At 38.9% G+C, this 60,948-nt stretch overlaps 1 protein-coding gene, 1 long non-coding RNA gene, 1 other non-coding gene and 1 pseudogene across 3 annotated transcripts in view; 1 reads left to right on the top strand and 3 right to left on the bottom strand.

Annotated features, from left to right (window-relative positions):
- The window catches only part of LOC131238511 (4-hydroxy-3-methylbut-2-en-1-yl diphosphate synthase (ferredoxin), chloroplastic-like), a 1,594-nt gene extending 1,250 nt beyond the window's left edge, over window positions 1-344 (bottom strand). Inside the window, exon 1 of the mRNA XM_058236221.1 lies at window positions 1-344. This exon is cut by the window's left edge and continues 154 nt beyond it. Within this exon, the coding sequence (XP_058092204.1) occupies window positions 1-278 (278 nt within the window). The 5' untranslated portion in view covers window positions 279-344.
- A 24,631-nt stretch (window positions 345-24,975) lies between these two features.
- LOC131238512 (uncharacterized) lies at window positions 24,976-26,238 on the top strand. The gene is made up of 4 exons (XR_009167882.1): window positions 24,976-25,112; window positions 25,226-25,297; window positions 25,381-25,452; window positions 26,161-26,238. It is a non-coding gene; the product is annotated as an uncharacterized LOC131238512 (long non-coding RNA).
- Window positions 26,239-28,011: 1,773 nt separating this feature from the next.
- LOC131238900 (DNA-directed RNA polymerase V subunit 1-like) lies at window positions 28,012-59,672 on the bottom strand (annotated as a pseudogene).
- LOC131241787 (small nucleolar RNA R71) lies at window positions 38,003-38,109 on the bottom strand. The gene has a single exon (XR_009169354.1). It is a non-coding gene; the product is annotated as a small nucleolar RNA R71 (small nucleolar RNA).
- Window positions 59,673-60,948: the final 1,276 nt, after the last annotated feature.

Below are 60,948 nucleotides of genomic sequence, written 5' to 3' on the forward strand. Positions count from 1 at the left end.
TCATCTCTGCAAATAGGCAGGAATTGCAGTGAGTAGAATATAATATTGCTCATGGAATACCCAAGGCAGCATTTGGAAGTTCCCTGAATCGGTTTTTGGCGTGACTTCATTTGGAACTGAACAAACATGTGGGCTGCACGGAAAACAAGCCCAAATGGACAAATTGGAATGAGAAGAATATTGTTTTTGTGGGTGGGAGGGGTGGCAATGGGCCAGTTTAGACCGGGCCTGGTCTGACACCTAAGTCTCAAGGTCTGAGCCGAGCTCGAGTCTGGCATGGTTGGTCCCAGGCCTGACCCATTGCAGCCCTAAAATTGATAAAATTCCTGTCTCACTTGAATGTTCCTAATCTATTCATTGATCAAGTGGCCACATATACACAAAGAAATAAACATTTTAGAAGAATGAAACCCAACAGAGATGTGGAGCCATGTTTGGTTTATCCAGGCCATGTTTTGGTTTACTGATCTTTCTTTCTTTCTTTCCTTCCATTTTTCCCTTGCAGTCTTTTTTTTTTTTTTTTTCTTTTTTGCTTTTCATTTGTTAGATGGATCTAAAGTTCTTGACGAATTAGAAGATGTGGCGCATGGAATAGTTCAATGAAGCGTGCAGTGCACACGTTTGCTTACATCCCGAGTAGTTAGAAAAGTTGTGGAGCACAACCGATCTAAACCTAGCCAAATCCGATCCGACTCGGTTTTCCTGATCGAGTCGGACTTGGATCGGTTAAGGCCAGCATGAGTTAGGAACGGATTGAGTTAGATGACCCTGACTCGGTCCCGGATTGGACCGAGTTCGAGTCAGGTCATGCAAAACTCGAACCGAGTCGAGTTGGACCCAATCCGAGTCGACTCGGTCCGATGCCCAGCTCTACTCTTATCATGTACATATGTACTTTTAATTATCAATGAATGTTGAAATGTAGATGCGCTGCCCTGTGGATGTCCCTAAAAGGCATAAGCAGGTAGGGCAATTGTATCCCTTGGGTGAAAATCCCTAAAGCCAGCAAGTAGGGCGATTGTGTCCCTTGGGTGGAAGACCTTAAAGCTAGTAAGTAGGGCGATTGTGTCCCATAGGTGAAAGACCCCAGAACCCATTGGATCCTTTGGAGTCTCCTTTGTGTACAATATATAAGTACAATTATGCACGTGGACATACGCCAAAGGTACGACTGGAGCAGTAGTCTGACCAGCTAACATATAAATGGGTCCCTTACCTCAAGGTACCGGTGCATGAGCGTTAATGCAATGTGACCATCCACTTGGGTATGGTGTTATAAGAGATGATGGCTATTTAATTTTGTTATTTATGAAATTCATGAAAAGTTTGGCATTCGGAGCATCTTTACAATTTTAGTATTGTATTCATCTCATCTTTTAAGATTCGGTACTTTAATTCATGTTTTAAAATTTAAACAAAGTATTTTCATTATTTGTACATTTTGTATAATTGTGAGACCCGACCTGAGTTCGCATGTGTGCATGTGTGTGTGTGAGTGTGTGAGTGTGCATCTCAAGTTATGAGCATTGATCGATATGGGCCATTGATTACATGATTAGTGGACCCCACCATGGGTTGCATGTTTTCCATGCCATCATTTCACCCTAGGCTGAGATTTCTAGAAAGGCTATTACCCTAAGCCTTGTTAATATCACCATAGGCCACCATCATTGCCTAGGCGAGAGAGAGCTCATTATTACAAGGCTTAAAAGTCTCTCTCTCTCTCTCTCTCTCTCTCTCTCTCTCTCTCTCTTTCCCTCTCATTTCTCTCTTTCTTCTCTTCTTCCCTAGCAATTTTCCTCCATTTCTCCAGCCCATCTTCCCTCCATTCCAGCCCCTTCTCCCTAAAATACCTCCTCATCTACCCCTTCTCACTTGATCTTAGCCATTGATCCATGTTGCTTGGAGCCTCTAGATGATGGTGATGTAAGTTTCAAGGTTGATCTAAGTGGGTGCTTCCTTATGTGGTAAATCTGATTTCTATAGTGGAGATCTCTTTTTTTATTCATGAGGGGAGTGTAGGACCTACCAATCAATGGTGGAGATCCCACACGTCCCCATAGGTGTGGCCAAACGGCCCACCTCATGCATGCATGTCCCATGTGCATGGGGCTTTCTTTTATAGACCCCATCATGGTGGATCCTTAGATTTTCTTGCATGATGAGGTCATCTAGACCTTAGGATCATGGTGAGAATGGCATCCCCACCATCCATTTTAATTTTTAGTCATGCATGTATGAGATTCATAGTGTAGATGTATATTGGTGTATGATGTGTGGTTGGATTTTCTTAGGAGAGCTCAATAGTGGCGGAGCTCTTCCTTATGGCCGAATTTTCCTTCCTTCTCTTATTTTGCCTTATTCCTATCCCTGATCATGGTGTGTGGCCCACCTTGTGGGCCAATAAAAATCTAGCCACCCACAAAGGAGAGGATGCCCATGGCATCCCATCCTATGACATGTGTCCCCAAAATTCAACTAATTGAGGTACATGCAAAGGTGTTTTGTATGGTAGGATGATTTAGATATTTGTGGGGCTCACTAGGGTGGTCCATCCTCTAATTTTCTGGGATTAAATCCCATTTTAATTACTGATTAAAATTATTTTATTCCTATGTAATGTTGCTGTCCAGAAACTGTCTGGATAGATTTTTAGGCCACCTTGGGGCCTGATTTCTGGGAATTTGATGGAAATATTAATACAAATTTATATATGATTCTTGTAGCTGCATGACCTACCTACAACCATACCAAATTTCAGCCCCAATGGACCCCATTTGGGCATCCAAAAGGGTGGGCCAACATAGTGGACTGCCAGAAATTTCTGTTGTGCAGTCCAGCAGCATAGTCCCATAAAAATAAAATTTTAAAAATATTTTCTTAGAAGGTGAACCATCTTTATGGGTCACAATTTGTTGTAGGCTTGATAAGGGACCTTGGGTCTAAATTTTAAGAATTTTGGAGGCCCAGAACCCACCCATTTGGATGGCCCAAATCGAGGACAGTTACATTTCCAGCAACATTCCACCCTAGACAGATTGTGATTTCGAAATTTATTAAAATACTTTGGAGTGTACAAAAATTATAAAAATTTATAAAAAAGTTTCGCACTCATGGTAGGACCCACATACCAAATTTTAGGGCCAATGGACCCCTGTGCACACCGTGGCAAGAACTAGACTGGCCTACCATGTTGGGACGTCCGGGTCAGTCCGATTTTCTAGACAGACTGTTTTATTTAAATTAATTAAATACTTACGAATATCCAAAAATTTTAAAATTTTGTATGGATGTGCCCCACCCATGGAAGTATAACTCTTCAAAATTTTAGACCCAACAGACATTCGAGATGACCGTGGTATGGCCTGGAGTGGCCCACTAGGTAGGGACGCCCAGGCTGGGGCGTCCAGCCTTGGCGGGCCATCCAGCCTGCTTTGTGGGCCCACCTAAACGTATTGTATTCACTCCGTTTATCTGGTGGGGCTCACTCTAATATGTGTGGGTCACCATAGGTCAGTAACCCATTTAGATTAAATAAATTTCTGGACTCCAGTAGGCCCAGGAAATGGGTGGGCTGGAATTCCAGCTAGGGGCCTAAATTTTGCTGCATGGTTGACCTTTTTGGGGCTGATGTGGCCCACCAGATTTAAGGGAGTGTTGCATACACTCTAGCCTCCTTTCCTTAGACATTTTTGGGCTAAATTAGTGCCCCTTGAGGCCCACCTTTGTGGTGATATTGTAAGTTAGCATTAACCAGATTTTAAGTAGTTTTATAGGCCCAATGGACTGTAAACCTCTTCCTTGAGCCCAACATTGTTCAAGGGCTGACCTTATTAAATTGTGAGCCCAATATAAGCTGATCATGTGTATTGTAGGCCTTGGTGCCCTCATGAAGTACTTAATTATGGGCTGACTTACAAGGCCCACATTGATGCATGTTGTAGAGGGTTTTGTTAAGCCTTTGGGCTGGTATGGCAAGGCCCACACTGTCAGTTTAGGCCCTGCCCATGTGTATTCTTGGGTTTATGGGCTGCCCTCTAAGTCCACCATAAAGCATGAATTGAATGACTTTTGTTTTTGGGTTATTTCCTCAAGGCCGATTATGTGATATTATATATATGCATGGCTGCCCTTTTGTGTTGGTAATTAGGCCTGGTGGACTAAGTCCTTTTGGATAGGCCCATTAATTTTGGGCCTATATTCTCTCATCTATTTTGATGGGCTTAGGAGCAAGAATATGTAAGAAGTTGGGCCCTTGGCTGCCCATTAAAATTGACCTTATACTTGGGCTTAAAAGTGAGGCCCAACTCACTTGTGTTAAATATGAGAATTGCCCATGTAAATGAACTACCGGGTTGCCCATGAAACCCACCACAACATATGGGTTTATGACCCTTATGGTTGCGCCCAAACCTCACTTGAGGGCCCATTATATGGTCTATGAGATTGGGCTTGGTGTATGGCCCATTAGACCATACATTGCTTAGGCCTTAGACCTTACATTATATGCGTAGTGGGCTACCTTTTGGGACATAGTTGAGGTTGGATGTCCTCCTTGGTGGCCCTAAGATAGGCCCATAGAGGCCCTTATAGGTGGTTGAAGGTCCACCTTGGGCCTGGTTAGACCGTTCCTTTGTAAGATCATGACTCTCTCTTAGCTTGTGGGTCATCCCAAAGTGTTGGGCTCCCACTAGAGGATTTTTCTTCTCCTTAGGGCACATCTATGTGTTTAGACCTTGACCCTCCTTAGGATGGAGGATTCCATATCACAGGTAGCACACTTACATTCTTGTGACTCATATGCATCATCTATATGAATTGATTGCATTGTGTAGTGGTCATTGAGGGATGAAGTTTCTCTCCTCGTGCACATTATGTGCCTACAGCTAGTGCATGATTTGTGTGTGTGACTATGCATTGTCATCGCATTTCATGATGATACCACCCTTGCTTCATCAGGGCCTTGCCTCCACAGGAACGTTCGTGGATGACCGTATGTGTGGACACCGAAAATATTATTTAAGCATACCGGGTGCATAGGATGCTCATGGGTGAAATTTTCAAAATTTCATGGTACAAAGGGAATGCCCCAATGTCGTGACCGAGTGAAAATTATGAGCACACGAGGGCCTTATACCGTTAGGCCATGACTCCCACTGTTGTGTAGTCGGTTGGGTAGGGATGTGGCTTTATCCGCCTGTGAGGGAGGGCATTATTAGGCTGAGTCTGACTAGCATGTGAAATGGGTCCGCTACTGCCAGGCCTTGATGGTGATCGGCAGTCCACAGGCAGGTAGTGAGGTCTCTTATGCTCATTTGACTGTGCGGGTCTGTAAAGCGGCAGTCATTCAGCAGTGTATTGGACCCCGGTGATTTCCTTATGATTGGAAATGTTCTTGATATCTGGTTTGGATATGAGCACTGACATTACTTGCATCGCATTAGCATTGGCTGTGTAAGCCCCTTCATGCATTGCCTTAGTATGGCGCTCAGTACTCATTACATGGTATTCATGATAAGCCTTGGTAAGACTTGTGATATTCTCATTGAGCGTGTTCTTTCCTTGTACCTTCTGCTATTCTTCTGTGCACCATTGACACACACTTATAACACCCTTTAAGCTTCTATAAGCTTATGCATGATTGATGCGTGTAGGAGACTCTAGGCAGGCGACATAGCAGCAGAGCGTGGAGTAGAGTTGAGCTCAAGGACTCTAGTGTTGCTGATCCTTTTCTCTCTTTTCCCATTGTCTTATGTATGTCCTTTCGGACTTGATGTAAGCTTGTAAAAGTTCAAATTCTTAGTGGATTTTATAATGTGTATCCTTTGTTATTTCTATATGTACTTGCTGTGATCTTGGGTATGCTCGCATCGAAAATGATTATACTATTATGAAAATCCTCCTTGTAGGATCCCATGATCGGAACCTGCCTCAGGAGACCAGAATGGGGTACTACGGATGCTGTTGAGGCCAGAACCGACCATCGGGTTCTTTGTGAGTCTGGTTACCGAGTCTGGGGCGTGACAATAATTATACAAATTTCATATTTGGGTTGGATACGACCCACGAGCTGTTATGCTCACCCGCCACATTAACAGTATTTCAGGGCTCGAAGATTAGTTAGGGGTGAAGCAAAATGATGATCTGACTATACGTCTAGTCATAGCGATATTCTCTATTTGTGTTAGAAAAAAAAGTATAGTGGAAAAACTCAAAAGTGAATCTAAACACTGTATTAGATAAATATTTGATTTATTGTAATATAGTTTTTATTTAAATTTATATTTGAGAATATTTAAAAATTTAATCACAACCTGGGATTCAGAGTCGGGTTTGGCCAACTCGGGCACCGAATTTCGGGGCGTGATAGGTTGGTATTAGAGCTTAGGGATTAGATTTTACTGAGGACCTTAGGTATGGGTTACACTAGGGCTTAGGTATGAGTAATAGGGAACCTAAGAGCTAGTTTTGTTTAGATTTTTTAAATAGAGTTTAAGTAAGGTTAAGTAGGGGTTGTAGCCGAGTTTAGTTACGAGTTGTGGAGAACCTAAAGTTACACTTTGTACACAAACTTAGGCACATCAATGATAGGGTGCACATTTACTTTTATTTTAATGTTTATTATTTTTTGTAATTATATTGATTGTTTATTTCTGCTTGGAATGTTGTTTTTATTGCATGTTACTCTCAAGTAGGGAGCACTTAAGCACAACAGAGTGCGCAACAACAGTGTGGTTGTGCGTACGATTGAATCTCGAGGACGAGATTCCTATAAGAGGGGTAGTTGTAATAACACCAATTCTTGTAGCGATTTACACACTTTTGCACTGTAACGCCCCGTATTTTCAGGACCCGAGTATATAACTCGTTTCCCAAAAACCCGAGTGTTAAATTTAAAGGATGGTTAAATTCACGTATTTTTTTTTCTTTTCTTTATCAGAGTACGCAGATGAGCGTAGAATGGACAAGTAAGCTAAAAGGGAAGTTTAAATTTTCATTTAGAATATACAAGTGATTACCCATAATGACTTATACAAACCAATGTCCCTATCATCACGAATATAAAATGAAATAATATTACATGTGAAATAAGGTAAACTGCAACAATCTTGAACTGTGAAATCCTGCAGTAACCCTTAGTAAATAGAATCATGCACCCTTGTCAACCATAACTTGCTCCTCAATAATATATGGGGTTACCTGCACTACCTGTACGGTTGTATATTTGATGGATGAGTGGCCAGCTCAATGTAAATTTTCCTCAAGATTACACACCGCCGCATTAGGTAAGCATAGTTATAAAACAACAAAGCAATCAAAACAATACACGATGCAATCTTTTTAAATGCATGGATGCATGAATGCACATCGGCCTGGGGATGCATATCCAGCCGGACTTGGGCTCGTCACCCATGCAGATCATCGACCTGGGAAAATTATCCAGTCGGACAGGGGTCGATAGTCGGTGGTCTGGGAGCTAGCGAAACGATACCCTGAAGATCCTAAGGGCACGTGCTAAAGCATCCAGATTAGCCACCCGTCATCGCCAACATGCTATGGATGCATGATTAGCCAAACCGTTATTAGTCTAGTTACAATCAGCCAATTTAGGTAAGCTCAAGGTCACTACGGGGAGCTTAGAGCCCAGCGTAGGCCGACAGCTCGGGCATAGTGTCCCATTACCACCATCCCCGGCTCATGAGGCTACCACCTTAGGATGTTTAATGGAAAACCGTCGACTAGTGGTCAATCATATTACAACATATGGGGCTTGCCATCGCATGGTTGCACAGTATAAAAACATCGAGCCCATATAGGGAAAATACCAGGACAAGGACACATACGGCGATATCGAAGCAAGACACATAAGACAAATATCAAAATAAGCCACATAGGGCGAGTATCAAAATCATGCGATAAAAGACGATCCTTGAAAACCGTTGGACACAACAACCCTGGATGGTAGGCCCACATCACTGGTTAATTTAAACCACCATTCAATAACCACTAAGCCAAAGGTCCATTACTATCACAACCAGTCGGGTTACATCCCAAGTATGGGTGTACACATATAGGTGGGGGTTTTCCACTGGTGTACCAATTCAAGTTCCATAAGTAATCCACAAATAATCCATGAACAATTATACAAGATGAACATTAAGCAGGCAATATAGCAATTCAATTTCCACCAGCTAACACATGTGATTATAAGAGAGAGAGATCAAATATAAATTTAAATAAAAACTATAACTTAAGCTAATGAGAAGATGGAAAGCTCAAAGGGAAGAATCATCACCTTATATTTTGAACTGTCTACCCGTGTTGCTAGAGATTGCATGTTTCCTTAGAGTCAAACTCTATCATGAATTGTAAAGTTATACTGTTAGATTTAAGCTTTATACGCTATTCTAGGTCAAGGTCTTAACCTAGGGTTTGGATTACCTTAGTTTTAGGATTTTACCCAAGAGTCCAGGTACTTATTAATATTAATGATACAATTAGTATTAGCTAATCTAGTAATCATAATAGTTATGATAGTGACAACTAGTACAGTCCATTATTAATGGTAATATTTAAGGATGGTAATTAAAATATTACTATTTAATAATTATAATTATGTTTATAATATTTAATATCAGTGTAACTAGTCTACCAATGGCTAATCGTGTCTATAATAGTAATAAGGGTGGTAGTTGTAAATCAGGCCTGGAGTTTGTCCATAGCTAAGGCTTAAATTGGGCCACACACATGGGCCTATACACACCACAATGGGCCTGACACAACATAATGGGTCTCATATGTATAACAAGTGGGCCCCTCCAGGCAATGAGGCCCACGACCCAAAAATAAATGGACAGTGTGTGCCACATACATCATGGTGGACTTGGGACAAAAATCAAGTCACTGTGTGGCTTATGTGAGCCGTACCGTGCACAACAATTACGAGGTTCATCCACCATTAGAGTTCATTTGTTGGGCCCTCCAAGTTGTGGTTCACAATCCAAACCATCCATCAAGTGTGTCCTGTTGGGTTAAGGGGTCAAACCAAGTTTCAGGTGCATCCAAATCTCGGATGGACCCCGACAAGTGCTTTTATATGGTTTAACATGTTTTTAAATGATTGTAAATGGTGTGGGCCACCCGAGCTCTATGTATGGCTGATTTTTGGGGGCGCCCCATATATAAAGGGAACCCATCAAATGGACGGTGTTGATGTTCAACACACCACATGGTAGGGCCTGTGGTGGGGCCATGGTCCTAGCCAAAATTTCAAACACAAGGAGAGGACGTTTACGTGCATGTTCCTGATATATTTATTATTTATTTTTTTGGTAGGTGGGGCCCACCTCAGGAGGATCTACTCCATTGGTAGGGTTCCAGGCTCAGGACAGGTACAATGAGTCCAATATCAGATATGTCCTGAGGCACCAAAATATCGCAGTGGGCCCTAATGATTTTTCACTATTAAATTAGTCCTTCAGCTGGTGTGGCCTACCGGAGAGTTGGGTTGGCTTCATTTTTCAGGTCAATGCCTAAAATGAGGTAAGAAATGGGATGGACGGTGGAGATATACATACATCTAGGTGGGGTCCTACTTTAAGCAAATTTGATGTGCAGTGTTGAATAACACATACCCCAGTTAGACCCATGTAACTTGGTAACGTCAATACAGCAGCCGTCCTGCTGCTGGGGCCACAGATGGAGGGCGAAGAATAAAATACATACATCAGGAGGGACCCATAGGACCTCTGACGTCAATACACAGCTACACAGCTGCTCACAGGTCGGGTTTTCAGCCTGTTTTCATGCCGAAAAATAGCTGGTGAAATGGAAACAGACGGCCAGTGGCCCCTCTCCAACATGATTCGGACCCTAGATGGGCCTCTATTTTAGCTATTAGGGAGAGGTGTTAGGCCATACCTGAACCGTGACTCAGAGTAGTCCCAAACGAGGAAGATGGCTAGCGGCAATGGTGGCTTCCTATCGGGCGGATTTTTCTCTAAAAGGAGGCATCTACGTGGTGAGTACAGGTCCCTAGGAGCTTGGAGAGATGATACATTGAAGCTTCATGGAAGTTTTCATGGTGGGTTCGATGGGAGAAAGAACGGACGGTTTTTCTCATGTGCGGCTGCAAGGAATGGAGAGCCGATCCTTTTGCTATATAGGCTTTCCTCTTTCGAAACCTTAGACCTCCCAGAATCGTTGGATGCATGCCGAACGGTGGGGATTGAATCTGCCCAAAACCACCTTCCAAAACCAGTGGGCAAAAACTGAAACCGTCCACGGTTTCATTTGAAACCCCCCAGGCAAATGGACGGCCGAGATATCTTCTGTTTGGACGATCCAGATCAAGCCCGATGCCCAGCACCCAGATCGTGCCAGCTGGCCTGCCAAAACGTTTTCATTTTCAAAATGTTGTGCTTATAGGGTCGGTTTGCGCCGGGAATCGTGTGCTTGAACACGTGCTGAAACATGTGAAGTTTGTGGGTTTTGGTTGAACCCACGGTGCTAACACGATGGACGGTTTGGATCATTGATATGGCTTCTCATGATGGGCCATTTCTTAATCAAACGGGGAAGGGGAAAACACAACGAGCCGTGTTTTAAACGGCAGTGCAGCGGGAGGATTCCCATTTTTGGGAAATGGCGGGTCAGCGTCTGGTCTAACCATGCATGCCATTGGGTGTGCTACTGGTGCACACGTACCGTGTGCACATTCTAAATCTAGAGGTAGGGTTTACCAACTCCTTGCCAAATCTACTTCATCCATTTAATATAGAATGACAATGTACCACTACAAGAAAGATGGTTTTTAGCGACGAAATTTTTAGCGACGAAAGAAATTTTCGTCGCCAAAAGTAACTTTTAGCGACGAAATAGTTTTTCGTCGCCAAAAGTGTACTTTTAGCGACGACATTTTTAGCGACGAAAATTTTCGCAGCTAAAAATCATGGATGAGACTTTTAGCGGCGAAACTTTTCGTCGCCAAAGGCCGCAACCACCTTTTCCACTAAAACGAATTAGATTACTTTTAGCTACGAAACTTTTCGTAGCTAAAAATCATTGGTGAGACTTTTAGCGGCGAAAATTTTCGTCGCTAAAGGCCGCAACCAAAAAACGAGTGGATTACTTTTAGCTACGAAGATATTCGTAGCTAAAAAATGTGGATGAGACGTTTAGCGACGAAATTTTTCGCCGCTAAACGATGCATATAGCTATGGAATGGATTACTTTTAGCTACGAAAATTTTCGTAGCTAAAAATTCTGGATGAGACTTTTAGCGGCGAAACTTTTCGTCGCTAAAGGCTGCTCCACTAAAACGAATTAAATTACTTTTAGCTACGAAAACTTTCGTAGCTAAAAATCATTGGTGAGACTTTTAGCGGCGAAAATTTTCGTCGCTAAAGGCCGCAACCAAAAAACGAGTGGATTACTTTTAGCTACGAAGATTTTCGTAGCTAAAAAATGTGGGTGACACGTTTAGCGACGAAATTTTTCGCCGCTAAACGGTGCAAACGTTTTACTTCTAGCAATGGAATGGATTACTTTTAGCTACGAAACTTTTCGTAGCTACAAATCGTGGATGAGACTTTTGGCGACAAAAAGTTTCGCCGCAAAAGGGTGCAAACGATTTACTTTTAGCTACGAAAAATTTCGTAGCTAAATATCGTAGATGAGAATTTTAGCGACGAAAATTTTCGTTGCCAAAGGCTACAAACAATTTTTTAAAAAATTACTTTTAGCTACGAACCATTTCGTAGCTAAAAAACCTGGATGTTACTTTGATCGACGAAATGTTTCGTTGCTAAAGGCCGCAACAATTTTAAAAACATGGATAAAACGTTTAGCGAGGAAAATATTCGTCGCTAAATACTTTTACCTACGAAATATTATATAACAGGTGTTATATAATATATTTCATCATATTCACATTTACATCCATCTAAACCCAAACTATGTAAATTCATCCAAACATAAACTACATTCATCCAAACATAAACTGCATCCATCCAAACACAAACAATCTTATCGAAAAAAATAAATGAAAAGAGAGAGAACATATGAGAGGTGATCCAGACAAATGAAAAGAAATCGGGTTTAGGTTATAGGTTATAGGTTATAGCTTTAGGGAATTGAGAATAGGTTAAGGTTTAGGTTTAAGAAATCGAGTTCGGTTCAGGTTCGGTATCGGGTTTAGGTTTGGGTTTTCAAGTTTAGGTTTAAGTTAAAGAGTTGAGATTATGATTAAGTGTAGGTTTAGGTTTAAGGATTTGAGATTACATTTAGGTTTTAGGTTTAGGTTATATGTTTAGGTTTAGGTTATAAGTATAGGTTATAGGTTTAAGTTTAAGTTACGTTATAGGTTAAGGTTTAGGGAATTGAGAATAGGTTAAGGTTTAGGTTTAAATTAGGTTATAGGTTAAAGTTTACGGAATTGAGAATAGGTTAAGGTTTAGGTTTAGGAAAATCGGGTTCGGGTTTAGGTTTGGGGTTTCAAGTTTAGGTTTAGGTTAAGGAGTTGAGATTAGGATTAGGTGTAGGTGTAGGTTTAGGAATTTGAGAATACATTTAGGTTATAGGTTTAGGTTATAAGTGTCGGTTATAGGTTTAGGTTATAAGTGTCGGTTATAGGTTATACCTTTAGGGATTTGAGAATACGTTAAGGTCTAGGTTTAGGAAATCGGGTTCGAGAGTTCGGGCTCGGGTTTAGGTTTGGGTTTTCAAGTTTAGGTTTAGGTTTAGGTTAGGGAGTTGAGATTAGGATTAGGTATAGGTTTAGGTTTGGGGATTTAAGAATACATTTAGGTTTTAGGTTTAGGTTTAGGTTTTAGGTTTTAAGTTTAGGTTAAGGTTATAGGTTTAGGTTAGGTTTAGGTTATAGGTTATAGGTTATAGCTTTAGGGAATTGAGAATAGGTTAAGGTTTAGGTTTAGTTTTGGGAAATCGGGTTCGGGATTGGGTTTAGGTTTGGGTTTTCAAGTTTAGGTTTATGTTTAGGTTAGGGAGTTGAGATTAGGATTAGGTGTAGGTTTAGGTTTAAAGATTTGAGAATACATTTAGGTTTTAAGTTTAGGTTTTGGGATTTGAGAATAGGTTTAGGTTAAGGTTGTAAGTATAAGTTATAGGTTAAGGTTAAGGTTTAGGTTTCGGCTATAAGTATAAGTTTTGGGATTTGAGAATAGGTTTAAGTTAAGGTTATAAGTCTAGGTTTAGGTTATAGGTTATAAGTTAAAGTTTAGGTTTAGGAAATCGGGTTCGGGTTCGGGTTCGGGATCGGGATCGGGTTTAGGTTTGGGTTATAGGTATAGGTTTTGGGATTTGAGAATAAGTTTAGGTTAAGGTTACGAGTCTAAGTTTAAGTTATAGGTTAAGGTTTAGGTTTAGGCTATAAGTATAGGTATAGGTATAGGTTATAGGTTAAGGTTAAGGTTTAGGAAATCGGGTTTGGGTTCGGGATCGAGTTTAGGTTTGGGTTATAGGCATAGGTTTTGGAACTTGAGAATAGGTTTAGGTTAAGGTTGTAAGTATAGGTTATAGGTTAAGCTTAAGGATTAGGTTTCGGCTATAAGTATTGGTTTTGGGATTTGAGAATAGGTTTAGATTAAGGTTATAAGTCTAGGTTTAGGTTATAAGTTAAGGTATAGGTTTAGGTTATAGGTATAGGTTTAGGTTATACGTTAAGGTTTAGGTTTAGGAAATCGGGTTCGGGATCACGTTTAGGTTTGGGTTATAGGCATAGGTTTTGGGATTTGAGAATAGGTTTAGGTTAAGGTTGTAAATATAGGTTATAAGTTAAGGTTAAGGTTTAGGTTTCGGCTATAAGTATAGGTTTTGGGATTTGAGAATAGGTTTAGGTTAAGGTTATAAGTCTAAGTTTAGGTTATAGGTTAAGGTTTAGGTTTAGGTTATAGGTATAGGTTTAGGTTATAGGTTAAGGTTTAGGTTTAGGTTATAGGTATAAGTTTAGGTTATACATTAAGGTTTAGGTTTAGAAAATCGGGTTCGGGTTCGGGACTCGGGTTTAGGTTTGGGTTATAGGTATAGGTATTGGGATTTGAGAATAGGTTTAGGTTAAGGTTATGAGTCTAGGTTTAGGTTATAGTTTATGGTTTAGGTTTAGGTTTAGGCTATAGGTATAAGTTTCGGTTATAGGTTAAGGTTTAGTTTTAGGAAATCGGGTTCGGGTTTGGAATCGGGTTTAGGTTTGGGTTATAAGTATAGGTTATAGATTATGAGAATAGGTTTAGTTAAGGTTATGTTTTAGGTTTAGGTTATAGGTATAGGTTTAGGGAATGGTTTAGGAAATCGGGTTCGGGTTTGAGATTGGGTTTAGGTTTGGGTTATAGGTATATGTTTTGGGATTTGAGAATAGGTTTAGGTTAAGGTTGTAAGTATAGGTTATAGGTTAAGGTTAAGGTTAAGGTTTAGGTTTCGGTTATAAGTATAGGTTTTAGGATTTGAGAATAGGTTTAGGTTAAGGTTATAAGTCTAGGTTTAAGTTACAGGTTAAGGTTTAGGTTTAGGTTATAGTTATAGGTTTAGGTTAAGGTTATATGTTAAGGTTAAGGTTATAGGTTTAGGTTTAGTTTATAGGTTTAGGTTTAGGTTAGGTTATAGGTTATAGGTTTAGGTTTAGGTTATAGTTATAGGTTTTGGGATTTGAGAATAGGTTTAGGTTAGGTTATAGGTTATAGCTTTAGGGAATTGAGAATAGGTCAAGGTTTAGGTTTAGGAAATTGGGTTTGGGTTCGGGACCGGGTTTAGGTTTGGGTTTTCAAGTTTAGGTTTAGGTTTAGGCTAGGGAGTTGAGATTAGGATTAGGTGTAGGTTTAAGTTTAGGCATTTGAGAATACATTAAGGTTTAGGTTATAGGTTTTGGGATTTGAGAATAGGTTTAGGTTATAGGTTTAGGTTTAGGGATTGGAGAATAGGTTTGGGTTATAGTTATAGGTTTAGGTTTAGGTTAAGGTTATATGTTAAGGTTAAGGTTATAGGTTTAGGTTTAGGTTAGGTTATAGGTTATAGCTTTAGGGAATTGAGAATAGGTCAAGGTTTTGGTTTAGGAAATTGGGTTTGGGTTCGGGACCAGGTTTAGGTTTGGGTTTTCAAGTTTAGGTTTAGGCATTTGAGAATACATTAAGGTTTAGGTTTAGGTTTTGGGATTTGAGAATAGGTTTAGGTTTAGGGATAGGGACTTGAGAATAGGTTTAGGTTATAGGTTTAGGTTTAGGTTAAGGTTATAGGTTTAGGTTTAGGTGAAGTTTATAGGTTTAGGTTAGGTTAGGTTATAGGTTTTTGGTTAAGGTTTAGGTTATAGTTATAGGTTTTGGGATTTGAGGATAAGTTTAGGTTAGCTTATAGGTTATAGCTTTGGGGAATTGAGAATAGGTCAAGGTTTAGGTTTAGGAAATCGGGTTCGGGTTCGGGTTTAGGCTAGGGAGTTGAGATTAGGATTAGGTGTAGGTTTAGGTTTAGGCATTTGAGAATACATTAAGGTTTAGGTTTAGGTTTTGGGATTTGAGAATAGGTTTAGGTTATAAGTTTAGGTTTAGGGATAGGGACTTGAGAATAAGTTTAGGTTTAGGTTAAGGTTATAGGTATAGGTTTAGGTGAAGTTTATAGGTTTAGGTTAGGTTAGGTTATAGGTTTTCAGTTAAGGTTTAGGTTATAGTTATAGGTTTTGGGATTTGAGAATAGGTTTAGGTTAGGTTATAGGTTATAGCTTTAGGGAATTGAGAATATGTCAAGGTTTAGGTTTAGGAAATTGGGTTCGGGTTCGGGACCGGGTTTAGGTTTGGGTTTTCAAGTTTAGGTTTAGGTTTAGGCTAGGGAGTTGAGATTATGATTAGGTGTAGGTTTAGGTTTAGGCATTTGAGAAGCTTTTAAGGTTTAGGTTTAGGTTTAGGGATTTGAGAATAGGTTTGGGTTATAAGTTTAGGTTTAAGTTTAGGGATTTGAGAATAGTTTTAGGTTATAGGTTTAGGTTTAGGTGAAGGTTATTGGTTTAGGCTAGGTTAGGTTATAGGTTTAGGTTAGGTTAGGTTATAGGTATAGGTTTTGGGATTTGAGGATAGGTTTAGGTTATAAGTCTAGGTTTAGGTTAGGTTATAGGTTATAGCTTTAAGGAATTGAGAATAGGTCAAGGTTTAGGTTTAGGAAATCGGTTTCGGGTTCGGGATCGGGTTTAGGTTTGGGTTTTCAAGTTTAGGTTTAGGTTTAGGATAGGGAGTTGTGATTAGGATTAGGTGTAGGTTTAGGTTTAGGCATTTGAGAATACATTAAAGGAAAAGGTTTAGGTTTTGGTATTTGATAATAGGTTCAGGTTATAGGTTTAGGTTTAGGGATAGGGACTTGAGAATAGGTTTAGGTTATAGGTTTAGGTTTAGGTTAAGCTTATACGTTTATGTTTAGGTGAAGGTTATAGGTTTAGGTTAGGTTAGGTTATAGGTTTTTGGTTAAGGTTTAGGTTATAGTTATAGGTTTTAGGATTTGAGGATAGGTTTAGGTTAGCTTATAGGTTATAGCTTTGGGGAATTGAGAATAGGTCAAGGTTTAGGTTTAGAAAATCGGGTTCGGGTTCGGGTTTAGGCTAGTGAGTTGAGATTATGATTAGGTGTAGGTTTAGGTTTAGGCATTTGAGAATACATTAATGTTTAGGTTTAGGTTTTCGGATTTGAGAATAGGTTTAGGTTTAGGTTTAGGGATAGGGACTTGAGAATGGGTTTAGGTTTAGGTTAAGGTTATAGGTATAGGTTTAGGTGAAGTTTATAGGTCTAGGTTAGGTTAGGTTATAGGTTTTTGGTTAAGGTTTAGGTTATAGTTATAGGTTATGGGATTTGAGAATAGGTTTAGGTTAGGTTATAGGTTATAGCATTAGGGAATTGAGAATATGTCAAGGTTTAGGTTTAGGAAATTGGGTTCGGGTTCGGGACCGGGTTTAGGTTTGGGTTTTCAAGTTTAGGTTTAAGTTTAGGTTAGGGAGTTGAGATTAGGATTAGGTGTAGGTTTAGGTTTAGGTATTTGAGAATACATTAAGGTTTAGGTTTAGGTTTTGGGATTTGAGAATAGGTTTAGGTTATAGGTTTAGGTTTAGGGATAGGGATTTGGGTATAGGTTTAGGTTATAGGTTTAGGTTTAGGTTTAGGTTAAGGTTATAGGTTTAGGTTTAGGTGAAGTTTATAGGTTTAGGTTAGGTTAGGTTATAGGTTTTGGTTTCGGTTTAGGTTATAGGTATAGGTTTTGGGATTTGAGGATAGGTTTAGGTTATAAGTATAGGTTTAGGTTAGGTTATAGGTTATAGCTTTAAGGAATTGAGAATAGGTCAAGGTTTAGATTTAGGAAATCAGCAACCGGATCTGCACCAGGATTAGGTTTGGGTTTTCAAGTTTAGGTTTAGGTTTAGAATAGGGAGTTGTGATTAGGATTACGTGTAGGTTTAGGTTTAGGCATTTGAGAATACATTAAAGGAAAAGGTTTAGGTTTTGGTATTTGATAATAGGTTTAGGTTATAAGTTTAGGTTTAGGGATAGGGACTTGAGAATAGGTTTAGGTTATAGGTTTAGGTTTAGGTTAAGCTTATAGGTTTATGTTTAGGTGAAGGTTATAGGTTTAGGTTAGGTTAGGTTATAGGTTTTTGGTTAAGGTTTAGGCTATAGTTATAGGTTTTGGGATTTGAGGATAGGTTTAGGTTAGGTTATAGGTTATAGCTTTAGGGAATTGAGAATAGGTCAAGGTTTAGATTTAGGAAATCGGGTTCGGGTTCGGGACCGGGTTTAGGTTTGGGTTTTCAAGTTTAGGTTTAAGTTTAGGCTAGGGACTTGATATTAGGATTAGGTGTAGGTTTAGGTTTAGGTTTAGGGATTTGAGAATAGGTTTGGGTTATAGTTATGGGTTTAGGTTAAGTTATAGGTTACAGCTTTAGGGAAATGAGGAATGGTCAAGGTTTAGGTTTAGGAAATTGGGTTCGGGTTCGGAACCGGGTTTAGGTTTGGGTTTTCAAGTTTAGGTTTAGGTTTAGGCTAGGGAGTTGAGATTAGGATTAGGTGTAGGTTTAGGTTTAGGCATTTGAGAATACATTAAAGGAAAAGGTTTAGGTTTTGGTATTTGATAATAGGTTTAAGTTATAGGTTTAGGTTTAGGGATAGGGACTTGAGAATAGGTTTAGGTTATAGGTTTAGGTTTAGGCATTTGAGAAGCTTTTAAGGTTTAGGTTTAGGTTTAGGTTTAGGGATTTGAGAATAGGTTTGGGTTATAAGTTTAGGTTTAAGTTTAGGGATTTGAGAATAGTTTTAGGTTATATGTTTAGGTTTAGGTTTAGGTGAAGGTTATTGGTTTAGGCTAGGTTAAGTTATAGGTTTTTGGTTAAGGTTTAGGTTATAGTTATAGGTTTTGGGATTTGAGGATAGGTTTAGGTTAGGTTATAGGTTATAGCTTTAGGGAATTGAGAATAGGTCAAGGTTTAGGTTTAGGAAATCGGATTTGAGAATAGGTTTGGGTTATAGGTTATAGGTTAAGGTTTTGGGTCATAGGTTTTGGTTTAGGTTAAGGTTATAGGTATAGGTTAAGGTTTAGGTTTAAGTTATAAGATATAGGTTTAGGGAACTGAGAATAAGTTAAGGTTTAGATTTAGGTTTTGGATTTAGGTTTAGGTTTTAGGTTTTAAGTTAAGGTTTAGGTTTAGGTTAAGATTGAGGTTTAGGTTATAGGTTAAGGTTTTAGGTCATAGGTTTTGGTTTAGGTTAAGGGTATGGTCCCCGCAAAGCAAATACCAGATATAAACAAGGCCATCCGACGTAAATGGCCAAGCCCCTCCAATGTTGTCCATAGGAAATGGACAGCTTCATCATGATCATAACAGCGGTTCCCACCTTCCAAGGACCCCGCTCATCCGAATAGCTTCGATGCACATTCGGGTCTGCTCCATTAATTTCGAGCAAATACATAAACACAGCATGTCCAAATGGTCAGGCCCCTCCAATGCTGTCCATAGGAAATGGATAGCTTCATCATGGTCATAACAATGGTTCCCAACTTTCATGGAACCCGCTCATCCGGATAGCTCCAACGCACATCTGGGTCTGCTCCATTAATTTTGAGCAATTACATAAACACGGCTTGTCCAAATTGCCAGGCCCCTCCAATAGTTTAGGCTTTCTTTACCTTCCATTGGATGCTTTCAAGGTGCAGATGGCCATTGAAACACACATACATCTTGGGAATTGCTTCTCAAAACCGCAGACTGGTTTTGTTTTGAAACTCGTTCATCTCACCTAAAAACCTGTCACATAATGAATCACTGTAACCACAATGATAACTATTGTCTATGCACTATAATGAACAAATTATTATTATTATTATAGATATCTGTAATTACAACATGGATGTTGGAGTCACTTATGAATGGGTAGAATGGCATATAAAGATTATAATCGACCTTAGAAATATAAATGCCATTATAGATAATTGTAATTACAACATGGATGTTGTGTGTGTCTATTTCATATGCACCTCAACATATATGTCTGTGTGCATGTGCAGGTGTGTGTGTCCATATATATATATATATATATATATATATATATATATATATATATATATTGTATTAGAGAAGGGAAGGGATTATTTAAATCATTAACAAAAGAAATATATGAATATTAAAAGATGTTGACTTCTTCATAAAATGCTCAGGCCTATAAAGAAATGGAACCAATGTCACCCATGAACATCTACTATATAGAATTTCTTAAGGGCCATAGAAGTTTTGGATCAAGCTTATTTTAATGTTTCCCCTTTGCCCATGCCCGTATGATCTTATGAATAGGTTGCATGACAACTAACCATCTGCTAAAGGTTCATATAAAACCTCTATTTTAAGGAATGGCTAGAGGTTGGTGCTCTGTGGACCCCAACATGAAGTATATGTCCCATCCATGCTTTCCATACATTTTTTCAGATAATTTTATACTATGAACCCAAAACTGAGGTAGATCAAATTCTCAAGTTGGTCACACAGTGTTGATTGAAATCTCACCATTAAAAACTTCTTGCATTGATATTTTTACTTTTCTATAACCAGACCTTTTTTTCTGGTTATAGAAAAGTAAGTAGACCTTTCTTCTGACTATAGAAAGCTGACCTCTCTTAAGCCTTTGACTTATAAATGGTGAGGAAAGTCTGGGGGTTTCTTCTTTAAGTTACTCAACGTTCATGGTCATTACAAAGTAGATTGTGGATCTTTTAAATGGTGGATTGTAGGGTCCTTCCAATTGAGTCGGTGAGTTGTATGGAGGTTGCTCCCTTTAGCTTGTATGTGGGGAATATGGAAAGAAGAAAGTAGGTGAGCTTTCTTGTAATATCTTGTCATTGATATTTCTAGTGAAGGAAAGAATTGAACACTTCATCATAAGTTAAGACTGGTACTGAAGCTTTTAAGGCACCAATGCCTCAATATGGGGTGGTGGTTAGAAGTTGGTCATTTTTAATTATGTCAAGCATTGGGAGAAGATTGACCTTTTGGTGCCTAGGCTTGTGAAAATTGAATATGGAAGTTCAAGGGGGAATCTTGGTGGCTTGGTAGTTGGCGGTGTCATTAGAGAAGAAGCTTGTTGGGTTGGTGCAGCTTCTTTCAATCTACTAAGCTACTCACGCAATCTTGCCTATGGGTAATTGTGCCAGCATCAATTGGAATATCTAGGTCGCCAAGCTTGATCCCTTTTTTTAGTTGAACGCAAACCATTGACGTATTTCATTTACTGACAATTAATTCTTAGTCAACATATTCAAAGGGTAGGATTGCTCCATCAAGGCAAATTTTGGGGTATAGTCCATACACGAGCATGCGCAACAACCCAACAGCCTAGATGGCTAAACTGTGGTAATGGGTTCACCATTACAAACCAAAAACCCATATTGTGCATATCCTTGTACAGGGATCATACAATTAGTGAAAATCCACACCCTACAACACTTAAAGAGTAGATCCTAACATGTTGATTGAGCCGGCAGTGAACACCCCAGACTGGCAAAGACCAGGGTTCAAGTCACACTGATGTACCAGTTGCAGTCCTGCCCAAAATGACTATGTAATCCACCAAGAAAAAGCGTAGAGATTTGAAAATGAGCTTGATCAGGAATTCAGGTCTTGAAATCAAATAAAACAAGCTGCCTCAATGAAAATTAACACATTGAGCACAAAATGCATGGAGAAATGCAAGCCATTCCACCACACATGCCACCATAGAACACGTCTCAAAGACCCCATCAATTCATCAGGTGGAGTCAACTGTAAACATACCCTTGCCCAAAAGATCAGGTGGGCCACATACGTATGAGAAAAATGACAACGACCCGCCAAATGAGTGGAAATCTCGATTTTGTGGTCACGGAGCCGCAAACCCCCCGGTGGCACCCCAACCCCACTAGATGAGTGGCCCATATCAGGCAACAAGTGTGCCAAGATGGCACACGTGACAAGATCGCATCGGCATTTACGAAATGAAATTTCTATATTTTGACATGATTCAACTACCGCAAGAGAAAAACGAACTACATGGATTAAAATTCAAGAAATCAAGGGGAGAGAGAGAGAGAGAGAGAGAGAGAGAGAGAGAGAGAGAGAGAGATAGAGAGATAGAGATTTTCGAAGAGAAGCTTACGAGGTTTTGAAGGACCCGGAAGCGGCTGCGGAGCTGGTAGTGGCTGCGGCATTTTCACAGCTTCCACCATCTGGAAATCTCTGTGAAAGAGAGAGAGAGAGAGAGAGAGAGAGACCGTATAGCCTAGGGTTTGGTTTGGAAGAAGGCCAGGAGTCGCATTGACTCAGGCAGCGCTAATATTGGATGGAAATTGGATTGCGTACTAAGTTACTCAGTACGCTCTTATCGTACAGAGTAAACTCGGTTGGGCTCACCGAGAATGCATGTGGTTTATCCATGCCGTCTATTCGTTTTTTCAGATCATTTTAGGGGTTCAACCCAAAATTGATACATATACAAAGCTCAAGTGGATCATACCACAGGAAAAAGTGAAAGTATTGATTTCCACCATTGAAAACTTTCTAAGGCCCCCAGTGATGTTTATTTGACATCCAACCTATTCATGATATCAGACAGACATGGATGAAGGGAAAAAACAAACATTAGCTTGATCTAAAACTTCGGTTGCCCCCAAGAATTTTCAACTGTAGATGTTCAATTCACACTGTTTTCGATGGTGTGATCCAATTGAGATTTTTATATACTCTATTTTTGGTAGAAAGCCCTAAAATAATGTGTTAAAATAGATGGATGGAGTGGATACAATGCATAAATGACAGTGGGGCGCACAGAGTTTACTCAGTAAGCTTGGCGTACTGAGTTACTCAGTACGCAACCCGCTTCTTATTGGATGGAGGGCGATAAACCTAATCCTCGGGCCGAGGACAATACTATCACGTAAAACATTTGATCCTCTACCGGAGGAGGCAGGTTTAGGGCTGTCAATGGGCCGAGTTAGGGCTGGGTCGAGCTCTGTCCAAGCTTAAGCCCGGCCTGTAATTTTGAACCTAAGCCATGCTCGTGATAAGCCAAAATATTCTAGACCGAGTACAGCCCAGGACATATACACAAAGCTCAACCCAAGTCCGAGCAGGGTAAGTTACAAAAGCCTATCTTGTTATACAAAGCAGATGCAAATAATGGTGAAAACGTTGATGTACTTGTCTGCATGCTTCTACTGCTGCTACTGCACTCACTCCCTCCCTTCAGTCTTCCCTATTCAACCGTGGACGACAAATCACATACCCCATATGGAGCTGCTGTTGTTGCTTCTACAATATTAGAAACCCCATGTGTGGGGACTATCGTGGGATGGTGGATGTTGCCGGGAGAGGGAGATCGAGAGAGGGAGGGAGAGTGAGAGGGAGATCGAGAGAGAGGGTTGAGATCGGGAGAGGGAGATCGAGGGAGAGGGTTGAGATTGAAGGAGAGGGAGATTGAGAGAGGGAGAGGGAGATCGGGAGAGGGAGATCGAAAGAGAGGGAGATGGAGCTCGCGTTTGGGCATTTTGGGCATTTTGGAGGGATTAGGGCGTTTTGGCGACGGAAATAATCCAGTAGTCTGCAGGATATTTATATAAATGTGACTCTCAAGCCATGTGCGTGTATATGAGGCGCGCACCCATGGCGCTGGTACCACCGTAACTAACCTTGCAACTGTTTTGGGCCCCATGCCATGGATTGACTTGATTTTTAAGCCGCAGGCCCACCATGGAATGGTGCATCTGACTGATGGGGTACATGTTCGACACCCATCACGGTGGGGCCCACACAGCTTGACCGTATGGAACCTTTTCAAATAATATATATATATATATATATGTATGCAGTGATCCCGACCTTATTTGAAACCATATAAAATACTACTAAAAAATAAGAAATGTCCAAATACATTTGTCAAGAAAATTTCCTTATGATTTAAACAAGGATTAGTGTAACCTTATAGAAACACAAACACAACTTTATCATGCTCTCTTATGCTCCTACAAACATCTATTGCACAAACTCGTTGATACAAATGAAATACAAATCATCATTTAAGCCATATCCCAACTAATTGGGGTGAGCTCGACCATGTAAATAATCTTATCTATCTCAAACCCGACTTAAAAGCTTAGATCCAATGATTCGATAAGTGCACAAAGCCAATTGGATTTAGGTCCAGGTCTTCAAAAATAAGATCCGGACCTAAAAGGACTTGGACCTGACAAGATCAGGTCTTCTCTCTGGTTTTGCATAGTAGAGATTTGGCATAAAATCTATTGGTGAAAAGCTTTTTATCTCTTAACATGCTCATCTACAGCCAATGATTGAAATTTTTTTTAGGAAATCCTAAAAAAACATACTTTCTCTAACATGCTCATCTATATATAAAAAAATTTTAAAATATTTTATAATAAAACATCATGGTGATCCCCGGGAAGATTGCAATGGTTAATGTATTTGTTCTCACTGTTTCCCCATAGTATGGCCCACTTAGACAATGGATCTATCTCATTTTTTAAATCTCATTCTATCATGGTTCAGAGAAAATGATGGACGAAGTAGATTTTACACTGTTATCGTAGTTAGCGCACAACAATTCATATCATATTGTGTTTTCTCTTCATTCATATCTTTTTGATATTATAAACATGAGGGATGTCAAATAAACATTATTATGCGCCCAAGGAAGGTATCAACGGTGGAAATCATTATTCCACACTATTTTGTGTCGCATGGTCCACTTGAGTTTTATATTTATCGAAAATTTGGAGTTAACCCACACTGTTCCTCCATTTTTTAAGATCGTTTTAGAGAACTATTTAAAAAATGATTCATATCCAAATATTAATTAAATGAACAACACCACAGAAAAGAGAACAAATTGGCCACTCCCCCTGACACCATCCACTGGCTTGTGGTTAGTACTCTGTGGGCCACACCATGATGTATGTATTTAATCCATGCCGTCCATCTATTTTTATAGATCATTTTATGATATAAGAGAAAAAATGAGGTATATCTAAATCTCAAGTGGACCACATTACAAGAAAAAGTGTTGGATGAACGTTGACCATTAAAAACGTTATGGGGGCCGTAAAAGTTTTAGATCAAGCTGATATTTATAGTTTCCCTTCATCCGGGTCTTTATGACCTAATCAACATATTAGATTTCAAATAAACAATACAGTGGGCCTTAGGAGGATTTTAATAGTGGATATCCAATCATTATTGATTTCCTGTGGTGTGGTCCACCTGTGACTTATATACCTATCAATTTTTCTATGAAGCCCTAAAATGATCTCTAAAAATAGATGAACAGAATGGATGACACACATACATCATGGTGGGGCCCACAGAGCACCCTCCACCAGTAGCCAATCCGTCTCCCAAATTTGGGCGCGCGCTCAAAACAGAGCCGCGCCCAAAGAGAGGTATTTCACTTTCTCTCTCTCTCTCTCGCTTTTATTTTGCCTCGTAGCAAATATCGGGGTCTTAGATCGTAATTTCTGCTCTTGTCCAACAGCGATCTTTCTCGCAACTATCTCAATGGATCGATCCCTGCAGCATGGGCTTCCCTTCCTCTCACCGATTTGTAAGTCCTCTTCCATAATTGCATCTGGAATCTTCTATAACTAATCTACAAAACCCTCTCTTCCTCTCTCACTCTCTGAGGGACATACCCGAAAAATTGTTTGAACATTGTAGGTCGCTTTTGGGAAATCACATTTCTAGAACAATTCCAAAGGAGCTAGGAAACATCATGACACTCAAGTCACTGTATGTGATTCACAACTTTCATTTGATTAGGCAGATGAAATTGCGTTTAGCTACTATTATTCATGCAATTCGTGAGTTTGCAGAGTCATTGAAGTTAACGAGGTCGAAGGACCTCTTCCTCCAGAGCTTGGTAATTTGCGCAGCTTGGAGAGATTGTAAGATTCTCTGTTTTGCCACTGCAATTTTTATTTTTTTATTTTTCAAATAGTGACCTAATACTCATTTCATAGTTATCTTTCCGGGAATTCATATCTTTACTCATCTTGATTGATATTTTCCATTAGCATCTTTTCTTTCTACTTTTGGTAATTCAGAAGTACAAATTTGTACTGTTGTATCACCAATGTTGAAAGAAGGTTGCCATTATCAATCAGGGCAGGTGCAAATAGTGTCACCCTTATCTTTATTACATTTGAGCAGCTGCTAAGATTTGTGACCTGAATTGAGAATCTCTAAAATTTAAATGTTATTTATTTATTTATTAGTTCTGGTTGCCTCCTATGTCCTAATTAAACAGAAAATGTGATTAATGTGTAAATATATGCTGGCCATTGTTAGGTTACATTGGTGAACAGAATGGCTGAGGGTCAACCAATTGCGAAGTGTTTATGCTATTCAACACTATCAGTTGACGGTCAATATGTGGTGTTGAGAGGACTCCACGACCATTTTAAGGAGTGGAATGCCCCACTGGGTCCACACCGTGTAGCAGGTGTGGGCCTCACTTATCACCACCATCTGATCATGATCAGTTGGTAGTGATTGGCATACAGCCTATGGTGATAATAAACAATAGGTGTTTTTTTAAAAAAAAAAAAAAAAAAACTTTTTTCCTAACATAATCCAATATATTACTGGTGCAGCCTTGCTTGTTCGAATAACTTGACAGGAGAAATACCTATTACCTTCGGCAACTTGAGAAACTTGACGGACTTGTATATCAATTCTTCACTAGTCACTGGGGTTGTCTTTTCCATTTAGAAATTATAACTTATTAAACTCCATTCATATTATTTCTGTAAGATCCCTGATTTCATCGGGAACTGGACACGACTCAAGAGGCCGCAACAACTTAAATTGCTATGTCTTCCATGTAAATTGCTTCTTGCTTCTATCGGAGAACATCTATATGAACCATGATTCTCAACCACTGCAGGCATATGCAAGGCACCTCTATGACGGGACCTATTCCTTCCAACATCTCTTTCTTGGTGAATCTAATTGAACTGTGAGGGCACATTCCATGTTCTTTTCTTGCTGCTTTATTACTTAGAATTTTCTTGGATTCATACCCAGCCTTGGAAGTGGTATGAAATGAATTACTTTATTGAATCCAATATATTTTGATTTTCAGGAGGATATCTGATTTGAATGGATCGAGCATGCCTTTCCCTGCATTGGGGGATATGACCAAAATGCAGAAATTGTGAGTTGAATGGATATACCCCTGATGGCATAAATATATCATTGTTCGTTACTTCTTTTGTTTCTAGTCTATATCCATTATATTATGAACTTACGTTTTGTGTTTGCTCTAATATAATAAGATGTCAATTTTAGATTTCTTCTCTTCCTCTCTATGCTTGAAAGAATGGGATTTTGGTTCAAATGCATAAGATGGACATTGAAATCATTGGTCTTCTTTGATTTTTTTTCTTTACCATTTCTTCTGTAAAGTGCTTCTAAGTTGTTTGAACTGATGCAGGTAAGAAGTTCTGGAATGTGTTTCATCTGCAGCCTATGCGTGATCAGAAGGTACAATTCCAAAAAAAATATCATCTAATTTCACATTATTTCCATTGCTTTATGATTATACAATTCCAAAAAAATGAGAACCAGAGGTTAACAGTACACAGACTGCTGAAATTGATGTTTTACCAATAGATCACTACTATGATGCCTTAGGAGGGCCTGAATTGGATACTCTCAGGGTACATGGACTTTTGTTTTTTTTGTTTTTGCTGCTACTGTTGTTGTGCTCCATTTACTTCGTTCAGCTGACAGGATATCGTCTCTATAATTATAAATGTTGTTTCAAAGCAAGCGTGGAGTGCTACTAATTTGGAGAGATCCGACATAAATAAAGTCTTCTATTGATACGAGAGCATAATCAAGTTCTCAAATCTGCACTTGATTGAAAAAGATCTTAATGGCATTAGTGCTAACATGGAATGCATATGCAAAGTTAGTTATTTATGTGCAAAAAAAGAAAAAAAAAAGAAAAAAAAAGGAGAATGTGGTCCTGACCCAATTGAGGAAGTTATGCCCAAAGTGTAGTTAGCATAGTGTCCCAATGGGAATCAGAAGTTTAACTGGTAATGGTGTCATCTCTCCTTGATAGGGGCAATAGTAATGGATAGATGATTGAAAGGAGAAATAAAGTCAACCATATAGGGTACATTCAATTTATTTGGGTGCATTTTCAGTTAAATTGATACCTTTTTTTTAAAATTATTTTTCCTTTTCTTCAGATACTGAATCTGCTAAGGCATCTAGAAGACAACTGAAAGAGACAATCTACTCATTGTTGTTTGACATGAATGTTCCTGCTGTTTGTAGAAGAAGTGCAAGCATGGCAGCTGAGACCACTTCTCATCACATTATTGCTGAAGTGTGCAACATTCGCAGGAAGACAAATAAATCTTCTTAAAAAAAGGTGAAAGAGCGTGCTTCTTTCTCCCAAAGCAATTTATAACCTCTTGACAAGAGTGCATGATCTCATCCATGCTCCGCTCGAGTACTTTCAAGCGCATCTTATCAAGGTGAATGTGGCCAACAAGGCTTGTATCCGCTTGAACTTTCAGGTATTTGTCAATGCCTTTAAAGCGACTTTTTTCAAACGATTCTGAACTAAATATGCTGCATTCTCCTTGCAATGCATTTTCCCATAGAAGCACTCATTCAAATATAGAATAACTCTCCGATCTATAATATCATTCTTGAAGTTAACTTTTCACAAAAGTATTTCCTTCATCGACTCCAATGAAGAGTTGTTGCTCTGAGAAGAATCAATAACTGCTGTATATGCAGGATTTGATATTTCAGTAGTAGCTAATACACCAACCGGTTCACTAGCAAGAGACCTGCCAGGACTATTTTTGTCCACTGTCCATACTCAAATTGAATTATAGAATTGTTGCAGAGGTTTCTCACCGTCCCATCATAACAGATAACGACATCTCTAAGTGTGGCCATTAGATTTTTAAACAAAGTTCTGGAAGAACGGATCAACAAGAACGGTCAACACTTCCCTGGATGATATGGAATGGACCAACTCTTCATAGGGGTCAGACCTTGAAAAAAGGAGCTCTTAACTAACCCAAATGCCTTAGAAGGATAGTCAACACCATTAATAGAATACTTATTTTGGAAGTGGAAACTCATATCACCATTAACAGAATACTTATTTTGGAAGTGGAAACTCATATCACCATTAACAGAATACTTATTTTGGAAGTGGAAACTCATATCCTCAACCAAACGCCTTGAATAAAACTTCCCTTGGTCATAAAGTTGAAGCCCCAAAAAGCCAAGTTGTTAAACAACCTTACTGATAGCTGAATCATTTTTAGAATCTATCAAATTACCCAAAGCAGATAACTTTAGAATACGAGTCACGATTGGCAGTTTTATAGTTTTCAGGTAGCTTTCCACTAACAACTCTACAAGTTCATTGTAATTTGATCTCAAGAGAAGCAGGAAAGGTGATATGTCCTGAATTTTCTTCTTTATATCTTCAGTAACAGTCTTGGGAATGTCAAAATCATTCAGGCCAACATTATATCCTTCTAAAAAGAGAATGTCCTTCAGCAATGGCTGCAACATATTAAAGAACTTAACAGCCTCTTCTGTTCCCTTCTTGTCAAGAACAGAAGTAACAATCTCTGTGAATGATGACTGCAGTAAATCTCTATTGAAATCAATCCTCACCATTTCACTTTTACTGATCAAATGCCTCTCCCCAAAGTAGTAAAAAAACGCAGGTAAAGCACTCTGTACCATTTGCAAAACAGTCCACAGAGGACCTGTATGGTGAGCCTTAAGCAAAGCAGGTTCCAGTAAACTGGTGAAACACACATAGCCAACTGTTGCGCAGTCGCTTTGTTCAAGAAAAAAGTCCTAAACATGAGTTTAAGTGACAATAAAGAATCATGCACCAGTTGTAAATTCAGACTACCACTATGAGAACTACGGATTTGCTTTTCAACACTAAACAGCTCCAAAACTTCTGCCTTTGCTGCTAGAGACTGGATAAAATATATGAACACAATCCCCATCAAAATCTGCACCTAGGGGAGCACAAATAAGGGGATTGATCTTAACAGTATGGTCGTCATGCACATAGACAGAAAATGTTTGTAATGAATGTTTATGAGTACTAGGTGGCCTATTAATGAAAACAATGTCTCCATCCATAATCCGCCTATTTATGATTTGACTAACTTTCAAATCTGATTTAGTTTACTCTGATTCTCTTTTTTCCAATTTGGTTTTGAAAAATTTGAATGTTGGAGAAGTGCTACCGTGATTTGTCTGGATGTATTTAAGTGACTATTTTGTGTGTTCTCTACACCATAATGAAGGACCACAATTGGTCACAGAAAGTTGTGAGGTGCATTGGACACAGAAAGGCTGAAGGAGATCTAATAGTCCAATGCTCCTGAGCTTTCACAAAGACCATTTTTCAGTGAAGCTATCATCTAGAAATGCAATAATCATTTCAGTGAAGCTGAAATGACCAATTTGAAACTATCATAGTATTTGTATTGTGTGATCATTACTCCAAGTTCAACTAGAAAGGAATGTAATTGCAATTTGTACTCCATTATGAATAACACTAACCGTCAATACAGTTCAATCGTTGCCACCTAATTGAACTGAGCAATTGCAATCCAACTCAGGTGTGTTTCAAAATGCAGCGTAAAAGATGCATTTAGATCAATGGATTATTTCTAGCCTGGTGAACTGTGATTAGCTCTGTTTTGAGCTTGTAGATTATCTTTGCATTAAGTCGATGAAACTCAATCAGGCCTTGAAAGATTTAAATTTTATTCTGTATTGTGACTTGAATAAAAGATATGATGTCATTGAGAAAACCCAAAAGCCACAACTCAGTTTTTCATTTTTTCTTTTTGCAGTGGCTATAAGTACATGCCTTATCAACTTTTGGCTTGCCATGTCACGATGGAGGTGAGTTTCTTGGAAGATAACTTGTAGCTCTTTGTTGGAAAGTATTCTTCTTCATCATGGTTATCAAACAATTCCTGTTACAACAAAAGTGGCTGATGTGCCAGTCCATGTTGGCATTGAGTTGTAGTTTGACCACCAAGTGTGTCAGGTTTTTGGGTATCACTCTGTGATTAGAGTTCATAGAGAACCCACGGACATGTTATGGAGTCACAAATCATATGGCTGTTTCCAGTGACTAGTAGAAATGATGTCACATGATTTTCAGTTCAATTGGCAGGTGTATTACAGTGTAGGGAAGTGTGAAGCTAGAAAGAAGCATGATCTTCCATCTCTGGATGACCCTGCAATCTTTGAGCATATCTTCTTTAGTGAATACATGTATGATCCTTCCAAATGTTGGGTGGTGTAGATAAAAGAGAAAGATGGCGATGATGTTAAGATGCAAGGACAAGGAAACAAGTGTGCATGGCTATGGAACTTGACTAGAAAGTAGGTGGTAAGGAAGTTGTCGAAATAGGAAGAAGACGACGATTTTTTGTATATTTGTTTATTATGTTAAACTTATATGTATTTATGCGTGAATAAGTGTGATGCGGATAAGATTGTTTGTGTTTGGATGAATGTACTTTTATGTTTGGATGGATTTTCTTGTTTGGGTTTAGATGGATGTGAATGTGAATATGATGAAATATATTATATAACAGGTGTATATCAGGATGAATATGATGAAATATATTGTTAACAGGTGTATATCAGGAATTTTGTGCGGAATTTTGAGCTAGAATAATTTTTTAAAAAGAGACTTTTAGCAACGAAAATTTTTGTAGCTATAAGTTTTGTAATTTACTTTTAGCTGCGAAAATTTTCGCTGCTAAAAGTCTTGTACAATTTTTTAGCGACGAAAATTTTCGTCGCTAAAAGTAGAATAATTTTCGCTGCTAAAAGTCTTGTACAGTTTTTTTAACGACGAAAATTTTCGTCGATAAAAGTTTTCTAATTTATTTTTAGCGACTACAATTTTCGTCGCTAAAAGTTTTGTAATTTTTGTTGGCAGCGAAAATTTTTGTAGCTAAAAGTTTTGTAATTTATTTTTGGCAACGAAAATTTTCGTTGCTAAAAGTCTTGTACAGTTTTTTTAGCGACGAAAATTTTCGTCGCTAAAAAGCTTGCATTTAGCGACGATTCAAAATTTTCGCTGAGAAAACGCTTCGACATCGGTCTTATAGCGACGAATTTAGCGACGAAAACTTTCGTCGCTAAAACGTTTTAGCTACGAAAATTTGACTTATAGCAACGAAAATTTTCGTCGCTAAAAGTGAAATTACCCTGGCCGTTGATCAGACTGATCTAAGGTCTAGGTGGGCTATACGGGTCGATTCCTAGCTTTAACGGTGGATTCTCGTTGATCTAATGGTCGAATGTCAATGGCTAAAATAGTCCCTGGAATTTACCAGATGATTGGGTCTATATGTTGTAGGGACATGGTGGTGGAAACTACCATCATTTCCGGTTTCTTAATGTTTCTTTTCAAAATAGGTGGGGTCCACCTGTGATGATCTTTCAGAGAATTCACTCCATTCACCGTCTTTGGCACACTGTGCTAACCTATGGTCTAAATTTTGAAATAGATCCAAACTTCAGGTGGGCCGCACAATCTGTTAATGCATTAAATGTTATTTACCGTCAAACCCCCATGCACGTAGAAATTTGAATGAATTGAGATATTCTGTGAGAAGTTCACTTTACTACTTGTAGTTGTACGATCCGCTCTGTTCATTGTATTTAACATATCCTGTTAGGATTAAGGTCCAAAAATGGGACAGATCTGTTGATCAGGTGGGCCGCACGGTATGTTTTAGTTTCAACGGTAGTATGTAATGACAATCATGAATATTTACGATATTGCCCTTCATTTCTCAACCAGCTTCCGACGTCCATTACGTCAAAGTGCGCCGCCCGAATTTCTTAAATTTTGGCAAGCATTTTTCATTTTTCGTGCTCTTTCCCTTAGTCTAGTTTGGACCCCGATCTCCCAGAGATGTCCAAGATGCTCCTTTAGTGGCTTGCACACTCCGTAATTCAAAATAATATTTGTACACCTCCGATTGACAAGTTACCAGATGGTTGAAACTTAAACCCGAAGATCTTCACAATGACCGATTCATCCTGATATTCGGATGACCAATTTGGCGGATCCAAACCTGATGGATGGTCAGGTGACTTGTTAAAAATAAGGAAGCTTTATAGTTAGCACTCTAACCATGCATATGGGTGGATGTATGGTCAGCTTTGTAAATAGGTAAACACAAAATGGGTTTCCGGAGTGATTGTGGGTAAGACTTATATAACGTTAGATTCAAGTGACTTTCTTATACATGAAAGTTTCTCATATTCTGATTCTAATGGTGGGTTAAGCATATTCATATGGTGTGAATAAGATGGACAGATCAAAATCTTGATTTGATAAGTATACGAATGGATGTAGAGGTCAAGTAGTTGATTTACTGTGATCTAAGGCCTAAAATTCGACGTGTACGGTTAATTTATGATAATTAGGCCTGGTATAAAGTTTCACACAAAATGGATCATGAGAACCTTGTGAGTTGGAATTCAAGGAATATGTCGATGGCATTTTCATAATTATTGTTGATTTAAGAGTTTTGTGAAATCTAATGGTTCTAGATGATTATATGTCATTTTCTAAACAATTCTTACAAAAGGACTTATATTTAAATCATTATAAATAAAGACTTATTCATTGATTTAGTTAAAGGAAGGTACATATATCGAACTAAATGAGCAATGGTCGGACGACTTGATTTATGGATGAATATCATTCATAATCAGTCAGATTCATATTGGAGGATGGATGTAGGGTTAGGTTGACTAGATTGGTACCGTACACATATATATACTAAGTTAAATTTATGGTAACACTCGAGGACTTTCAATACTCGAGTATTGAAAAGTTCGGGGTGTTACATGCGCCCACTTAAACCTCACAATATATGGAACTTAACAGACACTTAAACACATCGTTAATTAGGAGGAGTATACTCATCCGTTCACACATTAGGTGTGTTTGAATTTTAGGGAGTTAAAATATAATGACCTGAGATTTTGGTGAACATTCATGCATCTACATACATGCAAACTTGCATCCATCTAAACATTCATGTAAAAATAGTCATGATATGTGTGATCAATTTTTATTTAGAGTTATCGTTGGTTTTAGTGTGTGTATGTGTCTATATATATGTATGTATGTATGTATGTATGTATTTATACGTGTACTCTCCTTACTCATACACCCAAGATCAACCGTTCATTCATTAACCAACTCAAATCTAACCGTGGAACATACAATAAATCCAACCATTTATACGCCGTATATGGTATGCGATCACCCACTCATCCATCCATTTTCAGGATTATAATTTAATCATCTAAGCCCTTTATCCGACGATCCACATATTTGATCAACTAAAAATCCATCTCGCACCTATCTAAATATGAAAGTAACCATGCATTAACCTTTATAAAGGATTAGACTCTTAATCATTTGATTATTTTACATATATCCCACATCGAAAATGATAGGAGGAGTTTTGGGGTTTATATGAGGATGTGTGTGTAGTATTCTTATTTGGAGCTTTGGAGATTGAGATGCTCGGGTTGCATATTCCAGTGCGCATGGAAGCACGCGTACGAGCTCGGGCACTGGCACGGGTGTGGGCGTGGGCAGTGTGGTTGTATTGGCATAGTCGCGAGACGGTGCGACAGCGGTGCGAGTGGTTTACTAGGAGCCTAGGTGCAATGGATTTGAAGCTAGGGTTTTATAGGTGACTGAGAACGATTAGATCTTTAATCCGAAGCGGTCAGCCTTTTTTTAAAACGGCTAGCTGCCTTGAAAGCCACAATGGTCTGAAAATGGATGGGCCATAATGATTCAACGGTCAGATCTTCCGATCTGATGACAAGAAATGGCTGAAATTAATGATTGATGGTCAGAAACGTTTTTCAAATGTTCTGAACCATTGATGGCCACTTAGCAATGGTCCACTCCCTGGTGCCTATATAAACTGGACCATTCGGGTCCAAATTCAATCATCTCAAACACAAATCTCTCCCTTTCCATCAGATTCTCCAGATAGCATCTCCTTTATAGAATATTGTAATTACATCCACTGTTTGATTCTGCCAGAACATCTGCTGCATTGAATTGTTCTTAAGTGGACCCATCGTGATTGCTACATGCCGGATCTACACAGGCTTGTCTTATCTTATAAGTAATTTGCCTGTAACCCATCAACAATTGATAAGGGGGTGAATCATGCTTTAAGGACATCATATATTTTCACGTGATTAAGCCTAGTGAAACGATATAATTATACTTTGTTTTCTATTTTTCGGTATATTCAACATTTTTCTAACAATCTTAAAGCGTGAATATGGATACCTAAAGTGTTGCATCAGTCAAACTGATGAAACAAGATCTGATCAAATTAGACCGGTTCGACGGTTCAAATTTCACTAGGTGGCAGTACAAGCTAAAATTCCTGTTAACTTCTCTGAAGATCTTCTACATCTTGGACCCGAATCTACAACTTATGCCTGAAGCAACAGATGCTGACATTACAGAACAGGTCGTTGCAAGAATCAAGCGATAAGAAGATGAACTGCTATGTCACTGTTGAGGGTTAAATATTGCATATAGGACCCCAGTTATTACTTGGTTTTATGCACATGATTATGCTTAATGTTCTATGTTAATCATGATTGTGTTGCAAGGTGAATTCAAGAGCTTGGATTGAAAATGATGCTAAAAGCATGGATTTAATGCTCAAGAATCACCAAAGCTAGTGGATAGATCTACCATTAATAGTTTGGGGCCACTTGATTTTTGGATATGCCTCAATTTTGAACTCAACCCCTTAAATTAGATGGGAAAACGATTAGACGGCGTGGACTTCTTTGAAACGACACCATGTACCCCACCTGTAAGGTGCGTGTGCACAAGATCACACGCACCTGTAATACACAACACCATGAGTCCGGTCAACACAAGGGGGACCCATGTGTTTCACGAAGAGAGAGAGAGAGAGAGCTCTCTCTCCAGCGGGCGTCCCGGTGTGAAATTCCTAAACAGGGACTCGCGGACGGTTCAGGTGGGCCATCATCCTGGCCCAAAACGTCCGATCCGGACCGTCATTAGACTCCAAAGGGCCAGCTGATCAGGACCTAAAAGAAAAGCCTATAAAGAAGCGGCGAGAACTATTTCCACATGTTCAAGTGTAAGATAAACGGCAACAAGAAAGTGCCCGCGGGCTACCACAGGGTCGATCTGTACCACACTTTCTAGGGCCGGGATTTCAAGCGGAACCTAATGAATGGAGTGGATTTATAAGAAAACCGAAGAAGGTGGGCCCACAGATGCCATCGCAGTCTGTGTTACGCAGAGTACGAGTGTCCGATCGGTCTGGACGACCCGGTCTGATGAACGGCTACAACAGAAATCCTAAGAGTAATCCAGACCATCCGGACTCCAGCAGAGGAGAGTTCAACCATTCCTATGTGGTCAGATTGATTGGATGGGAGGGTCTCTCCCTCCAAACTCGGGTAAAACGCGACAGCTTACGCATTTTCACGGTGTAGAACAGGGTAGTGCAAACCGACCTCCGCGAAAGGCTCTGCTAGAAAGATCTAGAAAGAAATACCGCACCCTATAAATCAGTGTGTTGCTGAATAGGAAGAAGAAGAAGAGGAGAGATATTGAAGGAGAGAAAGAGAGCAGGGAGCAAAAGCGTGGATAGGCCGTCATCAAGAGTTTTTTCTTCCCTTTCCTTTGTTGTTTTTCTTTATGCTTTTCTTAAGAGTTTTTAGTTCATGTCTATGGTTGGCTAAACCTCTTAACTAGGGCTAAGAGGTGAAACTTGTAGCGTGATGGGATGTTTTCTATTGTTTTGATTCATGTTTATATTGAACTCTCTTTGATTCTAGTTTGATTATAAGGAATACTTGCAGTTTTTAATGGTTTGTTGTGACTTGAATTGCAATGGATCTGCGATAGCTTTGAGTATGTTCTTTTCATTATTGAGATTGTGAATTTAGGAAATCCTGTTGTTCACTATCATCCCTTGGACATGGTTGGATGATAGAATCCTTCCTAACTCTCACAATTCTCCCAGATTGGTTGTGGGTTGGCAATTTCTGTTGTTTGCTTTGTCTCATGGGCATGGTTTTCAGATGGAATCACTTTTAGTTCGCATACCTCTTATCTATTGAGAACTAGATCAAAGGAAGTTCAGATTGGATAAGATGGGACTCTGATTCCAGTTGTGTTCGTGAATTAAGCATAGATCTCCCTAATCTCTACAAGTGGATCCTTGGAAACCCTAGTTTCCTACCTTTGAATTTACAAGTTTTAGTTAAATAATTCACAATTACTCTCTTAAAATTTTCGGATTTAGATTTTTGTCTTCTTCTAGTTCTAGTTCTAGTTCTAGTTACTCTCAGAAGACACACAAGTTCAGTCCATGTGGATTCGACCTTGGTCTTACCGAGATTATTACTACATCGCGACCCTACACCTGGGGTTGTGAACAAGTTTTTGGCTCCATTGTCGGGGACTAACGGATGCGTTTTTCTAAGATTAGCTAGTTTTAGAATTAGATTAAGCTTAGGGTTTTTTACTATTAGGGTTTGTTTTCTGTTCTTAAAAACTTTCTAATTCTAAGTTTAAAAACTTTCCTAAATTGAGTTTAGAATCTAACTTTTTTAAGAAACTTTCTATTTTTAGAAACCGACTTATTTTGTTTTGTAGGATCTTAATTTAGGAACTTCTAATTTGGTAACTTCTTTCTAATTCTCTTTCTCTTTCTATTTTTAGATTTCTATTTCCTTTCTCTTTTAGGTTTAGGTTAGAATCTGAATTTAAGGGCTGAGAGTGTTTTATGCCCAAGTGAGTTCGTGATAACACTCGACGTCTTTTGAGTGAAGGAGGATTGGTTGAGGGCTTATCTATCCATCACAGGATTAAACACTATTCGAGATCCTTAGAGTTAATTGAAGTGATGGCTGTAAATCAACCGGTAAATTAACAACTTCAATTTAGGGCTGAGGAAGTCAAGGATGAGAATGAGGTGCATCAAGCACCCCGCCTCGTATTTTACGAGATTATTTACAACCAGCGAGGGTGAGTACACCCTCATGCATGGTTTTTCCCAAAAACATAGGACATATGGATATCAAGCCATAGGTAATCCAACTCCTTCCAAAATTCTATGGGCTTGAATTTGAAAATCCGTATCTACATCTAAAAGAGTTTGACGACATTATAGCCACTCTATACTTTCCAAACGTGTTCGATGACACGGTCAGGCCGAAACTCTTTCCTTTTTTTTGAAAGAGAAGGCTAAGACGTGGTTACATTCACTACGTCCTCGATCTATTGGTAGATGGAATGACATGACAAGGGAGTTCATAAAGAAAATTTTCCCATACCATAAGACGAACACCCTTAGAAAGTCAATCATGAACTTCGTCCAAAAGGAAGATGAAACATTCTTCCAATGTTGGGAGCGGTTCAAGGATCTTGTCAGTTCATGCCCACAATACAGTTTTAAAACGTGGCGCATCACGAACTTTTTCTATGATGGACTGACATCTCCCATGCGCCAATTACTCGAGACATTGTGTAATGGAAAATTTATGAATAAAAGTGTCGATGATGTGTGTGACTACTTTGATAAGCTTGTTGAAAACACACAATCATGGGAAGTCTCCCCAAAATCAAACACCATGTCTAAGTCGACTCAATTCAAAGAGAGGAGTGGAATGTATCTCTTGAAAGAGGACGATGATGTCAATGCTAAAGTGGTCAGATTGATTATAAGGAATACTTCCAGTTTTTAATGGTTTGTTGTGACTGTGATAGCTTTGAGTATGTTCTTTTCATTATTGAGATTGTGAATTTAGGAAATCCTATTGTTCACCATTGTCCCTTGGACATGGTTGGATGATAGAATCCTCCCTAACTCTCACAATTTTCCCAGATTGGTTGTGGATTAGCAATTTCTATTGTTTGCTTTGTCCCAGATTGGTTTTGTGATGGAATCACTTCTAGTTCTCATGCCTCTCATCCATTGAGAACTAGATCAAAGGAAGTTCAGATTGGATAAGATGAGACTCTGATTCTAGTTGTGTTCATGAATCAAGCATAGATCTCCCTAATCTCTACAAGTAGATCCTTGAAAACCTTAGTTTTCCACCTTTGAATTTACAAGTTTTAGTTAAATAATTCACAATTACTCTCTCGAATTTTCCAGATTTAGATTTTCGTCTTCTAGTTCTAGTTCTAGTTACTCTCAGAAGACACACAAGTTCAGTCTTTGTGGATTCGACCTCGGTCTTACCAAGATTATTACTGCATCGCGACCCTACACTTGGGGTTGTGAACAGTCGCGACCATATTCTTAATGCTCTCTCTCTGATCGGTTGTGCGATCTGTACATGGGGAGCACATCAACGAAAGAAATCTGGAGCGCACTGGAATACAAATACAAGGCCGAAGAAGAAGGTACATGGAAATTTCTAATTACCATGATTTCGACTTCACGATGATAGATAATAAGCTGCTGTTGACCCAAATCCATGAATTACAGTTAATTGTAAACAAGATAAAGGCTTTAAAAAATAGACACGCCCGAATCCTTTTAAGTAGGAGCTATTATTGCCAAATTGCCTCCGAGCTTGAAATACTACAGGAAGAAGCAACTGCTTAAATTTGAAGAATTCACCCTGGAACAAATTCAAAAGCATCTTCGTATTGAAGAAGAATCTCGTAACCGAGACAAGAAGGATAACACTAATAGTGCATCCTCATCCAAGGTGAATGCAGTAGAAAGAGCGTCCCAATACAATAATACTGAGAAAAATGATTCCTTAAAACCTAAAAAGATAAAGGAAAATTCAAGAAAACCCAAAAGAAGAAAAATGGCAAACCCAAAGGTCATTGCTTTGTCTGCAGCAAGACAAGACATTTCGCCCGAGTCTGTAGGGACCACAAAAAGCCTAAGAAAGAGGCTAATGCAGTAGACGATGATATCGTAGCAATGGTCACTGAAGTGAACTTAGTTCAAGAGAATATCCCCGGTTGGTGGTATGATATTGGTGCCACAGTCCATGTATGCAACGATAGATCCGCCTTCAAAACCTATGAAGACGTGACTAATGGTTAAGAGGTTCAAATGGAAAATGAATGACGATTAAAAGTCGTAGGCAAAGGAACCGTGGAATTACCCTTTACCTCTATAAAGAAGGTAATCTTGACCAATGTACTACATGTCCCAGACATAAGGAGAAACTTAGTCTCAGGGGATCTCTTAAGCAAACCTGGGATAAGGGTCGTGTTTGAGTTGGACAAGTTAATCTTGTTCAAGAATGATAACTTTGTAGGTAAGAGTTATGCTTGTAATGGGATGATCAAATTTTCTTTAAATGAAAAGAATTCTTCTACTTACATAATTGAGCCTGTAACATTGTGGCATGGTAGACTAACACATATTGGCTACAGTACCATAAAACTCATGGCTAAGAACGGCCTAATATCATACAATGATAATGACAAAGATAAATGTGAAGTATGCATATGGTCTAAAATAACGAAGAAACCATTCCCAAGTGTTGAGAGATCATCTCAAATATTAGACCTAGTGCATACCGACATATGTGAACTAAATGGCGTTCTTACCCGATGAGGGAGTACTTCATAACATTTATCGATGATTGTTCAAGATATGTGTATATATATCTGTTAAAATCAAAAGATGAAGCATTTAATGCATTCAAGATTTATAAATCCGAAGTAGAAAATCAATTAGTTAAAAAGATTAAAATCCTTCATAGTAACAGAGGAGGAGAATATTTCTCTAATGAATTTTCTACCTATTGTGAGGAACACGACATAATACACCAGTGTACAACACCTTATATACCACAACAAAATCGTGTAGTAGAAAGAAAATAGGACCTTAGTTGAAATGGTAAACTCAATGCTAATACAAGCAAAGTTGCCATTAAACTTATGGGGACAAGCGCCATTGGCTGCATGCCATGTTCTGAATAGAATCTTATCTAAGAAAACTAAGACCTCTCCATACGAAATATAGAAAAAAGAAAATCAAACATAAGGTATCTTAGAGTGTGGGGGTGTCTCGTATATTATAGAACTCCAAAACTTAAAAGAACTAAGTTAAGACCAAGAGCTATCAGGTGTGTCTTTCTACGATATGCTTAAAATAGTAAGGCCTACTAACTCCAATATAAACATAGAATCTAGAGATGTAGACTACTTTGAGAACTCTTTATTCATAGATAATAAGAATACTGAGATTCAATCTGCTAATGAAACTATAGAAGAAACACAACAAGAAGTCGAAATACCAAGTGAACTTCGTATGAGTCAAAGAACAAGAGTAAAGAAGAGTCTTAATCCTGATCAAGTAGGCTCTCAGTGTCTCTTTTTCATCTAGTAGAGGGTGATAGAGAGAAGGTCATTAGGAAAATACCTATGATTTTAACTATAGAAGATGAACCTAAAACCTTTAGTGAAGTTGTGACTTCAAGAGACTCTGCTTTTTAGAAAGATGTCATTAATGATGAAATGAATTCGATTATATTAAATCAAACATGGGAACTGGTGGATCTACCTCTAAGTTCTAAACAATAGGATGTAAGTGGATACTTAAGTATCACACTGATGGTACAATTGAAACCTTTAAAGCAAGATTAGTTGCTAAGGGTTTTTGACAGAAAGAATGAATTGATTATTTTGACACATATTCACTAGTGGTTAGAATAACATCAATTAGGATTTTATTCGCTCTAGCATCATACATCATCTCATATCCATCAAATGGACGTGAAGACAATATTCATGAATGATGACCTCGATGAGGAGGTATACATGGAACAACCGAAAAGGTTTGTTCTACCAGGAACTGAAAGGAAAGTGTGTAGACTTGTTAAGTCTTTGTATGGATTAAAAAAAGTATAAAAAAAGTGGCATGATAAATTTGATTCTAAAGTTGTCTTATGGTTTTGCACATAACATTACTGATAAATGCATATACTGAAAGGTATGTAATGATTATATTGTAATCAGATTCTTCTATGTAGATGATATGTTAATAATCAGTAACAAAATGGAAGATGTAATTGTAACAAAGAAGTTTTTCTCTTCAGTTTTCAAAATGAAGGATTTTGGACAAGTGGAAATTATATTAGGTATCAAAGTTAAAAAATATATTGAGAATTATGCATTGTGCTAGTCTTATTATATTGAAAAAAATACTAAACAAGTTTAATGTTCACAACCCCAAGTGTAAGGTCGTGATGTAGTAATAATTCATGAGAACGAGGTCGAATCCATAGGGACTAAACTTGTACATATTCTGAAAAGAACTAGAGCTAGAGCTAGAACTAGAAGAAGATCTAAATCTGAATTCTGGAATAAAAGAGAGTAATTGTAAATAATTTTTAAACTATTAATTAAAGGTGGGAACTAGGGTACTAAGGATCCATTTGTAGCTATTAAGATGCTACCTTGCTTGATTCAATAAACACAATTGAAATTGGAGTCATATCCTATCCAATTAGAAGATAAAGCAATTTAAATCAAATCTGAACTTTTCATTGACCTAATTCTCAATGGAGGGGAATTGTGAACATTGGAAGGGATTCCATCACCCTACTATGCCCAGGAGACGATTGTGAACAATGTGATTTACCAACCTCATTATTTCAAAACAGGAAAAAAAGATATCCAAAGCTATCACATCATCTATTATAATTTGAGTCACAATAAATCATAGAAAACTGAAAATATTTCTTTAATATCAAGCTAGAAATCAATGAAGTTTAACAAGAACAAGAATTAATGCAAAATAAACATTCCAATACGTTATAAGATTCACCTCTTTGCCTTAGCTAAGAGGTTTAGTCAACCATAAACATGATTGAAACCAAATCTCTTAAACAAAGCATAAAAATAAAGTAAGAAAGAAGAAAAACTCTTTGACGGATGCTCCACCCTTGTGCTATGCTCCTTGAGACCTTTCCAAACTATAGAAGATGCTTTGGAGCATCCTAGGGAGTCCTATTTATAGTTGTGGAACTTCAACTTTCGGACCGAGTTGGAAAAATCTAGAAACCGCGTTCAATTTACGTACTCTACGCAGTTTTTCAAAGTAGACTTGGAGTTTAAACCACCTCAAATTTAACACTCTGTGTAGTTTTTCAAAATATACTTGGAGTTTTAGAATATACTTTTCAGAACAATTTCAGGAATATGTTTGTTTTCAGGACAATTTCAGGATTCATTTTCTTCACTTCAAATCTTTAATTATCTTCATTCCTCACTTGGTTTTCTTAGATATTTGGCATGCAAATTCTTCATTAATGACTTCTAAATCTCAAATCTTCATTTAGTAATCTTTTGAGCATCAATCTTCCTTTTGGCATCAATTTCACCTTAAGCTCTCGAAATCACCTCGCACATGAAAATATGCATAATTAAATTGATTAAGCATTATCATGTTTATAAAACTAAGGTATAAATAGGGAGAAATATGCAATATTTCACACTCAACATTTAACTATTTGAAAATCAAAGAGGCAAAAACCCCATTTGATCAAAGTATCAAGTTGAAAGAAAACAGTGGAAGAGCGGTTGCACAACTAGAGTATGTTAGTGCTACAGGCAGTCTTATGTATGTGATGCAACGCACAAGACTGGATATAGTATACGCTGTGAGTAAACTAAGTAAATTTATTAGTAATCCAAGTGTTAAACATTGGAAAGCTATAAATAGAGTTCTAGGTTATCTAAAAGAAACCAAAGAACTAGGGCTATTTTATTTAGAATTTTCAGCAGTGTTGGAAAGATATACCGATGCAAGTTGGATATTGAGTACAAGGGACAAAAAGTCCACTACAGAGTGGATATTCATCTTAGGAGGTACAGCTGTATCTTGGGGATCCAAGAAATAAAATTACATAATGCATTCAATAATGAAATCTGAGTTCATAGCTTTGGCTGCAATAGGCAAAGATGCTGAGTGGTTAAGGGATCTTCTGTTAGAATTTCCATTCTATGTGAAGCCTATACTAGCTATTTCACTTCATTGCAATAGTGAAGCCACTCTAGCGAGAGTCTATAGTGGTATATATAATGGAAAGTCAAGACACATAAATTTAAGACATGATTATATAAGGCAATTGATTCAGGATGGAATCATTACAATCTCATTTGTGAAGTCAAGTAATAACTCGATTGATCCTTTTACTAAACCTCTGACGAGAGAGGTAGTAAGGATAACATCTAGAGGGATGCAGTTGAAACTCTTTTATCAAAGTTCCACCAATGATAGAAACCCAACCCAAACTTAGAAAATCTCTAAAGATTGGGTTCAATGGGTAACAATAAATTACTGATAAGTGAAAATTTTCAGCACTAAATCTAAATAACCTCATCCAGGATGAAAGTGCTGGCTATTATAAAAAGAGGATTGAGTCTTAGAACTCTTAATGAAATTCAATCAAATGAGACAAATGTTTTAAGTAACAAAAATATTGAAAAGATTTCACCTATGTGAACGTAGAAGTGGTGCCACTTCTCATGAGAGTTAGAGTTATCTCGGGATTGTTCATGAAAGAGGATAAGCACATGACTATTAAAAGTACTAAGCGAGTAATATGAAGGAACACATAACGCAGAAGCTATTATGTGTGTAGTATTTTCGGTTATGTCATTAAGGAATAACTGGTTCTGTAACATCTTGAATTTTTGTTGCTCGAGTATATACTCGTGCCCGAGAATTTTGAGTGTTAATAATGTAAAAATTGGATGCTTCAAAATCACACATTGTCTTTTTTGTTCTTTTTAAATCACATCCAATTACATTCACGAAGGTAGCGCTTTATGAGAGTAAAATCAATTGTATTTATCATTTCATTAGAGTAAAGTAATTCAACAAATTATCAAATGCTCTCTCAATGGGAGCTTATTATATTATCAAAGTTTACAGCAAAAAATAAATCAACTAATCATGCACTACTCTTTCTCGATATTTGAACCCGTCTTCTATAGAACGATCGTCGTTCGTTACATCAACCTGTAATTCACCTGCAACATCTGTATGGTTGGAGAGAGTTAATGGCTTACTCATAGTGATGGTTATTGTCACACCCCAAACTCAGAAACTGGACTCACAGAATTTCTGATCACCGAATCCGGTACCAACAGCCTCCGTAGTACCCCATTCTCGGCTCCCGGCGCCCATACAGCAGATTCTGATCTTGGGATCCTACAAGGAGGATTTTCCAATGTACATTTTTCTCGTAAGAAGCATAACCACAAGTTTATCCAAATCACAAAGGCAACATCAACATCATATATCCACTAATATAAACAGTTGAATACAGCGTTGAAAGGGAAATACATATATCGAAAATCAAAGCTCCAGCAGACAGCTACACACTCCAAGCTCAACGTTGCTGCGACCTAACGCCACCTGTACACATCTATTGTGCATAAGCTTATAGAAAGCTTAGAGGGTAGTGTAAGTGTGTGCGTAAGGTAAGTGCCAAGAATGAAATAACATAGTAATGCGGAAACATACTGGTAAGTACATAAATACCATCAGCCTTATCCAGGTTATGTGATGTAAAAACATAATAAGCCAATATCATATACTGAGGAAGCAATATAGATCAGTTATGCAATGCGGAGACATAGTAAGCCAAATATCATATACTGAGGATGAAATGCAATATGCAAATCCTAAAGAGTCCACGAATACCATCAGCCGTATCTAGGCCATGCATCAAACCTGAGTGTATCGCATGATCATGTGGGGGCAATTACGTCTTACAAGGAGTCCCATAAACATCTCAATCCAATGACATATACTTTAATCAATCATCCCTCACAACATGCATACGAATGATAGGGTCCACAGAAGGATGGCGGATCTAGTCAAAATATAACGATAGGCTCTAAACAGTGGATATACCAAACCTAATATTACATATCCTTCTGTCTACGACAAGGGGTGATATAGACTGCTTTGTCGAAGCTCATTGATTCAAAATATGTCACGACAATTAAGGAAGGAATCCAACTTATATCCACCACAATATCGGACGATGCTTCCGATGTGGAACAAAGTTCCGCGTCACTGTGTGCATAGTAGCCTGCCAGCACAGTAGTCTGCTAATCACTGTTAGCTCACCCAGGCCCCTACGCCCCGCCCACATCAGTGTCCGCCCACATGTGCAACAGTGACGGAGCGTCGTAATATCCCTCACCGAGGGTAGAGCCGAGTCTAAGTACAATAAGTGGGCTTCCTTACCCTCTCTATCGTGCAATAAACTAATTTCCCTATGGGGCCCAATATATACACAAGGTGGGCTCCAAGGTGTGGGTAATTCTACAAGACATGATATAAGGCACCATCATCAATGGGGGCCCAACAGTTTGGGTAGCCTAAAGGGTATCACTAACATAAAGGTGGGCCCAACGGTTTGGGATAGCCCAATAAAAGAAGATGGAAATGGGCTTGATAAAGGGCTCTAAGGAGGTTTGCAACGTGGACATTTAACCACCACTGCACATAGAGTACGATTCGCTATAGAATCTAACTTACAATGGGGAAAGGGCCTCATACAAATCACAATGGGCCTCATATAATCACAACGGGCCTCATACAATCACAATGGGCCACATACAATCTCAATGGGCCTCATACAATCATAATGGGCCTTATACAATCACAATGGGCCTTACGTAAGGGTCTCGTACATCACAATGGGTCTTATCACTTGGGCCTCACATACATTACACTGGGCCTCATCATATGGGCCTCACATATTACAATGGGCCGCATCACATGGGCCTCATATACATTAAGTGGGTCGCATCACATGGGCTTAATACACATCACAATGGGCCTCTCACACAGGCCTAATATACATCACAATAGGTCCCATCGCCTGGCCCTCAAATGCATCACAATGGGCCACTCACACGGGCCTAATATACATTACAATGGGCCGCTCACACGGGCCTTATATACATTACAATGGGCCTCTCACATGGGCCTAATATACTTCACAATGGGCCCCATCGCCTGGCCCTCAAATGCATCACAATGGGCCTCATCACTTGGGCTCTGCACAGCCAGCAAGTGGGCCCTGTACAACTAGCAGGTGGGCCCTGTATGTACAGCAGGTGGGCCCTGCGTGTACAACAGGTGGGTCCTGCGTCCAACAATACGGACGGATGTCGCGGATATGAAACACATACATCATTGCAGGCCTCACCGTCCAGGCTATCTGGACGGTGTGGATAGAATACATGCATCAAGGGTCCTACGTGTGGGACGCTGTGAATAAGACATGTACTTCTTAGGTGGGCCCATGATTTGGACGATGTGAGTGAGACATATACATCAGGTGGGTCACACATCCCAGAAAAACGGACGGACAATGTTAATACAACACATGCCTCAAGGTGGGCCTCACCCCACACGTGCAGCACATGTGGATGGGTCCCACATCCAGAAAAAAATGGAAAGACAGCGTGGAGAAATACATACATCATGGTGCATGCCACAACGGTGCAGATGTAGAATATATATACATCAAGTTGGGTCCCACTTGCCCACACGTGCCACACATGTGGGGTGGGCCCATGTCTAAACAGATGGATGGCTTGGAGAAACACGTACATCATGGTGGCCCACAGAACTTGCTGACGTGATACAGCAGCTAATAACTGGTGTGAGGTACTCTAGCCAATCCGATTCCACCGTCCAGAATTTGGACGGTGTGGATCAAAGCACATATCATGGTGGGCTTCCACCATCCATAACTGGATAGTGGATGGGAGGGATGCAACGCATACATCTGGTGGGTCCACACGTGTGGCCCACCAGCTCGTATAAAGCTGATATTTGAGTTTTCCCTTCATCTGGGCCTGTCCATACGGACAGGCAGCAGGCCTGCCTGTTGGACAGGCAGTAATGAGGGCCCAATTCAAGGGTGGCATGGATAAAACACATGCATCATGATGGACCATACAATCAGGGAAGGGAGAGAGAGAGAGAGAGAGAGAGAGAGAGAGAGAGAGAGAGAGAGAGACGTGTGAAGGGGAGGGACCCCGCCACTATGGGCCCTCCCTATACTCAATACAATGCATACATCAAGTGGGTCCCACCACAAGTGGGCCCACAAATAGAAATCAACGGTGGAAATCCCAAGATCACCCACCGATTGCACTCCTTGGTCCCTTGGCTTCCTTAGCTCATTGGTTTCAACTTTGATGGAAGATGATGGAGATTGAAGGGATAAGATGAGAGATGAGAGGGGTAGAAAGTGGGCCACACGTGGCTCTCTTGGAAGAGCTTGGACGTCCTCTCCTTGGGAATTGCTTGAAATGGAGTGAGAAAATGAGAGAAAGAGAGGAGTGGTGTGTAAGAGATATGATATGGGAAGCATGGGTCTCATTGACTTTTGGGATGAGAGGAATGGGCTAAGCATGAGTTGCTTTAACTAGTTGGTGGGAGAGGTATGGGTGAGTGATGGGTTGCACTTTGATTGATTGATGTGATGTTTAGGTAGAGATTCTCTCAGAATTCACAATGCACGGCGTTTCCCTAAAGATGAATACGGGCCCACAACTCATGGCCTGCGTATCGCATCAGTGCATAAGACGCTGCGTTGGAACCGCGACGACGGCGCGGTCACAAGGGTACAGTCTTGGGTTGAGTTGACTCAGGTTGATAGGGTGCGACTCAGGGTCACGGGCAAATGCTATGCACATATTGCAGGTCACCGAAATTCGACCGAGAGGACTGCGGGATCCTAAGGAACGGTACGAACTAGGTTACAGGCCTTACAGTTATCCTTTAAGATTAACAACAATTCAAGATATTCTTAAAAATAATGTGAGGGTTCTAATACATCTCATATTCCACCACTGCGAGTGGTATCAGTACGCGCAACCAATATATATATGAATGCATGCTTAACAAAGTGTGTGTAGTCCATCATACGTAGTGATTATCATAATGTGGAATTAATTTATAAAAAACCCGACTCGCCACACATTCTCATACAACGGAGATTCGTCGGCGTGTCCAACACTACCGTTGATTTATGTGAATACCTTGAGGCTGTACAACATATCAATCAGATGAATTACGTGACACGATTTGTTCATGGAGTGACTATTTGCGACATCCAATCCCAAAAGTGATGTAACACGCATTGCGGGTTACTTACATTGATTTTTGCACCACTATTCAAAATCCCTTGAACTACGTGTCGACCAAGATGGTCACTACCTAGAGTGCATTACGTCGACGATAAAATATATGAATTACTAGATATGATACATCTAATACATCACTTGCGCCAAAGAGAAAATAAATTGAATTATGGAAGTTTTGAAATTCCAAGACAGATGCCCAAGCCGTAAAGAGAGGTAGCACAGGCTAACTTAATAAAGGAGAAAAGTAGCATTAAGCTATCTCAATAAAAGAGAAAAGTAGCAAATAGGCTAACTCAATAAAAATAAGGAGAGAGGAGCAAAAGGCCAACTCAATATAGAGTAAAAACACGCATCGCTATCAAAATTGGCAATTGACAAAGCTTGTATCTATCACCCTACATAAATTCATGAAAATCATGTATAATTAAAATCATACCTTAACCATAATTTTCAAAAGGATAAATAATTGAAATGGTAGATCAATCAATTGCATGAAAAATTATAGTAATATGAAAGTATGAAAAAATAAGATAAATCATACCAATTCAAATTAGTGTAAGCTTAAAGGAATCCCTCACCTTAGCCTTAGATCTAAACCCTAGGTAGATATCCATGTAGGAAAGCTTCTAGATGAATCACAACATCACTTGAGTAAGAGGGAGACACCACATATGTGGAGAATGAAGAGGATGATGGGCGTCTAGGCTTCTCCTTCTCTTTCTCTTTCTCTTTCTTTCTCTCTCTCCCTCTCCTCCTTGGACATTGGGAGTGCTGGTGTGTGACTGGAGAAGGGTACGCATGTAACATCCCAAATATTCATGGCCAGAGTTTATACTCATGCATGAGAAAAAATGAGGTTAATAATGTATAAATTGGATGCTTTGGAAATCGTACTTTTTTTCATTTAGATCACATCCAAATACATTCATGAAGGTAACATTTAAGAGATTAAAATAGACTGTTTGATTATTTTAACAGAGTAAAAGAGTTCAATAAATAATCAAATGTCGTCTCAATAGGAGCTTATTATATTTATCGAGTTTACAGCGAAAGTATAAAACTAAATCATAAAACTATCTTCTTATTCTTTTAGTATAATCTTTCATAAGGAGATTGTCCTCTAGGTCTTCAATCTGTACATCACCTGCATCATCTGTATGGTTGGAGAGGGTCAACACCCTATTCATAGTGATGGTTATCCTTTAAGATTAACAATAATTAAAGAGATTCATAAAAGTAATATAAAGGTTTTGATATGTCTCGTATTCCACTATTACAAGGAGTATCAGTATGCGGAAACAACCTACATGAGATACATCCCTAACAAAGTGTGTGCGGCTCATCATACGTAGTTATTGTCACAATGTGGAATATGATTCACAGAAAACCTGACTCGACCCGCATCCCATAACTACGGATATTCGCCGGTATGGCCAACGCTACCGTGGATTTATGTGAATACCTCGAGGCGACACAACACATGAGTTTGATAAATCACGTGATACGATTTGTTTATGGAGCGACTATTTGCGACATCCAATCCCGAAAGTGATGTAATATATATTGCGAATTACTTGCATCGATTTATGTACCACTACATAAAAGCTTATGGAATTACGTGTTGACCAAGAGAGTCTCAACCTAGAGCGCATTATGTCTATGATTAAATATTTGAATCACTAATTGTGATACCCTTAACACATCACTTGCACTTATAGAGAACAACGGCCAAATTATGGGAGTTATGAAATATCAAGACACATGCCCAAGCCTTAAAGGTAAATAACACAAGGCTAGTAAAGTAAGGAAAGAGTAGCAATGACTAACTCACAAAGAGAAGAGTGACAATGGTCAATCAATAAAAGGAGAGTAGCAATAGCTAACTCAACAAATAGAAGAGTGGTAATGGCCAACTCAATAATAAGGAGAGTGGTAATGGCCAACTCAATAAAGAGAAGAGTAGTGGGGGCTAACTCAACAAATTGATGAAGATAATGGCAAGGCCTACATCCATCGCTCCACATAAATTCATAAAGATCACTTGTAATTAACATCATATCATAATTTTCAAAAGGGTAGATAATTATTGATGATAAAATAATTGTAGGAAGAAAATCATAACAACATGAAAACATAGTATGTAACAGGTAAGATAAAGCATATCAACTTAAATTACCACAAGCTTAAAGGATAAAACTCTCACCTTGGTTTCTTGGATGTCTTTTAAGGTTTAACGTTCGGGTAGCTTTTAGAATATTGATTCACCAACTGATGAGTTCAGCCTGACCTGAATTGCGGCTGGCGTCCGATGGAACTCGACGTACAGTGAGCGCTTCTTCTTTCTTTCTTTCTTTCTCTTTCTCTCTCTTTCTCTTTCTTTTCTCTTTCCTTTTCCTTTCCTTTCTTTTCCTTTCTTTCTTCCTTTCTTTTCTTTTCCTTTCTTTTCCTTTCTTTTCTTTTCCTTTCTTTTCTTTCTTCCTCTGTCTTTCTTTCTCTCTTATTGTTAGCGTGCTTCCTAGCGTAGGAGGTACATATTTGTAAGATTCTGGGTTTTCAGAACTTTCTGTGTACGTGGAATATACCCATGCGATTGGTCCTACATATTTTGCACGTGGAGGAAACTTTGTGGGAACGGCTGCATAAACCGGAGGTTGTTTCCAGGTAAACTTCCTATTCTCTCCTCCTTTCTTTTTTATCAGATTTGGGTCGATTTGGATGGGCCCTAAGAGACTCGTGGGCCCTACATGGTGAACGTCCCAGATATTGAATCGCAGTGTGGTGATTTTTCCGTGGCTCGTGAACGTCCGGACTATCCAGAACTTCCCAAAAGGCAGAATCTCCTTTCCGACGTCTCTGGGACCATTGGAACCCCTTCTCTTTTATTCTAGATGGTCCATATTGGAATCTGGTCTTCAAGTTCGGTTGTGTTGAGGTCTTGAAAATAGCTGATTTCTCGCTGGAAACCGTTCGTGGAGAGATTCCTTGATTCGTGGGGATTTTCCAGATGTTTTCGGCCTCTTAGTTGTGGTCGGATCTCTCTCTAGCAAAGATAGAACGGTTGAGATATAGGGTAGTGGCTGTGTGTGTAAGTGCAAGAAGAGAAGGATTCGAGGTTCTTTCCACTTTCGAAGGAGAAGTAGCCGCACGCAATCTGGTTCTTACATGAGCCTGTGTGCACTCGTGTGTGATCCAATGGTTGGAAATAGGTAAGGGTTGATCGGTGGTGGCCTATGGATGGCTCGGATCATCAAGGGAGTCTTTGATGATGGCTCCCATCTCTGTCCGAAACCGCGGCCGGTTTTAAAACCTCTTAGCACAAGAGCATGCGTAAAAATAGGAAGGAGTCGGGTTTGGTCTAGTCAAATGTCGTTTGACCGGGCCTTAGGTTTCGGTGCGGTGTGGGAGAGTATTCCCTGTGCACACACAGTTGAGATGTGGAGCCCACATGAGATTTATGTTAAATCTACTCTATTCATTTGCCTTGTTGGTCCTAGTCACGGCCTATCTTAAGGTATCAGGCGGTCATGATCTTTAAGCGGTCCATGTTAAGTGCATTTTTGTTTTAATTATAGATCTCGCTGATCTAGGGGTTGAAATTTGACATGTACGGTTAATTCATAATATATAGGCATGATATAAATTTTCTCATCAAGCGGATCACGGGAACTATGTGATCTAAGATTCAGGGGTCTAGGTTAATGGCATTTTTGTAATTATTGTTGATATAGGAGCCTTATGAAATATAATGGTTCTACATAGTTGTATGCACCTTTCTAAATAATTCTTACAAATGAACTTACATCTAACCATTATGGATGGAGAGTTATTCGTCAATTCTTTTAAGGAAAGGTACATATGTTAAATCATCTAATGGATGGACTTGTCTTAGAATCAATGGTCAGATGACTTGATCTATTGAATAGAGGTTATTCCCAACAGTTGGATTCATGTCAGGGAATAAATGTAAGGTTAAAATAGTTAGATTGGTATCATACACATATACATGTCACGTTAAATTTCATGGTAACACTCGAAAACTTTTAATACTCGGATATTGAAAAGTTCGGGGTGTTACAACGCACTCCTCCTTTTATAAAGGAGTGGGCATATGAGAGGGGGTGTGTTTCACATCTCACTTGGATTAGATTTTTTCAATTTGACCTTTTATACTAATATTTATTTAAATCTAATTCATCAAGTGTGTCAGGGTCGTCGAATAGGACTGTGGTATATGATTTTCTTGGTGATCTGAAATTTAGATTGATCTATTTTAAAAATTCTCCTAACGGGTGCCAAAATGAACTTGATCTCAATTAATGATCCACACTTAATGATCAAGGCCCAATTTTTAGAGAAATGTGTAGTCAGGATAGGCAAAAGGTTGGACAAATTTTGTGGTTGATCGATAGTGGAAAACGCTTAAATATAAAATTTCACTTTTTGTACCGAAAGTAAGGAACTGGCTTTAACATTCAATGGTGTAGGATCATAGATCGGGGTCTGAATTTTGTATAATTTTGTAGTCATATGAGACCAAAGTGTGGTCCAAATTCGAGTTGCAATGGACGACAGAAAGTGGTTAAATTGGAAGATCCAGATTTATAAGGAGTTAGTAAGCCTCAAAATGATAACTTCGCGCCTAAGAAAAAGCCTACCAATGTGGGGTCTTCATATTTGACACTTGGTCCATATTATGGGTAATCTAAGTCATTTATATGAATGAAAATATCTTACTACAACTACCCACGAGGTTTCTTCACTCGATGGACACCAAAATCAACAGTTAAGGTGCTGACTTGTCAATTAGGTCACTTTTAAAATGATTCAAGGGATGAAATTTGACATGTATAGTTAATTTATGATAAATAGGCACAATATAAAATTTCACATGAAACGGATCATGAGAACTATATGATCTAGAATTCAATGGTATAAGTTAATTCCATTTTTGTAATTATTACTGATCTAAGAGTTTTGTAAAATCTAATGGTTTTATATGGTTATATAGACATTTCTAAATAATTCTTACAAAAGAATTTACATTTAAATCATTATTGATAAAGAGTTATTCACCAATTTAATTAAGGGAAGGCACGTATATCAAATCACATGATGGATGGTCTTATCTTAAAATCAACAGTCGGATGACTTGATCTATGGATAAAGATCATTCTTAACTCGTTATCGTACATATGAAAAGTTAAACTTCATGGTAACACTCGAGAACTTTCAATACTCGGGTATTGAAAAGTTCGGGGTGCTACAATCTACCCCCCTTAAACAAAATTTCATCCCCCAAATTTAATTACTTCTACCATTTATGCCGATTCATTATGTTTAATTTTTTAATGTATTCCTTATTATGTGGATATATATGTCTACGTGTGCGAATAATTAACTACACGAAAGCGGGGCGCTACAGGTTCAATGCTGCGACAACCAGAAATTTTGAAATAACTTTTAAATACTTGCATTAAGGAAAGATTCAAATAATAAAATATCTTTCTTTATGCATAATAACTATTCTTCTATCTCTGGAAGATATTTTTCTATTGTTTTAAAAAAACCAGTAGGGGATTGTTGACATTTGTGGTTTTTAAAAAAATAATTCAAAATTTCAGAATTTTGCCGCCAAAATGATTTTTGGAAATTTCAAATAAGAAAAGTGCGGTGTGTGCTTTTGTCCCACATCGAAAATGATAAAAAGAGTTTTGGGGTTTATATAAGGATGTGTGTGTAGTATTATTACTTAGAGCTTTGTAGATTGAGATGCTTGGGTGCGTGGGCGTGGGTGAGGGTGAGGGCATGGTGGTTGTAGTGGTTACAGTGACATACTTTGCACTTCGTACGTGCGCATCGTGTCGCAGAGTGGTCGCTCCCTTGCGAACTGTCGCGAGACGGTGTGATCGTAGTGCGGGTGGTCTAGTATGAGCCTAGGTGCCATGAATTTGAAATGAGCTAGGGTTTTATAAGCGACTGAAAATGGTTAGATATTTTATTTGAAACGATCGGTCATTTCTGAAAACGGCTAGTTGCCTTAAAAGCCACAATGGTCCGAAAATGGACGGGCCATGATGATCCAACGGTCAGATTTTTCGATTCGACGACCAGAAACGGATAAAATTAATGATTAACGGTCAGAAAAGTTTTTCAAACGTTTTGAACTATTGATTACCACCTAGCAATGGTTCACTCCTTGGTGCCTATATTAATTGGACCATTCCGGTCCAAATTCAATCATCTCAAAAACAAATCTCTCTATTTCCATCAGATTCTCTAGATAGAATTTCCTTCATAGAATATTGTAATCACATCCATTAGTTGATTCTGCCAGAAGATTTGCTATGTTGATTTGTTCCTAAGTAGACCTATCGTGATTGCTGCATGCTGGATCCAGACAGACTTATTTTATCTTGGAAGTAATTGACCATTAATCCATCAGCAATTGATAAGGAGGCGAATTACGCTTTAAGGACAGCATATATTTATACGTGATTCAGCCTAGTGAAACAATATAATTAAACTTTGTTTTTTATTTTTCGGTATATCCAATATTTTTCTAACAATCTCTACCACTGAGCCATGGGTTGAAACTTAGACGCATGAATAACCATGAAAAAACTCATCATGATAGGAGAATGCTACCAGTAGGTTTTTCAAGCCACCAATTAGAGGATTATAGTTACTGATCACAAGATTTCTTGGAGGCATACGTAGTCCATCCATTCGACAACTCATATTATAATGGGACCTTTTTTTTATCCACATCGTCCATTTTTATAGCTTTGATCGGACGAAGAAATACCTTCAATCAGTGTGTAATCTCCAGTCTATGATGAAAAGTATGGTTGAACCTAGTGGATGGTCTAGATCTATCATTTGACTGTCACCACGCATCTATATCACCAGCATTCAACAACTCTGGGGAGTGAAAAGGAGCCTCGACCATTAAAAAGAGAAAGAGAAGAAAAAAAAAAAATTGTATGAAAATGCCTTCCAACTATAATGTATTAGCAGCTAAGCTGGATTTGTTTGGTCAGCCGCCAAATGCCGGTCTTTGAAAATGACTGGTAAACAATAGTTTTGTACAAAATATCACTTTGGTTGGACGGGAAGCTACAACACTTGTTGTAGAAAAGAGCGTGCAACATCCCAGCTGTGTTGAGTCCACTGTAGTGTTTACGTAAAATCCAGTCCATCCATCAGTTGAGGCACCTCATGTAATCGTACATAATAAATGTCAGTTAGATCCAAAACTCATGTACTTTTCACCATTTGAAAAACGTAATTATCACAAGTAAAACCCTTAATTCAGGTCGAGGTTTGGCTAGTCACGCCGCCAGCAGCCAGGTGGCTAGTGGTAGGTGCTTTGTGGACCCCACCATGATGTATGTGTTTTATCCACGCCCTCCATCCATTTTGAAAGATAATTTTAGGGCTAGAACCTAAAAATGAGGTAGATCTAAATCTCAGGTGGATCACACCATGAGAAAACAGTAGTGATTGGATGTCTACCATTAAAAACCTCCTAGGGCCCACTGTAATGGTTATTTGACATCTAACCTGTTGATTAGGTAATACAGACTTGGATGAAGGGAATATATATATATATATATATATATATATATATATATCGGCTTGATCCAAAACTTTTGTGCCCCAAGGAAGTTTTTAATATGGTGGGCGTTAAATTAATACTGTGCCGTGAGATTTGGATCAACCTCATTTTTGGGATCATACCATAAAATGATTGGGAAGAATGGGTGGACGGAATGGATGAAACACATACATCATGATGGGGCCCATAGAGTACCGACTACTAGCCAATGGATGGTGGCGGGGGGAGTAGCGTGTCTAAGTTTTGTGTCAGGATTATCTCTTAGATATCTTTTCGTCTTGATGGGACTCACCTGATGAACGGGTTGGATGGCATATAAACAACAAGCTGACTCCAGAAAAGTTTCTATGGTGTGCGTCCCCATTCACACTATTGCCATATTGTGGCTCACAAGAGTCATGGATCAGACTCATTTTCAGGTTCAATCCTAAATTAAGGCTTCAAAACTGATGGACGGAGTGGATGAAACACGTATCATGGTGGGCCCACAGAGCTGGGGTGCTGCACGCTCTTCCTATTTCGGTACACTTTGATTAGCTCAATAGCGCTATCATTTAAGGGAATTTTTAGTCAAAGTCTACTTGCTTGAGGATTAGATTCCCAAAAGAAGATTCATTGCTTGTGAGTGAAGGGAAGTCAAATTCAATTATCACATAACAATAAAACAATGATAACGGAGAAATGCTACGTTAATATCTGCCGTGAGAACTGGAGTTTCCTTTGTCGGATACTTACACATGTAGCATACTCACGCGAGATCTGGACCATTCATCTGGCAGTAAACCGCAAACATGCATTGACCCAAACACGAGGCATGTAATTCATCATCTAACATGATCTATCATTGCACGTTTATGTTGGATATGGACCAATGGTCATTGCACTCTAACATCAACTTTTCTCATAATTTCGTGGCCCACCTGATGAGACAACCATTTCCTTTCATCCAGGGCATGCTTGGTGTGAGCCCTACGTTATAAATAGCATGATCTTGCCAACACGTGCCTTATGGTCATGCTTGGGGAGAGTAGAAACTTATGACTGCTGGTTTACTGCATGTCTGATGTAATATGCATGAAGTGCCGCCCCACATGCAGGATGATCTGTCGCTTTCTAAAAGGGTGCATTTGGCTTACCCATGTGAGGATCTGACCAACTAAATCTGCACGTGGAACGATTCTACGATGACCTTGGCCAAGTGGGCCGCAATATAACGGTCTTGATAATAGATTCCCTAACACCTGAATGCGAACCATTGCATGGTTTCTACCGCCTGGTTGCAGCCACCGACCAGATAATTCCACGCTCTTCCAATGTTGTCTGAGAATGATGAAATACAGCTTTCAGTACCACAGGCATACCGTACTCTACCTTTTTTTTTTCGGAATTTTACAAAACAACTACCTAATTAGAATGGAGTTTACGTTACCATACCCTTTAAATTTTCAAGAAGCTACTTTATTAATGGATATAATTATCATTTAACTACCTTTCATTGTATTTCTTTAATAGATATAATTATCATTTAACTACCCTCGGTTACATTTCTTTAACGGTGATTGGGTGGGTGTGGGAGCAAATGGGTCAGCTGCATAGGTGGGTCCCACTATAATGTTTATATAAAATCCGCTTAAACCACTAAGTGCATCACCTCATGTTACAACAAGATCCAAAAATCAGCTCTATTCCTTCACGTTATAACAAGGATCTAAAAATCAGCTCCATCTATAATTCTGATGGATGACATTATCAGGAACAGTGTAGGACCTTCAAACTGTCCCACGAGAACCAACCAAAAGCATGGATGGGCCTATTTTTATGCCCCATGCATAAACTTTGGTGTTGCATCTAATGGGTGGCATGGATTTCATATAATCATTAGAGTGGACCTTGTAAAATTAAGGGTGGACGTCTCTCTCCCACATAAATATATTTTTTTGGTGTGGCCCACCTTAATCAAGAGTTAGCCTTTCTTTTTTAGGCTTTCGGCCTAAATTGGGATTATACATCTATTGGTCGGAGTGGATCTCTCATACACATCTAGTGGGCCCTGCTAAAAATCAAGTCTTGGCATCCCTCTATCGCTCTACAGAGATCATTCATGAGAAAATGTGAATTGTACGGACACCCTCTTAATTTTGGGAGGGCCGACCATAAGGTTTATGTAGTGCACTCCGACCATTAAATATTTAGTCTTATATTAGGCCCTGGATATTTAAAAAACAATGAGGATAACCGGTGATTATGGTAGGTCATACTAGAGAAACAGTCAGGAGAGATGTCTACATTAGGGATGGACGTGATGATCACCATCTTCCTCAAGGGGATAACTTATCTGAATCTATGGAGCTTCTCTAGACTCCTCACAGATATACCTCGAATCCACGGAGGAAAAAAAAAAAAGAAATAAATTCTAGAAATTTAAAATTTGATTGATGGATGATAAAAATGAATTTACAACCCTTTAAATGGTGATACCAAACCTTGGAATAAGTTTCATAATCAAACTCCAACTTAAACTCCCTAAAATTCGTGACTTACTATAAATAGTAAACTTACTATTTATAGATGGCCATGATTCCTACTAGAATTCATGGTTTTCGACCAAAAATAGAAAGTGTCCTATTTGGCTTAACAATGTTATTTTTCTATTTTTTTTTAAAGCACTTTTCATGTTGGACACAACTCCTAAAGCTCAAAGGATGAAGAGTTACAATCAAATTAAAACTTTTTATAAATAGTAAAAATGAAATTAAAAAAGGATTTTTGACCGTCGATTTGATGGAATCTTGCAAATTCGGCATGGGCAACTCGGCGTAGTAGGTTGGGTGGCTAAAATAGCTTCTCCTATGCCAAAATCATATATGGTGCATCGAATAACTCATTCCAGTTTGCGAGATATGCATATTTTAGTGTTCTAATGGTCTTGATCACTTTCGACTTCGATCGGGCCTTCTCTAGTCTATCTTAGACATGAAAGTGTCTGTGACCCGCTCAACATCAGTTCCCTCCACTTTAAAAAAACTCGTACTTGAGTTTTCGTCCCGCTTCGGTTCATGATACTCAGTCAGGTCCGCGACGTTGGAAGTATACGAAATTTTCATGTCATTCGGAAGATCAACAACGTAAGCGTTATCATTGATCTTTCGGAGGATCGGTATTGGCTCAATCTTCTTGTTCTTCAACTTGTTGTAAGTCCCAGTTAGAAATCTCTCCTTACGTAGATGGACCATAACTTGGTCGCCCACCTCGAACACCTTTTGTCGCCGATACTTGTTGGCTTGCTCCTTGTATTTGTCGTTTGAGGCATGCAACTTGGCTTGCATCTTTGCATAAATACCCATAATTCGGTCCGCCATGTTTTTTATTACAATGCTCATGCCCAGAAGCTTGGGTAAATGGACTAAGTCAAGTGTGTGACGAGGCATACGACCATAAACAATCTCTAATGAAGACTTCCCTATCGAGCGGTTCACCATGTTGTTGAATGAAAACTCCGCTTGAGACAAGCTAAATCCCACTACTTCAGTTTTTCACTTGAAATACATTGAATGAGGTTTCCTAACGTGTGATTCATAATTTTAGTCTTCCCACCAGTATGTGAGTGGTAGGCACCATTGAACTAAATTGTGTACCGAACTGACTCTACAACGTCCACTAGAAGTGGCTAATGAATTTCATGTCACAGTTAAAAGTAACAGTTTTGGAAACCCCGTGTAGCTGTATGACCTCTCTAAAGAAAAGGTTCGCCACATGTGTTGAACCGAGGGTCTTCTTACATAAGATAAAGTGCGCAATCTTTGAGAAATAATCTACCACCACGAACACGTAATTCATGCCACATTGTGTTCATGGGAGACCAAGCATGAAGTCTATAAATAAATCCTCCTAAGGGCTGTCAGACACAGGTAATGGGATTTAGAGGCCCATATTCTGAGACTACCCCTTGGAGGTCTGAGGAATGTTACATTGCTGCACTGCTTTACCCATGTCATATACCAATTGTGGTTAGTAATACCACTCCACAAGAGCTCACGACTTGTGTGGCCCAAGGTGTCCACCAAGGCCCCTCTATGTAGCTCCTGAATAATCTACTCACTCAGAGAACTTTGAGGGATGCATAATCGATTTCCTTTGAAGAATAAATCATCTTGCATATGTAGGTCACTAGGATGACCTTCTTGACACCTCATTCATTCATCCTTGAAGTCCTCGTCTTCGGCATACAACTCCTTGAGATAGTCGAAGCCGATTATCTCATTGCTCATTGTAACAAATAGTGATCCATGATGGCTATGTGCATCAGCCACCTTATTCTGTTGCCCTGACTTGTACTTCAAAACGAACGTGAATTTTTACAAAAATACAGCCCATCTAACACACACACGATTCATGTTAGCCTGACTATTAATAAACTTTAAGGCTTGATGGTTTGTGTAGAGAACAAATTCTCTGAATCAAATAATGTTGCCAATGTCGTAGCGCTTGAACAATTGCATACAGCTCAAG

Source organism: Magnolia sinica, chromosome 3 (assembly GCF_029962835.1).
Source record: "Magnolia sinica isolate HGM2019 chromosome 3, MsV1, whole genome shotgun sequence".
NCBI classification, from domain to species: Eukaryota; Viridiplantae; Streptophyta; class Magnoliopsida; order Magnoliales; family Magnoliaceae; genus Magnolia; species Magnolia sinica.